The sequence below is a fragment of the Falco biarmicus genome, chromosome 7 (genome assembly GCF_023638135.1).
Source record: "Falco biarmicus isolate bFalBia1 chromosome 7, bFalBia1.pri, whole genome shotgun sequence".
Taxonomy (NCBI): Eukaryota; Metazoa; Chordata; class Aves; order Falconiformes; family Falconidae; genus Falco; species Falco biarmicus.
In genome coordinates, this window is record NC_079294.1 from 30,169,788 (window position 1) to 30,241,876 (window position 72,089).

The 72,089-nt window shown below is 39.6% G+C and overlaps 2 protein-coding genes and 1 long non-coding RNA gene across 5 annotated transcripts in view; 2 read left to right on the plus strand and 1 right to left on the minus strand.

Moving 5' to 3' along the window:
* Positions 1–451: 451 nt before the first annotated feature.
* NRDE2 (NRDE-2, necessary for RNA interference, domain containing) lies at positions 452–30,934 on the minus strand. Of its 3 annotated transcripts, none has more exons than XM_056345710.1 (14): positions 30,710–30,934; positions 23,305–23,413; positions 21,078–21,302; positions 18,951–19,100; positions 16,995–17,451; positions 16,400–16,802; positions 12,626–12,759; positions 10,516–10,636; positions 8,355–8,533; positions 7,281–7,667; positions 5,332–6,254; positions 2,994–3,132; positions 1,944–2,015; positions 452–1,290 (listed from the first exon to the last, which is right to left on the minus strand). In XM_056345710.1, the coding sequence occupies exons 1-14, from the start codon at positions 30,786–30,788 to the stop codon at positions 1,165–1,167; spliced, it is 3,504 nt and encodes a 1,167-aa protein (XP_056201685.1). In that variant the 5' UTR covers positions 30,789–30,934; the 3' UTR covers positions 452–1,164. The 3 variants fall into 3 exon arrangements, with proteins under 3 accessions (XP_056201685.1, XP_056201684.1, XP_056201686.1); XM_056345709.1 differs by having other exon boundaries at positions 21,078–21,305; XM_056345711.1 differs by lacking the exon at positions 30,710–30,934 and adding an exon at positions 30,196–30,344.
* LOC130152327 (uncharacterized) lies at positions 30,895–33,072 on the plus strand. Its single transcript, XR_008822954.1, has 2 exons — positions 30,895–31,023; positions 31,586–33,072. It is a non-coding gene; the product is annotated as an uncharacterized LOC130152327 (long non-coding RNA).
* Positions 33,073–64,523: 31,451 nt separating this feature from the next.
* The window catches only part of CALM1 (calmodulin 1), a 9,367-nt gene continuing 1,801 nt past the window's right edge, over positions 64,524–72,089 (plus strand). The window contains exons 1-4 of the mRNA XM_056345490.1: positions 64,524–64,723; positions 67,767–67,797; positions 68,674–68,817; positions 70,839–70,945. Of these exons, the coding sequence (XP_056201465.1) occupies positions 64,721–64,723; positions 67,767–67,797; positions 68,674–68,817; positions 70,839–70,945 (285 nt within the window). The 5' untranslated portion in view covers positions 64,524–64,720. The remainder of the gene's footprint in view (positions 64,724–67,766; positions 67,798–68,673; positions 68,818–70,838; positions 70,946–72,089) is intronic.

A 72,089-nucleotide genomic window follows, 5' to 3' on the forward strand; every position in this document is an offset into this window, starting at 1 on the left:
TTTTCCATGTACACAGATCTCACCAGGTGGATGATCCCAATTGTTTTAGTGCTGTTAGTAATATTTTTTCCCTAAAAACTCTCCGAAACAGTTTTGGGTATTCAGTGGCTGCAGGTATCCTCTTGTCAGATGAAGATCCAGCTTCTGAGTACAGATGATGATGTACAGTAGAGATGCTAAACTGTCTTCTGCATATTTCAGCATATTCTGTCTTATAAAAACAGAACATAACTGTGTCTTTAAATTGTTACTATATTTCATATTACTTCTGTAGGAGAATGCCTAAAGGCTCTTGGAATAGAAGCTACTAATTAATCATGTTTTGACTACTCTGCCTTCTTCAGGGAGGAATAAATCCAGACCTCTGTTTCTCTCACAATGCCTACATTTGGGTCAAAAGCAAGTAATCAGTTACAAAAATTTGTTTAAAAGCGCGCTGCTTGGAGACGCATTATAGATACACTTTCATTTTTAATACACTCACAGTTCTATTAAATTAAGAAATAAATAATTCAAGTTCCTTTTGAATTTTCAAATATTCAGGTATATTTCTCATAAATATTTATATTAAAATGGTCATCTGTTAAAACATACAAGTCCAAGTCCAAAACAGGTGCCTGCTTAAGCAAAGACTTAGCTTTTACTAACAGTATATGTACAAATGTAACTGCTTGTACAGATTTAACGGCTGTTTGACTTGGTAGTTACATATACACACACACACATACCAAGCTGAAGGAAATTACTGAAGCCTGCCAAATGGAGAACAGTGGAGCATCCATCTGGCAGATGTTTATTTCCTGTGCTGCTCACCAAACCATAGCTGGCACGTACTGAATTCCTGCTGAACTCTAGGGAATGTAATTTCAAACAACAGAATAAGAAATGTGGGCAACATTCAACAGGAGGCTCCTTCTAAGAGGGTATCCTCCTGTAGCAGCCAGCAATACTTCAAAGAAATGGATGCATTTTTGTGGGCAAAATGCAGTACTTTATTCCAGAATACTTGCAGCTAGCAGAACTCCATTTTGACAGCAATTTATATAAAAGCTTTAAAAAAAGTACATAGTACCCAATTCTCAACAGAGCTCCTGTTTGAAAAGAGACAGGTCTAACTTTGCTTCAGAACTACCTTCTGTACTTTCGCCACTCTTCTACAGTCTTTTAAACCTCTAATAGTAGATCCAGCTCTTCCACAGGTACCCGCACTCTCAATTCTTTTTCAGTCATTAGATCAAGCGTCTCTTGCAGATGATCAGGGAAGTACTCTACTGCGTCCATGTAGAGCACCTAGAAAGACAATGAGAACACTTTCTGTGCCATCTCTCCATCATAGCAAGAAACAGTATAAAGTACGTAGATATGCAGAAAAACTCTATAGTAAGAACGTAAGTATCGTACATTTCTCTAATACAATACAAACCAAATTAGTACTTCTACAGTGACAGCAATGTAATGTTTAATCAAATCTTTTCCAACTCCCACTAAATAATTTTATTCAAAAAGATAAAACATAGGTCAAGGGGTGCTGGAGCATTTGCAGCATATACAGATGTTACCTGAGGAATTGCAGGTGTTCCTGAGCAATTTCTTGTACTATTAACTAAACACATTTTTATTTGCCTATATATTTTTGCTACTACCATGCTCATGATAAAAGTCTAAAAGACACAATCACTTCTAGATGACACAGACAGGAATTTATCTCCTTGCCTCATGCAATGCAACATCTTTCTGTTCTGAAAAGCAAACACCACTGACCACTATTTTTTTTTCCGTTTCCATTTTACTTGCAGAAAATCTTACAGTATTTCTCATTCAGAAATCTCTCATTTCAATTGCATAGAAATCATGACAACTACTAAAGTCTAACTTTTTTTTCCCCCCAAATACAGAACTCCAAGAATTAAGAGTATGATGACAGGTTTCTATTCTATGCTTACCTTTGCCCAAGGACAGTTTTGAAGTGCTTTATAAAACAATCCTCTACTTTTTTCCTTTTTTCCTAGTGAAGTCTGTGAGAAAAAAAATGTTCATACTTCAATGCAGTAATAGCTGAAATAATAAAATGGTTATCTCTGAGACAAAGAAGTTACTGCTGGAAAACTCAGCACTTCTGCTAAGGAATCCTTATTACTATATATTGTGGTAGCTATGCAATTTGACTGGTGACACTGGTTACACTCTTCAATGTAATTGAGATGTCTTTAAGGAGTGTCAGGACTTTACTTGTCCTACAAATAATGGAACAAAGACTACCAGAAAGAGCCTCTGTTGAGTATTTCAATTAAAGTCACTGCCTTTGCCTGTATTTGACAACAATACTGCAAGGGGTACAGGTTGCCTGGAGTTACGGAGTCTCCATCCTTAGAGATATCCAAAAGCTATCTAGACATCATCATGGACAACTGGCTGTGGGTGGCCCTGCTTGAACAGTGGGGTTGAGCAAGATGATCTCCAAAGGTCTCTTCCAACCTCAACCATTCTGTGGTTCTGTAAAGTTACACAAAATCAGGATCTAGATTTGACCAAAATATCAAAGTCCTTGTAATTTCCTTACAGAACCCTGAAGTAGGTCTAAAGCATAAACACACGTAATCTGTGCTGATTTTACTTACATAACAATAATAAAATCCTAAGTCCCTACAATTTCTTTCCTCTTTTCTTGAATTTTGCTCCCCTGCCCACTTACCTTTATATTGTGACTAATGCTGGGTCAAATGCATCTATTGACATCTTATGACATATTTTTAATCTACGTAAGATGGCAGCCACAATAACTTGCCTGCATCTATACTAACACCAAACTGTCAGAAGCTATTACTCCATCTAATCTACATTTACCTTAATATTCCCAGCAGTAAGCAGCATTACAATTCAAATATATCACCTTGCAAATCACAGAGGTATGGCAGCATTTAGTACTGCAGCTGTGTTCATGAGAAATTCCAAATACGGTAAAAACAAATCAAAAACCCTGACAGTCTTCTTACCAGAAAGTTCAAATACATTCTCCACAGCAGTGGACAATGGGTACCATTTTCACTCTGAACTGCGTGTTCAAATAGAGCTACAATCCGATTTGTTAACCCAGTTTCAGGAATCGTAGAATGTATTTCACCAACATCTGCCCTGTAACAGAGGAAAAAAGAAACCACAAACCCTTAAACCCAAGCTAAAGGACCACATCCAGGTAAGAGAGGGTAAAAATCAATGTGCTGTCCCTGTTCACATAGCACTGTATATAGCCAGGTTTTTGCATTTCATGCTACAAACTCTGAATGTTATAAACGAGACTTTCAGCACTTGTTAATCTAATCAACACATTTCTATACAGGAAAAAAATCAGTTAAAAAAACCAGAAACGAGGTATTTTTGTGAAATTTCTTTTGGCATGTAAAAAACCAATCCTGTCCAACAGGAGTACAATAATCCACCACTATCATACGATCTTAAAACACCGATCTTAATCTTCATTCAAGACTGCGTATCATTCCAGACTTGCCACAGCAGCTCAAACTAAATCCAAGTCTAGGTCAGCAAGCCGCCTCCTGGTGCCCAGGCAAGCCTCTTCACATTTACCCATCACCTTTGTAAGACCATTATGTTGGTCTCAGGTCAAGGCTCTGTACCTCAACCACGACTACAGTAGTAACTTTCTTTTTCACCCAGAGATTCAAATCCCCTAAGTTCCAGGCATAACACAAAAGCAGGCATGTATTTTTCACCGAAGCATTGATTTTCATGTACAGCTGATACAGACTGGCTTATTTTTGATGCTTGAGCTTGATGAAACAGCCTGGAGCACTCACAGCAGTATCACTTCTGTTGGTGTGCACTCTCTTGGCCTGCCAGCTTGTTCCACTCAACCTCAACACTTGCTCCCAATTTGCCTCTTTTTCCAAGGGTCTTTGAGGTCATAGTTCTTCTCATCTTAACCTTTGCCATGAGGGAAAACTATGTAATCTACCCTGCACAGAGTCAGACATCAGCAGGGAGCACTGTACCTCACACTAACATACACACTACTGCTTTACCCTTCACGTTCATTTCTTTAAAGGAATTCCACGCACCAAAACAAAATAGGAAGTACTCACACATAGTACAGATATTTTCTTAGTTTTTCACAACATCATAAACCACTAGTTTTAGTGTTTTATGTGTGACAGGCCATTTATGTCTGTGTGGTAGTAGTACAACTCTGCTCTTGCAACATCCAACTTGTCTCTGTACAAATACAACCTATAAGAAAGGCTATGCTGGCGGAGAACAATCTGGAATGTCACAGAGGAAATCATCATTCTGGAATTTTAACATCAGTTTCCACTAACAATAATGAACCATATCATAGTGTCAGTCTGTAATTAACAGTAAATCAAATTATAATCCTCCTTTATATTTGGTGGCTGTAGAATTCTTATTACAATTTAGGATGAAGTATACTGACAGCTCAGGAATGTCACTGTCATGTATGCATGCCTGTTGCCAGACTGTGGCAATCAAAGCAGTGGGCGCACTGTCATTTTAAAGTATAGTGATCATTCTGTAATTTCCTCAAGCATGAATATTATAAGCTTACAGCTATGTAAAGCTTCCAGATAACATTTCCTAGAAATCTCTGTTGCTATGTGCAGACACAAAGAACGAAGCCACCAATGTTATTAGAGAGATGTAGGAGAGGTAGTTCCAAGCAATGGGTAGACAACAGTTCGAGATTAAGCTTTAAGAATGAACCTTCAGTTCCCCACATATCCTGTCCTTTTCTCCTTTCCCAGAAGCGGAGCCCAAACCACACTGTGATTCGGGAAATTTCCAGCCTCTTCTACCTAGCAACAGACCCATATGAAAACCAAGCTCTCAAGTACTCACTATGGAAACAGATCTGCCACAACTGTATTCCGTGATCCAGGAGTAAAGCAGGGCAGTGAGCTCAGTCAGGAACTGCAGCGTAGCTCCGTATTACACTCCTTATTGCTGTAGTATTAAAATGCAGCAGTTTCTAAGCTCACAGTGTCCACCCTGGCCATCTAAGGCAACTCTTAGCTATTTAAAAACGACTCAAATGCGTACCATCTTGATGTCAGTACCAAGTAAGTAAACACAAAGCAACACACAATCTGATCCAGTAGAAAGGACGTAAGACTATCACCTAGATCTTTAATTCTGTTCCAGATTTTGCCACTGACTCACCATTCAGTCTTGAACAAATAACCTTCCCTAACTACAGCCTCTTCATCCACAAAATGAGAACTATGATAGCATTTTCTCTCCTCTATTAAGTGATTAGACAGATTAAAAAAAGCATAATCATAAAGAGCTGCAAGATATTACCTCTGGACATTCTCAATGAGTTTTTTTCTCATTTGCTCTGCTTGGATTGCAAACAGCCATGGCTCTAAAGAGTTAGTAGACCTTGTGACACCATCAAAAAATCTTCGTGCTTTGCTAGCACTGTGAGACTTCCTTTGGATATGGATATATGACCTCCAAAGGGACCGGTTGCTAGGATACCGTTTCAGAGCCTCTGTTAGTGCCTCTCGCAGAGGATTCAAAGGATAAACACTAATTTTCATGTGGAATCTGAGCAAATTTGTATGCAGCAGTGTGACAGCTTCAAGAGCAGTGGAAAAATTTCGAATGCCAAAATTCTCTCCAGTATTTTCACATTTCTGTGGACCAAGAGCTTCAAGTTTTTCCGAAGTCTGTGCATATATTAATACTGCAGCATCAATCCCAACAGTCAAATACTGGAACAGTGCGTAACAACCAACCAAGTTAACCAGCTGATTAGCATCACCAACCTGATCAGAAACTGGTGGTTTACTTAAATAATCTTGCAGTGCATGCTCATATGTTTTACGAGCTTTCAAGACATTTACAGCTAACACTTGTCCACTATATGGCACATATGGTCCACTTTCAGCCAATTTGGTCAATATATGAACAGCACGTGACATAACAGCTCCTTCTATACTTTCTAGTAGTTCAACTTCCAGCTGAGCATAAAGCAGACTGAGGCTGCAGATTTGGGGACTCTTCAATCCTTCTGTCCCTGCTGTGCAAAGAGCTGTGTCAAATACCTTCCTGGCATCGTCAATGTTACCAAGCAGCCATTCCAGGTAGGCATACAATTTCCAGAGAGAAAGGTGGTTTCGGTTGTCAGGTGCTTTAAGGAGATTCTTGGCCAACTTTTTGCTCTTCCTCCCTTGTGCTTTCAGCTTCTTCTTCTTTTTCGCTTGGAGACACTGAACTACCTGCAGGGGAGAAAAAACAGAACAAATTTTGAGAGGAGTGGGAGAAATAAGGGAAAAAAACCCACCATACCTCACAGCATTTTTTAATTTCATTACTGTGTTTGTTTTTGTATCGTTCCATATTTCACCACAGTCTTATCTGTTGCTACTGAGTGCTGTAAATTGTCACAACTGCTTGTTGTCAAGTCCCCTGAACACAGCCAAATTACAGAGAATTCTCACTCTCCTGCCTCTGCCATTAATATCAAATTTCACTCTTTTAAAGGGCCAACTGCTCAAATAAAGTGCTACTAACCTGTAATGGTTGAGAAAAGGAAAATTAACTAACTTGTCTGGCCAGACACAATTTATGACTAGTACAATTAAACCACCAAGCAGCTTTTCACAATGACGAATGTGCTGACAGACAAATCTGCACATGGGGTGGGAAAATCACACATCTTCTGGTCAGGTAGAGTTTGGGTAAGAGACAGGGAACTTCTCTGTAAGGAAACACAATACTAAACTTCCTGAAGCGTTAGGAAGACAACCTGGACTCTCATCCTCCTGTGGGCATTTTTACCTAAACAGATCCGTATTCAAGTGATAAAGTGCTACTTCCTTCAACAACACTACAAATGTAACTTGTATAGGATGTAGTTTCTTGGTAAGATGCTCTTATCATAGTATTGAGTATTATGCACTTAGTAGAATAGTTTGGTGAAAGCACCTAGCTGACTCACTTTGCCATGTAGAAAATCACTTGCATGCATTCCTGTCTGGCATACAATGTATCATATAACATTAATCCAAAACGGCAAAAAATGTTTTGCTACATGTATGCCACTGTAACATATACTGAAGAAAAGGGGTGGTTTTGTTTGTTTTGGGGGTTTTTACTCCCAGTGCAATCTTTACCGGCATTTCCTGATGTGAATACTTAGTTCTACAAGACTTGATTTTCATCAATATTTAAAGTCAATATAAACATTAATACACAAGAAAGCCACATATCAAAAAAGTGATTATATGCAGATTCCTCATTACCTTAGATATTTCATACTGTAACCAACAAATGGACAGGTTGGATTTTTCCTTTCCTGAAAATAGCAGGAATAGAACATGAAAAACATTCTGTATGAACTCCTCTCCTTCTTTATAGTGGCCTATGTGATGTCTCCCTCGTAGCATTGTGTCCATATGACCAATACTGTTGAATCCAGAAAGTGGAAATTCAACAGAAGTCAGTGGCTTTTCATCAGAAAGCACACTCTCAAAGATGTTATTTTCATCCATGGCAATATAGAGGTTGGAAGGGAAGAGTTTACTTGTACATGGAACTCCCAGGAATTGCAAAAATGAGTAGAGTAGTTGACGCTGAAGATCTGGATTAGAAAGCTGGATTAAAGATGGTCCAAGATCATCAAATAATACCTAAAAAAAAACCAAATTAAAACAAACTCCATTAATTTATGCAATCAAATAAAACCAGCAAACCTGTAATTTATGTAATTAGAGAACCTTTTTAAGTCAATAAATATTTATAATTACTATTTAAATGGTAACAGTCATTCAAATTAAAAACAGACAAGTTAAGCAATGTGCTCTTCCAGTCAGACTGTAAATTTGCTATCAAGATCTCTTTGCCCACGAGTACCAAAGACCTCCACAGAAAACTTACACAATAAAGGTCTGGAAGATATTATTGCTTAGGCCATTCTAAGATATTTTTATTTAAAAAAATCAATGTCTGTTTTGACCTATCTCCCAAGAAGGAAAAAAAATCCACCTGACTTGAAGGCAACAAAACATTTGTTTGTTTAATGCATATATCTTCTTAAACACAGATTTCTGTCACATTTCCACATACAGATGAAAGAAATCACAAAACAGCAAAGACAGACTATTTGCCTACAGCCCTTTCCAAAGTTTACCATGAGCTTCCCATATATTTCAGAAGTCTCAGCACAAAACCTCAGGTAAATTTTGAATTCCAAACAAAGAAAATAATATTTTTTCCGAAGAAAAGTATTACTCCTCTAAAATACACATTAGCAATAAATTCAAAGGAAATGATAACTCGTCTTATCATGTCCCCTTGCTTTATTATATCACAGTGACCTGTCTTTCTGGATCTTCACAATCTTCTTCCATTTCCTTTTTGGTTTTGTCTGGCCTCCAAGGTAACCAATGCCTTGCTTCACGAGAATACTCCACATCCAACCAAATATGCCACTTTGGGAGAGTTTTATCCTTTATTTCTTGATCCTCATCTATCTCTTCATCATCGTCATCGTCATCTAAAACCAAATCAAGACACAAACCCCCACATAAAATCATTATAGAAAAATTAATCCACCAAATCCAGAGGCCAGACTCAACATACAATTTAACTGCTTTAAAAATGTAAACAAATAAAGTGTTAATAAAACAGACACAAGACAGAGCTGAAAATTTCCACATCACAGTTCTGGGTTTTGACACCAACTCTGTAAGAGTAGGAGGTTTCCAGACTTTCTGAACCAATGAATCAGTGTCATCACTCAAACTTTCTCACAGAGGAGAAAATAAACCACTGACAGGCTGTGGACCGCTTTTATCAAAAGCTGTTTACAAGCAACAGCCAAGAATCAGTCACCTTTTTGTGCAACAGAGGTTCTTTACTTCATACCTGGGCATACAATCTCAAATGTGCTCTATGAATACTCACATGCATAAAACATTTTGAAAAAAACACTGGAAGTAAAAAGTAGTACTATAATATTAAACATCGCAAACCAAGCTTGACAATGTTGCTTTAAAATACCTGGTATTTTTAGTATTTTAATTAAGGTGCAATTGAAACAACCAATGTAGTTAAACACACACAAAAGGAAGTGCTTAACCACATCCCACTTTTATGATGAACCTTCTGGACTATTAGACACAATTAATGTATTTTTCCTGTGCGATGTATTAACTGTGCTGAAACTGACAAGCACCTGTAAGCTAAGGGAAAGCTTGTAGAGATTTTTCAGATATTTTTTATTTCTTGTTGGGAAAAAAAAAGGTCCTCAAAGTTTATGGTTACCTGTACTATTTTTTGGAGTACAAAACCAGGCCATTTCTATGCCACCTTCAAATTTTTAATCCTGACATTTACAATTAACTAGGTGAAACACTCCCACTCCCAGTTCTTAAATTTGAGGTAAAACAAACAGGTGATGGCAAGACTTTCACTCTCTATTTTTTATATTCTAGAGCTCCTCCTTTAGTTAGCAACTCTATGAAAAATGACAGTATTTCCAAAATCTAACCAAAGTTTGAAAGAAATTGACAGTTTCAGAGACTACACTTGATTACAGATTGTACCTGAACTTTTGGACTTGACACACATGGGGATAAGCACTGATATATGCTGGACCTGCCCAAGACCAACAGTGGTCATCTTCTCTGTACTGAATCTTCTCAATTTGTGGACAAAATGGTCAAAGCCATAAGGGGCAAGGAAACTCCATCTTAATCCAGGGACAAGGAAAGCACAGGATCATTTTTCAGTTCCCTCGTTTACTAAAAGCTGAGCCAAACTTGCTTCATTAGAGTTGCTACTGCAGCAGGAACAGCAAAAGCAGAGACAGCTCATCTCTGGTCAGATACATTCCAGCCCCCTGCTTCCCTTCAAGATACATCTGTCTGAGGAAGTCCCAGTGAGCACTGCAGACCAGAAGACAAGGTGGGAATAAGCACAGGGAGGCATTTTCTGCGTCCCTGCTCACCCAGAAGCACTCCAGCCAAGTGAGGATACAATTCCTCTGTTTTCTGCATCACAAAGAGAAAGAAAGATTTCCCTCCTGTTTCTACTATGTATTTGCTACAAGAAACTGAAACCTGATTCTAGAAATGGTATCATTAAGCTAGGAAACCTTGAGGCAACTATCATCTAACACTATAACCCCACCTGGTCTACCAGTCTGATGAAAGGGTGTTAAGGGAAGTAGCTTCCTTAGATGGGCATGGGTCTCAACCAAGTACTCACACCTTCAGTCTCCGCACAGAGTGGAGGATATACCCTGTTCCTTAATTCTTATCCCTAGGAAGGACAACAATATTCCATAAACAATATCATACATAGAATACTCAACACATGCTTTTCCTTGTGAAGTGTGATACACTTTACCTTAATCTCGCTAAGTATTTTTTAAAACGCCTATGCAAAAACAAGAACAAACAGCTTGTATCATTCTAATCAAAATGTTTAGAAGAACACATAGACATACAACTACACATATCGACATAGGCATACCGGGCTTAAGAGCAATCCAGCCACCCTTTTCTTGTTGGTGCATCCATGCTTTCCAGCCTCTTGCTCCTTTTTCTCCAATTCGTGGTTCCCCGCTATCCCAAAAGGGTTCAAAGAATTCCACCTGTTGTTTTGGGCAGGGGCAACCAAAACAAAACAGAGAAAAATCATTTTTGCTGTTGTACAGACACTGCTTGGGTCAACTTAGATTTTCCAGACCCTACAATCACATATCTGGGTGCAACTTCTGTACCTCAAGACTTTGTTCGATGCTGCTTAAGAATCAGCAGGAACGACTGAGTACTTCAGTTATGCCTATGACACAGCAGGACTGTCATCAATCATGAAGACAGGTTGTTTTTAAAAGGTATTGGGCTTTAAAGAAAGCAGAAGACTTGTGTGCCAAATGCCCTAATACAGATCTTTCAAGGATAAGGATCCAAAGTCCCCAAAGTGTGGCTTTCAGAAATGAAATCTCTCATTTTCCCTATCTTCCATGAGACTACGAAGAATTTGGCTAATGGAATGATAATTCAGACAATCATACACCTATGGTCAAATCAAAATGCTACAGTTTGACATAAATATGACTGGACTGAGGACAAGAGGAAAAGATCTGTAAGGCCCTTCATTTCTCAGGTTTCAGGGTGGTCAACAACTTCAGGGCATTTTCCAGTGAATCATTGACTCTGTCACTGCCTGCATGCAATCCATCATCTTGAGATTCATCAATTCCTCCCCTGCTTTGTGGATACTTTGCTCTAATGACTCTGTCCTATTATATGCTTCTGCTGTGTACCAAACCTTGGACACTGAGATGTGACTTCATACAAGTATTAACAAAAAAATTTACTCTAAGAAAAATCAAGCATCAACATATCAGAAAATGCAGAGCTTAGAGCAACTGCAAAATCTAATTCTGCTCCTCATGGATTTATTCTTTGCTCCAAGTGAGAAAGTGAACTGTGAAAACAGTATGGAAACAAGTAATTCAAGACTGAGTCATAACACTTCTGTAAGAGGGCAATATGCAATCAGCTGTAAATCTGGCATTTTCCTATTTCAAGAACTGCACTTTCCAACTTAAACACTGTCCTTTTAAATTGATGTTCCTTTTCATCCTGGTTTCTTACGAGTTTTTAAACACTACAGATAATCTTGCAGTGTTGTATAACTTGAGCTTTATCTGTGTAACCACAACAAATGTCTCAAACTGGTAATTGTGATTTAACTCTAACCTTTTGGCTCTTTAAGAGGACACCATTATTATTTAAACTACAAGACTGCTCCATTGGTGGGTAATACCATTAATAAAGAGACCAAAACAATGGAGCATCAGTAGTGATTGCTGGAGAAGGTGGTGAGGTAATAGAAGAAAATTCAATTTCTGTCCTCTGTGGTAGCCCAGCTGCCTAACTGGTGCGCCACCCCCACCCCCCCCTAAAAAGGAAGCACCTCCCAAAAATTTAGTAGGATGATGCTACACTGGCAACAGCCCGCTGTAAATATTAATGTACTGATTATTATTGGGGTGCGAACCCAACATTATCCTGAGAAAATCAAGAGAAAAAGTGATTTAGTACTTCAACAGAAATAGCTGAATGGAATCTCATGGGCCAAATAAAAGATACTTTAAAGCATGAAGGTGTTCCTAATGTAGCCATCAAAGAACTACTGAAAACAGGTAGCTAAGAACCTAAGAAATGTTTGCAAGAACTGTCAAGAACAGAAAGCAACTGTAGGTTCTATCAGCTTTCTCCATCAAGAGTAACAAAACAGCAGTAGTTTTGGGGAAAAGAAGTAAGGGAAATGCTAACTAGACACAGATATTGGTCAGCCAGATTATTTTTTTTTTCATTTCTAATTAGCAAGAAAGAAGATACAAAACGACTGGTTATCACACTTTATTATATACAGTAGAGGCAGCCATTTAGCATGTAGTTCCAGAGGGCCCACAAGCATTTTTCCAATGCAAGCATCACCTTGAAGAACCACAAAGAACACTGCGACTCAAAATATTTCCCTATGTCCTTAAAAATTTACCAACATTCTTTTGTTACAGCATTCTCTGTAATTCACAAGGACATACACCCATTTAAACAGAAATTGCTACCTGTCCCCTTGTTGGCAGATCTTTTACACTGTCAGGTTTAAAGAAGGTGAAGTCAATCAGAGCCTGAAACAGAGACACTGCTTTCTCGGAATGGCCAGCCTGTCTCAGAAAGTGGCACTGCTGAATAAATATAGCTGTAAAGTAAAGAAGATAACATTTTAATATTTCAAATAAATTTTTTGCACAGTATTTTTGCTACAGCCCAAATATGACACACACAAGTGCTATAGAGAATGGTTTTGATACATAACAGTATCAAAATCCAAAACACAGCAAATAACTAGCATAAATGTATGTCAGAATTGTTTTAATTAACTTTAAGACCTCCCACTTTAAATGTGTCAAAGAGATGATTTTTTTATTCATGTCATACAGGCATTGTCCTTGTTGATGAGTAAGAGTTATACACAATAGTCCCAACTTCAGTTTATCCAACACCTGTCAGAGTGGGCCACAGTCCTCTTTGAAGATGCTGGGCATTATTATGATTCACACAGTAAGTGATTACAACAATTTCTGCATGACAGTTACACTGGTAATATGTTGAAAATATACCATTTTATTTCCAACTGTCATTCCCATTTTCTTCTCCTTTGCTTAAGAACTCAGTTAAGAGAAGTCTGCTCTTTACATCAAAGTATTACTGCTTGAAAGTAGAGTCCTATTCCTTGCTCTCCAACAAATTATTTCTGTAATCACTGCCACATCCCTACTGCACACTTAGCCCCAAGTTTCAACTTAAAAAGGGAAGCAAAGCCCATTTTTCTATTCATGTGTTTCCAACAAGAGTCTTAAATGAAAGAGCTGGGAAAATAACAGGTATTGTAAACACCTCTATTAGCAGGCAGTTCAAGGACTTCAGAGATACTCCATCACTCCAAATTACACTCAAGAGTTAACACAATAGGCTGCTCAAACCCCAAATTGCTTTAAATCAAAATTTTGATTGGCTTGCAAAACCACCCCAAACCCATAAATCAAGACTTAAATAATTCATCAATAGTTTTAAAAACAGTTCTTCAAAAACTATTGTTTCTTCACCAAACGCATTGGCTTTGGAGAGTTAAAACAGTCAAAATGTTTAAATGTCTAGATACATACATATAGTAATATTGGTTAGCAGCAATTGTTTCTAATGATCACCTTATTTTTTTAAAACTAAAAGATGACAAATGATTTAATCCCTTTAACCTTTATTCAAATTTAAATCAGATGTGTGTACATAAAAATTTGAATTCAGCTAGAACATGCAAACTAGACATTTTAGCAGATTTTCCTGCAAAGTCAGCGACTGTTTCTGATAACAAAGACTCTAAGATTTCTGAAGATATTTAAACACCACAAGTATGATTAAGTATATAACAGAATCTTCTTAACTATTTTAACCAACTCGGGCACTGTGTCCAAAGGACACTGAAAAAGATGTCCTTTCCTAGCCTCTCAGCTTCAGACAGATGAACTTTGATTTAAATAGTCTGAATGTAGAGAATGTCTCATCAGGACTTGCTGCCAAACTGGAGCCAAAAATAAATTATAGCATAAGATTTTCTGCATGCTGAAAAAAAACCCCCAAGATATTTGAAGAAATGCAAAGATCAGCATTTTCTTTGTGGTAAAAGCTGAAAACAGCATGAATACATATTTAATTTAGTCCATGATGGTAAGCCATTTCTGCAGCTGAACTGACCATTTTTTTAGGATGTTTCTCCCCAACCAGTAGGTATAATTTGAAAAACAGGACTCTTTCCACAACAAAATTTGAGAATGTTTACCTTCATCTGCTTTACACTAACAGTTCCTAGTAAATTTAAAACACTATGAATTACCTCAAAAAGTAAAAAGTTATGTACAATTTTAAATCAATTCTTACCTGGTTACTTAAATGTCATGTTTTAAAAAACACACACCCATTTCCAAGCAGATAGTACTGCATACTGAATTGAACACTAGATGGCATAGTCCACCAATATTTAAAATTATCTCATACTTCGTGGTTAGCAAAGGTCAAAGGTTGAAGATACAAGCCTACCATATTCCTACACTGCTACTCACCTCATAATTAATTTGTGAAACTCTTTGCATATTTATATTAACGAACAATTTGGTAATCTTCCTAATAAGTACACTGACAGTTCAAATTCAGCCCAAGAATAGGTATTTGAGTCACTAAAAAAAAAATAATAATCTCCGATCAAGAAGTCTCCCCACTGGAAATTTCTCCACTCCTATTGTTTGAATTCCAAAGCGGAGGGAAAAAAACCCAAACAAACAAAATACCAAACCGAACAACAAAACCCCCAACTGCATTCATAAACAAATCACTACAGTCTTAATACAGAAAAACAAGACATTAAGAGTCAAACAGGAACACAAATGAAGTTGAGTTCATTTTCATTTTAACCTGTCTATAGACATTGCCAGCAAACAAGTATTTTGAAAAACGTCAGTCAATTTAATATAATTAACTAAATAAAGTTTAACTCTATTAAACTAAACTTCTCATTAACAGTTCACAAACGGTATTTAATGAGTCAAAAAACGTTCTGTGCAGGGAAACAAAATGAAAGAATAACCTTTCTGTTAGAAAAAAAAAAAAAAAAAAAAAAAAAAAAGAGATGCTGAATAAAACATTTGTCCTGAGAATCATTCCTTGTAGTTAGCATACAAAGTGACTGTGTTAGAAAACAGAAACAGTTGAAGCAATTAGAAGCCATCAAGCACAACAATATCCACCTGCCAGCACAGGTTTTTTCCTTTACAGCACTTTTACCACTGCCTAATCCAAGATAAATCAACCCAAGACCATAACAGATATGACCACCTGAAATTAATTTCTTAATCTAAGACTGGCTATGGCATAACAGATAGCATCATTGCTCAAACAGCACTTACAGGACTTGGGTACAAACAGAGGTTCCTTGGACTACGCCACACATGAAGAAATGCAGACCACTTTATAATAGTCTCCTCTAAATATAAAACAAATTTTAAAAGGGAAAAAAACCCCAAACATATTCCTGGTGACACTAATATTTCTGCCTCCTCAGTGTATTCATAGATTAATAATCACAATGACCCCCTGAGGTAGAGAAGCAAAATTGAGATGAGATAGGTTAAGTCATTTAGCTCCAGATAAATTTAAAGCCCATGGCAGAACTGAGCATGAACTTGTTTCTTCCCTGGATCCAGTCTAGCATCCTAACCATCTGACTAGCTTCCCTTCCAGGAATAATTATATAGTAAATTATAAGTGGTAGATAAACGCATATAATAAATACAAAAGGTATGATCACATGGTATTACAGTTCAGAATTCCCCATCTACGAACTGGGATGCTCAAAATTTCACATCAGACTTCCCATGTCCCTTCTCTTCTCTGGATTGAAGTAATTAACTATAAAACTTTAGAACAAGATATAACTGTTTCTTTCACAAGCCAACCTTTTTTAAAAAAATAGTAATTTTTTTTCAAAGAGAAAAGCACATCTCAACTGCTGGCTGCAATTCTCCAGCCTTGACATTGTACTATAAAACCGCTCAGCACATTAGACTTTACTGGATATTATATCACAAACTCTCCTGGGGAAGAAAAGCATCTGCTATATCCATATTTGGTTGGAATATCTGCTTTAATTCTCAGCTAAGAAATCAGAATGTCAGGCATTTTAAAAAAAATAAAATCTTCCTGTAATACATGGGGAAGTCTCTTATTACAGAGAATGTATTCAACTCCTATGAAGACCGTTCTGACCATAACATGAAACAGAATCTTACCCAGCATAGCTTCTTCTGTGCCAGGCAGTAGAGGGTGTGATACCATGCTGCCATCCTGTACAGCTGCCAGTGTAGTCAAACACTTTCCATAGAGACTATTGATTTTTGAAACAGAAAAGGTAGTGAACTGACTTTGACAGAACAGTAGATATTTCTTCCACAACTCCGGATTATTGGGATGTAAGAAAATTAGCTTCTGCCATTCTTTGATCAAAGCTGGTGGTTCCCAGAATTCTGCGCAAATCTTCAGCCTAGCAAGTTTCAGATCAACATTACTTGGATTGCTTTCAATTGCCCTCTCTAAAATAGCCAGTTTCTTTTCCAAGATTAACTTCAGTGATTTTCTTCTTACTTCCTGCTCTCCCTTACTGGCATAAGGGCTAGGTCCTCTCATTAATTCATCCTTAAAACAAAAAGAAAAATCATTACATGAGGAAGAATCGTCACTAAAATCACAAGAAAAATGCTGGCACATGTGAAGATGAATTAAGAGCTCACTCTTCACCAACAGAAGATACACACTCCTAAACAAATTAAATTACAATATAATGTTCATGTATTTCTTACAAGCAACCAGATCTGTCAGAACACATACCTGAAAAGAAACAAATTCCATCCAAGCATTAATATCTCTTGGGTTTTCTCTGACTTTCTTGTTATGTTCTTCCACTTTTGTCATTAGAATGGAGTTCATGTTTATCACAGGCTCTTGAACTGCTTGCTGCGCATTTACAGGCTCTGTACTCTTGCTCCCATTCCCTTGTAGCCACACTGTAGTTGATGGATCATAAATCCCAAGAGGATTTACCTCTGTTGTGTCAGAAGGATCCTCAGCTTCCATTTGGAAAACTGGTACGAAAGCAGCTGGGTCAGATGAAGAACTTTTACTGCAAACAAGAATCCCATCTGTGTTCAGCATCTTCACATTGTTCTTTGTGAAGTAGCGCTCAGGTCGCCTCTGTAACTGCTTCCTTTTTGATGCAGAACTGTCCCAAGTTATACACTGTTTCTTTGCATCTATGCCAAGACAGGACTCTCCTCTCCTTTTGTATCTTAGAAGGAAAAATACAATTAAGTATCTCCTAAAATACATGTTAGAAAAGGTACCTCCTTTTTGAAAGAAAGTATGGAAGAAGTACTTTAATTCAAATTGACCCAAGTAATGTATGCATAGACCTTCAAAAGTGTAAAGAACTTGGTAACTTTCTCCTTATTGAAGACTTTAATTTATATATTTTTTCAGTGCCAACACAACTTTTATTATCATACTAAGCTTCCTTTGAGTTCAACAATATCTGTCATACTCAGCAGAAGAAAGGGTTTTTTCCTCCTATCATTTTAAGCCATGTAGACAAACCTGGAGAAAGAACAACAGACCGCATTATTTAAAGCTATTTAGATTAGATTATTTCAAACTGAAAAAAAACAAAATCAGACACCAGTAGTTCAGTCTGGTACTGTCTTTCTGTATCCCTAAGCCTCTGTCCAGTTGATATGCCAAGAAGTGGGCAGGGGGTGGAGAGGAAGAAGAGATGAGGTTCATAAAGACCACAATAATCTTACGGATTAAGAAAGGAAAATACCATCTTAAAATATTACCAATAATATCGTTTCAGTGGCAAACATAGTGATGTGCAATGCTAAAATAACATTTTGCCTCTCAAACAATAGCTGACAATCCAAAGGTGGCAGAAAATTGGAATGGATTGTAACCAGGCAATTTTACTGCAAAGGTATATACACTACAAAAATAAAACCCATAAATCCTCCTTCCTTACTTCCTCTATATAGTATTTTTCTATATAGAATTTTCCTTGAGAACATCAAGAATGAGTGTACACACATAATGCACGAGCCCAGTGTAGGCTCCTTTAGATGAGCTTCTCCATTAATGCAGGGAAATGTCCTGAAGGGTCACCACAGTAAGTATCAGTAACCCGCTAAGGATTTTGAATATGCAATGTCATTCATACTCATTTGAAACGTAGCAATGCATAAGATGGATAACCTTTGGTACAATGTCTGGGTCATCTAACACAGAACCTGTTTGCTAAGAAAGTACCTGTACATTGTTTTGCAAGGACATCAAACTACTCAAGTAAGTGAACCTCTTCACAAATCAAGTATGAAATAATCGGTACCTTCATTTCCCTTTCAGACACAGAAACAGAACAATAAAGAGAGCGCAAAAGAGACACTTGCCCAAAGACGACCTGTAACAGAACTTGGGATTTCTGAGCTCAAAATCATACTTTTGAATCTGCCCCATGCTGTCACCTCCAGATGGCAGTCCTACAAGTTCACATGCCTACAGCCTACTACACAGAGTGTTGTTAAAGAAAATCATGCAATTTATGCCCCTTGTTTCATGCCAACTTTCACCTTTTAAAATATTTACGCCTAATGCAAAGTCAAGTTTTGAAGTAAACTATTCAGTTACCTTATCTTCCCACCTTCTACATAAAAACGTCATGGCCAGACTCAAGTTAATAAATCCTGAGACAGTGACTCCGTGATAGCTGGAATACCAATAGAAATCAAGACATTGTACCTTGCTATGTCCCCTCGATACAGGGATTTGTAGGCCCAGTTTGCAGGGTCTGGTTTCTTGTCTATTCTGAAGGTTTCTGCTGTGAAAGCCTGGATATCATCAAGCCAAAGCAAGCGACTGCTGGTAAGATTTGGTGTTTTCTTATCTGGACTGCAGAAAAGAAGTAGTGTATTTATTCTAAGCATTTGTCCACATATTCAGTATTTACAAAATCCAGGAAACACTGAGTAAATTAAATTACTATGAACTAAAGAAATGCAGAGTCATGGTACATGATCCATTATTGCAAAGTCAGTCACACACTTGGGAAAACAACTAGAAATACACTAATAGGACCATCAAAACAAAACACAAACATTTCTTGCACTTCCAAAAACTGGATTTATGATTATGAAAGGTAATAGCCAATCAATTGCTTGGCAAACAGTCTAAAAGCCATATATTACTACTTCCATAATTTACTTCTGTCTTACTAAGATGCTACAATTAAGAAAAGAGGATAATTTCTAAGAGGATTGTGTTGACTAGCTGTAATTATACCCACGCATTTCATAAAACAGCACACAAAGATGTTTGTGGATTACAGTTATACAGATGAACTTAAGTGAAAATTGCCACCTGCCTTTGAACTGTAGACAACTATGAACTTCCAATCTGAATTCACAAATATGTAACTCAGTAAACGGGTTTTATAGTCTTGAGAAGCTTTCTAAAATTTCACAAGATCTATTGCATTTACAGCAATTTTGTGGTTCAGGTTTCAAAAACAGTCTCCTGAAAACTCAGTATTCTCTCAGTATCAACAATTTATGGAAAGAAGTAAAACCAGACATCCTGAAAGAACTTCAGCCTTTTCATTTGGGCAAAGCACTGGCTGGTTGGGCCAGCCTAGCAAACAGCAGATAAACCAGGTTCAGCACATAAATCCTTTCCATCCAGCCCAGACACCCTTCCAGCAAAGACTAGAGTGACTGGGCAGAGCAGAATGGTCTTGGCATCCCAATGATTTTCCATGGGGAAACAATGTTAAAAACCCTTGGCACAGACACATGCCCACAAGCCTGTGCTCTCAGCTCCTGATTAATTTGCCTTGGGAAAAGTAGTAAACTGAGGTAAACTCAAGGACTGCCTGGACTACCCCTAGCTGTGAGAACAATTCCTCAATGTCACCAAATCCTCACTCTGTCCCCAGAAGCAGCTGCAATGCTGTGAATTAAAAGCCAGAGCTGCTGATGCTAAAGGAAAAACAGGAACTAGGGAATCAGAGAGGCAAACTGGCTGCTCAAACTAGCAAACATTATGAGAAACAGGGAAAGCTGACTTACGCAGCCAGTTAGATTGGGCCACTTTGAATGAAATGACCAAAACCTATCAGACTGAGGAAAGCACAGCTAGGTATGGCAAATTTGAACACTCAGTGTGTTCACAGGACCTCTTTTACTGCTCAAAAATCATGCTAGTCACACGTGCCTATTTTCTTGTTGCATAAAAAATTATATATCCACTAATTACACAGTAATTTAAGGCTCTGGGAATTAACAAAAAATTTCTAGCAAAACAGTTTCAATTGTTTAAATACCCATCTAGATGTACCATGAGCAAGAAGTACAAAGCAACACAGCATACAGCAATAAATGGCTGGACATAAAAGAAATGTTAAATCATACAACAAACTTTGTCTTAATATGAAAAAAAGGAAACATTAAGTCTGTGAGGAGGAAGTTGTTTTACAAGGCAAATACAGCTATATATTGACTTTTGCACTAATTAAGAACATGCAATCCCTCTTCAAACTCTCCCAAAAGAAGATCCATGAAAGGAAACAAGATACTTACAAAAACTCAACATAAGTATCTACATGTCATTTAGAATGTATTTCATTACTGCCATCCCATGCTTTGTTCTGCAGAACAGTACTTCACAGAATATTTTAGTCAGTTTTTCAGGTATGAATAAAAAAGTGGTTCTAATTCAATTTTCATTGCTTTGAATGCAGGTTTACTCATATACAGCTTAGAAAAAAAAAAAAATGACCCACAAGCAGTAAGAATTTAATTCCTGCGGTTGAAGAAACAAGTACAAGAACACAATGAATTCACATCTTGCATAGTATTAATAAATACATACTTTGCTGCTGCTTCCTTTTCGTTATTTCTCCCACTTCCTGTGGTTTTGTCCTTGATGTACTTGGTGTCCAGGTCTGATTCACTGTTACTGGAGTCCCCTTTGGTTTTCTTTTTTGCCCTCTTATAGTGGTGATGTTTTTTCTTTTTCTTTTTTCTTTTCTTACTTGACTGTTTCAGAGTCTCATCTGTATCACTTTCCTCTGACAACTCTGACCTTGAAGTAGTCCTGCTTGGAAACAAGTATATATATTTATATATACACCTATATATCCAAGTAGTAAAACTGTAAAGAAATACCACTATGAGAAAGTTTAGAAAAATTTTACCCTTTACTTTTATTCTCCCTGAATTTTTGGAGAAGAGAGTTAGCAGCAACACATACCATGGAAGTGATACAAATCTGCATTAAATGGCAACTATGTCTTTTCAGCTGCTGGAATTAATGACAACCAGTCTTAAAAATTGTAATTGTCAAAGGCATTTTGATGTGTGATCTGTATAAATATCCATCTGTTACCATCACCAAATTAAAAAAGAGGACTGAGCTGATAAAGTTTCATAACTTTGCTAAGACAACTTAGGTCAAGCTAAAAGGATAAGAAATCTTTCAAGGTGACCTGCAAAAGAAAAAAGTCTGCAGGTTTTTTTCCTTGTTTCTTTATGATTTACATAATAATTATCAAAAGCACACTTTTAAAATCACTTCTGATCAGAAATTCAAACCTCACCAGTCAAGGAACGATTTTTGATGACTACTGAATAAATGTTACCATATAACATAACGCAGTAACAAACTACATCCAACAGACAACCGACTTGCTGAGAGATCACACAAGGGACAGATGGTTTTGTCAAAACACATGTATATCATTGTACATACTACATATACGCTGATACTTAATAATCAACTGAAATCACAGAGGTCTTCTCTAATCCTTAATTAAAGCAAAAGCTCCATTTAAACAGTTTTTCTGGAATCTTTCTAATCGAAGAAAGGAATGACAAGTCTTAGTATTCCTAATGTCAATAGAAGAAAATGTAGCATTTCAGAAACAAGGTACCTCAAAAAAAACCCTTACTCAATTTATTGAAGGGCACTAAGAAAAGAGAAGCCATGAGAGAACCATTAGCAGGCCTTTAAAAGAAACATACAGAACAACCCCCCAAAAAACACCAACTATGTTGGAGTAATTAGTTTTTACTGAACTGAAAACGTACCCTAGTAGTAGGCAAAAAGATCAAACATCTCTGTAGACTATCTTTTGACAAATTCTTTTTTGAAGATTAATTAAATATGGTGAGTTTGCTATGTAATTCTATCTGAATGGTAATTTGTAAATTCGTCAGTTTTATGACATTAAAGTCCTGAAAAGATCTGAAGAAATATAAGCAGAAATATAGCGTATGACTGATAAACAGAACAGTGATGGCATTTTCATCGCACAATGCACATAAATGGAAGAATAAGTATAAGAAAGATGTATTCAGCTGTGCTTGTTATAGACATTCTCTGTCATCAATAGATATCCTAAACACAGGAGCTTGTATCAAATTAAAAGCGACTAAGTTTTTTAACTTGGCAACTGCAACTTGATTCCATTCATTATTAAGTGCTAGTTACAGTGATTATATGCCGAGTACAGCAACTATTCTAGTGAAGGTATTAAAACTAGCTCTTCAGCAAATGTGGCTGCTTAAAGCTCATTTTTATAAAAGAATATAATCACCCACTTCAGTGATCAGCATGTTCTACACAGCCACACAACTTGATACATGTAGTATTTCATTAATTCACATCTTCAACTAGTTTTTAAAAAGTAAAAAACTTAGCTGTGAAATGGTTGATTGAGCTGGTTTTCACAGAGAAATCACAAAGATGATGCTTAATCTTTAAATTATTTCAAGGGTCACTTAGGACATTTAAAAGCTAATGAAGACTCATGACCACTCAGTTCCCTTCCAGTTCCAAAATAACAATGATTTAAATGTAGCTGTGAGAAGAAGAAAATGGGAATGTAATTGCATAAGTATAATTTCTCATTACTTTAAGTTAAAGGACATGGAAGCATTATTCATACTTTTATATATGACTCAGTTCAGGCCTTTTTAAATACTGAACAGTGGAATGAAAAGCAGCCCTAAAAGCTCTTGATTTTGGTCTCATATAAAAAAAGATAAGCAGAACAAAAGAAAGAGGCTATTTTAAAAGATACTGAAGCATATTCTACCTTATTAGTGGTGATTTTTCAGGACTGAGGTTTACAGCTTCTGCAGTGCGCTGATGCAGTAATAGTGCATCTTCTGTAGAGAAGCTTGGGTTACTAAGCCAGTCCAACTCTGCAGGTAAAGAAAAGTGTGAGATCAATACAAATCAGCTTGCTGTGCTTTTTAAAGTTGGGGGTTAATTTAGTCAGCCGACAGCTAAATTCACAGCAAATGTCACTAAGTCATGTGTAATAACTGAGCATACTGGAAAGCAGTCCATGCGATTTCCATTTAGCAGAACACTAGGCTGTAAAGAGGTAAAATATTTAGGAGATAGAATCTTCCCCTGACATAAATCTAGGCTTGAAACTATATAATAATACTTACAATTTAATATTGAAAGCAGATAATATGTTTCATAAATTGTTATATAATTTAAAAACCCCAAAGCTAATATTAATTTTTACCACATAAAAATTCTAACTACATATATATTACATGTTATGTGTGTAAGAAGATTTTCTAGTGTATCTTCATATATTTATATTATTAAATAATTATAATCACTATATACAATACAGGTATTTACATATTCAACAAGTAAAACTGAAAAAATTATAGCAGGACATAATTAAATGAAAGGTGTAGTTAATGTAATGCAACTTAGGTAAACTTGCAAAAATGTATTTACTCACTGTATGGAAAATATTTTTAACACTATTTTATTGATACCAACACCCATTACTGGTAAGAATACTCAAGCGTTTTATACAAGGTCAAAATTTGTCACTGGATTCTCAGCTCTCTAACCACCAAAATACCATTAGGCTTATAAGTAGTGTGAAAAAAAGCTAAATTATGTTAGTTTTGATATATTAGTCAGCATTAATCATTCTGCATCTAGACCTCAGCCATTTCAGTCATTGGATAAGATCAGATACTGACAGTATGAGGAAGGGGAATTTTTTGCCAAGATTTTACTGATATTGAAACTTCTATAACTATTGTCATAAATTTCATTTCTAGAATTCTTTCAAGTACATGAAGTTTTCTAACCTAAACAACAAATGTTACTTCGCATTAGCACAGAATTTAACAGCAGTCTCTTCAGTGCCAGACCACAGGAGATAACAACAAAAGGAACATTAAATTTGGTCTCCCTGTCTGTTCTCCATGCTGTTTACAATCATTTTTGCCTCAGCATTCTTCCTGTCACACTCCTGTGTCTGTGCTTTTGTCCACACTGACCTCTAATCCTTAAATAGCATGAACTAATTGCCTGCCAAGCCATACACCTCTCCACCTTCTTAAGTGTTTCTTTCAGAAATAGCTCTTCCTACCAAAATTCTTTCTTCTCTCTCTTATCCCTCAAATGTTGTCCACAAGAGGATTTAAAATGGAGTAGGCTGCAAAACAGTTTGTTAACCTAAATTTACCTCATCAAGAACTACATACAATGAAGCAAACCTCCAGCGTGTGTTTCCCAAGAGACTGCCCCTGCTACCAAAGACCAAAGGCCCTGTAGGGATAGTCACCTTCCCTGGTTCATCTTGAACCTCCACAACTGTGCAGAGGAGAACCAACAATTCATGACATTGTCAGGACCAAAACACACTTCCCATAAGCATCCCAACCAATACGCTGCAGAACACTGCTACACACCATTTCCCAGCTCACCAAAATGTAGGACAGACTGAAAAAAAAATTCAGCTGTATAATATATATGCATATTATTGTAACTTCCTGCCTGGCAATCAGAATCACCAAACCTAAGGCAAATACACCACCCTACTTCGGTGCAAATCAACATAACAGTGTTTTTTTCTCCCTTTCAGGAAAATACTTAAGATGTATTAATGTAAAATTAGAACAAAAACTGAAACCTTAAAACCACAATCCTTACTTGCCTATTTAAAATATGATAAAAATCTACTATTTCATATAAATTAATCCACCCTGGCAGAAACGTCTTCGTTTTAGGTAGGTGTGTATGATTCTAAAACTCAATCTACCACAAAGCATTCTTCCAAACTCTTCAGTGAGCTTAAAGGAGAAAGATTTATGCTGGATAATATCCAAACAACATCAAAATAATTATTTCCCCTGCTGGGGAACAGTGTTTTTAACAGTACCTTAATGTCTTATTTCAATCCTGTAAGAGATGTATTAAGAACCAACCTAAAATTGGAATTACTTAGAAAAACTGTATTATGTATTTTCCATGAAATAACCCAACATGTTTCTCATGGATAATTCTGTAAACATTATATTACTTAAAACACAGAGGAGTTAAATAAATGCATACACCTGATAACTGCATAATCAAATTGGAGTTATTCAATATATGTCATGCAGTATACCAAATGCTGCAGGATTTGACATATATTTATTATTTGTGATATTGATTTTTAAAATTATCTTCCTTATATTCAATTATTTCTGCTCATTTTGGTAATGAATATACGGTGTAAAAGAAGGTGGGAACAAACTGCAACCCTACAATGTCTTTCTGCTGGTCACACTCTGGTCTTCCTTTAACAAACAGATTCAGAGAAAGTCCAATGGTCCAGAGCACTCCGGATTTCAGTAAGTACAACTAATCTGTGTATAAAGCCTTTTATTTATTTACAGAATTAAAGGAGACATTTAATTCCCTTTAAAAAAATCCATCTTTGTTTTGATTTGTGTTGTACTACCAAGATCCACCTAACAAAACAGAAAAAATTTACTGGTTGGCAGAGTTTCTGTTGCAAAGGTGTATCACGTAACAGCACAGAAGTGTAACTTACTAGCTAGACATATCTTTTTAAAGTTATTATGTGTGTTCCAGATACACAAAATGTACCTAATTTGTCTTTGGCCAGACCTCCAATAACAAACTTCAGGCTTGAAAATACTCTCTGTAGCCTTTGAGCTTCTCTTCTTTTCAATAAATTATTGTTTCCCTTTGTAATGTCTAATAAATCATTTACTAGTATTATTTTTTTGGTAGAAATAAAGGTAGTCCTGTACTGATTTGAATGAAGAATTACAGCTCAAAAATCACTTTAAATATATTAATACTAAAACCCATGACACTTAAAAGTAAGCTCAAGTTAAATAATTTACCTTTAGTCATACAGCTGTTGATGACAAAATTCAGAATTCAAGACTTAGAAGTCTAAGATGTTTAAGACCTTGATCTAAGTTCTTTTAAAATGCTGTACACATCAAAACAGGTTTTTCATTGATTTCAAGAGCACAATATCAGTTCCTCCAAAGATTAACGCAATAATGCATTTTTTAATATTATTCATCAGTGTAAACACTTTAGATACGGACCAGCCCAAACTAGGAAAAAAATGTTTGCATGTATAAAGTACACTAAAACTTTGTAACTTTAAGCCTTATGGCACTACAGTGCCAAATGATTTCCAAATGGAGATATAGATCCATAGCAGCATTAAGAGCTTCTGTCTTAAAAACTGGAAAATAGGAATCAACAGCTACATTTCTTTTTAAAATAGCATGATTAATCACATTGATGAAATGAACAGAGAAGAAAATACACAAAGAAAGCAGTAAAGCTCCAGCTGTTTTTGAAGACACAATAAAACATGGAGCTGACCAACCACATAAATTTCCCTGAGGCACAAAACACACTTTAAACAAAAGAGGCTACACCTGAACTGGCAGAAGAGGGGAAAGCCGTTATCTTTAGATCTCTCTGTTTAGAAGGCTGTTCTAAGACCAGAACCATATTCTTAAATAAAAACAGTGAGTTGGCAAAATTTTGATTCCCCTCCTTCTTCCAGCAAATTAATCCTGCAGCTCACAAAAGGATGAAGCCTGGATTTCTGAGCTGTGTCCTCCACCCTTTACACTCCCTATGGCTGCCACAGCTTCAGTAATTATCTCTAGACCCTTCTACAGTACTTTGCCACATCCCTTAATTACTGGCTGGGCAAGAGGCAGACTGTGCTGTGTCAGATTGTGATCTCCAAAGATGTTAGCTGGCTAAGGTACAGATGCTCATTGCCAAGCCTATCTGTCCTGGTTACAGTTCAATTCATGTTATAGCCTCTCTTGCAGCAGTGGCACTTTTATCTAGTTTTACCTTTCCTAAGCAAACATAGATTTTCACAGACCTCCTCTATAACCTTCTCTATTTTTGCCATTTCTCTCTCTTACCACAACAAATTTGACTGAAAGGGTAAAAACTCCTGAAGAGGAAGAGAGGGATATTGAGCAAGTAAGACTGCAGACACATGCACTGCAAGCATGCATGAGATACATTTCCTTAGGAAATTTGCCTTAAATATAGCAAAATAATGCCTATTACCATATTTTTATTATATATATTTTATATATATAATTATATATTACCATATATTATTAGAAATAAAGTTCCAAAATATCATTTTGAACTAACTTTACCTGAAAGTATCTGTTATTCCCTTACAGATGTGAAGGTCACTCACTAACTTGGTGCAATATGATCACAACAGTGAGCACAAGCAGGGTAAGGTTTATTTTTATATGTTAAATTATTATTTTGGGACCTCCAAGGAATAACTCACTTTGAGAAATGGAGTCAAAAATCCCGACTGTGCCTGTAGCTTGGTACTACCTGAGCAGATGACATCAAATTGCATTTTTAAAACACTGAAGAACCACAGTGCAAGGACCAACTCCTGTAGCACAGTCAATATGCCTCTGTGGATACACCAGGGAAAAGTTTAGAATTCTTCAGCTAGTGTTTTCTGAACAATTTAATCAAATTGACCTAATACTCTGGAAAGAACTGAAATTTTTTCCATTACACAACATACAAGTCCAAACCTCCCTGTAAATAATCTCCACTGAATCAGTTAGTTGGATATAAGCACTTCAATTATCAAAATGCATTCCAAGCTTTAAAAATTTACCTTTTCAATTTCTTATTTTTCCTTGTCAGATGTCTAAAAAGTTTATCACTTTCTCAGACCATATTTACACTCTTTAAGAACATAAAGTATAAAAGATGTAAAAGACTTTTGTCATAATATGCATGTACTTGTTTTTGGTTTACCATCCACATGTTTGAGCACAACACTAGAAGCAATCCAATACCATTCCTTTTATACCTTCCAAAGCAGGAAAAAAAAATTAAAATTTACCATGCATGTCTACAGAGACAATTTTTAAGAGTTATGCAAAGCCTTCTGTTGCCTCTCAGAATCCTGAAAATCTGCTTTCAGCAAAAAACCCTGCACCATCCTACCTATACAATAGTTACAGACTGTAAATAATGCTGTGCATAATGCTTACTACTGTCAGTACAGTTAATTATGACAGTTCATGGCTACTGATAAATTTGTAATTTATCTTTTACCAGAAACTAATTAAGCTTGACAACATAATTGTAAGAAACCATATACAAAATTACTTTGCATTCTAGAGGTTGCTGCAACTCAGCATTCTAGCAGGATAGGAAGTGTACATCAATACTTATATTTCAGGCAGCACTTGTAAGTGGTTTAGGAGGATTTGTAAAGAGTATGAGACAGAGGTGGTTGGAGGAATGAAACATGGCCAGCATATTTACATTATTACCTCAATTTTTACAGTAGAACTACAAAACAGTCCTAAATGACTGCAAAAGACACCTCACTTTTGCATATCATGTTAAATACAACATACTCTGTGATCTCTGTATTAGGATGGACTTTGGCTTCACATCAGCTCTGAGAAGAGAGAGTCATCTATCAGACAGATAGCAAAGTTGCCCATCGAGTTCTCACAAGCTGAACGTGTGACATTTGACATATGACAGTGTAAATGTGGTTCTGAGTTAATACTTAATTTTTATAACTTATACTGAAACACGGTCGTTAAAACACGAAGTACAACATTGGCTAAAACATAAGCCTAACAAATTGTGTTTCTTAATGCTTTGCCAATAATTCTCATACAAAAAACTTCCAGTAGACCAAAATGTAACTCATAAACAGTGCTAGTAACTACATTCTAGATCCAAAAAGTCAGTCTTAACATCTTCTTCTGTGATGTTAGATCTTCCAGACAGATGGTCTGCAGCGACACAGACTATGTGTAACAAACCTAGAGGCTAAAATCACAGAGTTTTAAAACATAAGCAAGGTCTTACTACTAGAGAGTTTTACTGTACCTCTGTCTGGCAGAGCAGCTCCTCTCTTGTCAGAAGCTGTAATTCGGGATCTTATTGCATCCACTACTCACTGCACCTAGTGTCATTACCAGAAAGGCTCCTAAACATGGCTAGAACACCCCTATACTGGCAGACAGTATCAACAGCTGCAATGCCATCAGGGGTAACACACAACTGGGTAGAACAAGAAGCTAACCCCAGACTGTGCTGCTAAAAGCTTAAAAAAATCATCACACTGACTGTACCAAATACACAAGAAATTTAGCCCAGGGAAACAATTATCTTGATGCTTCCCCTTACTGTGCTGCCTACAGCATGGGCAGACTAAAAGGTGGTGGAAGCTGGCAAGCAAACAGCATAGTTCAAAAACATCTCCCAGTAGAATTAATAAACGTCATGCATATTTCAGCATTTGGCAATACACCAGATAGGGTTCTTCACTCATTTAATAAAAATATAACTTGCTAGACAGCCACCATGACAGTCAAAATGATACTGAATTATAATCTCACTCGTGACGTTTCAAAAAATAAATTTTACAACTAAAATTTGGCTTAATAAGCCTGGAAATGAGAAAACACTTTTTAAGCTATCCAAGGCTAGTAGTAAAAAAAACCCAAACACCGAACACACACACACACACAAATCCCACCATCTCGCCTCTGCATAAAGCGAACCTTCTCCACCACACAGAATGTATACAAATTTGAGCCATGCCTCCAGCACCCGTCAGCAAGCAGTTAGCTGGAAGCAAATCTGAACACACCTGAGAACCCGCCAATGCGAAGGGAATGGGAACGTCCCTATTTCGGGTTCCCCGCGAGTTATCTCACAGAAATTAACTTTATTCGTAACTAGTAACTTTTTTCACACGGGCAGCGGCGCGCCTTGCGCGGAGTGCGCCTGTGCGGGCCATACGCGCTGCGCTCCGCTCCGGAGGGATGGGCCGGGCCGGGGTCACGCCGCCCCCGCGACAGCGCCCGGCCGGGCAGGCGAGCCCCTCTGCCGCGCTGCCCAGCCCCGCGGCCCGGGGTCCCGGACCCCAGCAGCAGCACCGCCCGCGCCGCAACTGCATGGCGGGGGCGGAGCGCGCCCGGGCGGGCCGGGCTGCCCCGCCGGAGGGTGGGCCGGCTGGCGGCCGGAGCAGGCCCGCTGGGGTTTGCGGGGAGGCCGGCACAGTGCAGAAGGCTCCGCGTTGAGGCGAGTGGAAGCGGAAGGTCTGCCCGAGGGCCGGGCCGCGGCGGGCTGCTGGGCGAAAGAGGGTTCTCCCAGGACTTTACCTTTCCTGGAGCCCTCGCTGTTGCCGGTTGGGGGCTCCCCTGGCTCGGCGGCACCGGCAAAGGCCGGGAACAGGGCCATGTCTCAGCTTACCGCCACTACTATCGGCCCGAACTGCCCCGCGGAGCGGCGGGGCAAGATGGCGCCGCGGCGCCGAGCGTACTGGGAGACGTAGTTCGCCCTCCCCCGCCTTCCCAAAATGGCGGCGGGGCCGGGAGGCGGCTGCGGGTATATTGCCTTCTCCAGGCCTTCGCGTTTCTTGTGCAACCCGCCGCCGTCGCTAAGGGGAGCGGAGAGAGGAACTGGTGGAGGAAAAGTAAGGATTGGGGTTTCCAGAGCCAGCCTTTCCTTTCCCACCATCCTGTCATTCTCCATGGGGTTCCCCGTGAGGGAATACCTGAGTAACATCTGGAGACTGGAATGCTGAGCTGTGTAGAGGAGGATGTTTTAAGAACCATGCTGAAACCCGTACGGGGGGCTTAGGGAAGAAAAACCCTCCAGCGGTCAAGTCGGTGCTTTATAAGCCTCCTGACCGGGGAGTCACCCATCATGTTTAATAGCATCCATGATCCTGCCTTCCATAAAGGAGCTGGACCCAAAAGTGTGCCTTTTTTCTTCATATATTAAAGCTACTCCATAATGTTCTCCTTGTTTAATTTCTTTAGCTTTTCTAACTAACTCCTACACTGGTACTGCTGCATGACCAGAATTTCATGCAGTGATTAAATTACAGGTGTACAATGGGTCTAGGGATTATACAGAATTATAACTGGTTTGTTTTCTGATCCTTTAAAAAACTATAAAACTTTTTCTTAATCCTTGCTTCCTACTTTTGATATATTATTAATCCATAAAATGCTATTCATTTTTATCAACAGGAGTGAAGACTGTAAGTACAGAGATAAGAGAATTCAAGAACAAAACAGTGTTATGAACACTGATAGTCTGGAAGTCATCAAATGAGTGGGGCCTGATTGCCAGCTTGGAAAGAATGGGCTTTAAAATGTATGCTTACATGCGGTATGTAACATACAGAAATACGTATCTGCCTAGAACTGATACAGAAGATAGGGAAAAAATCTAAAAGAAGCACATTACTGATTTGTGACCAAATTCTGAAGAGATAATTTTAAAAAATATGTATCTTGTCACATGTGCTTTTTAACCTTTTTCCTGAGAAGATAAAACCTATGTAATTGTGCTACCTGAACAAGCATTTGGTTTTCTGTCTGCCTGGCATAATTTTTCCAGGTAGTGTTAGAAGTCATGACCAATTTCAACCAAATTTAACAGAAGGTTACAGGTTATTACATTGCTGCAAATTACATGGAAACAGGTAGCAACGCAGAGCAGGCTTTTCAGTGGGAGGAAAATGCCAGTGTGCATGCAGTTTATATTTGGAAAGTTGAGTCAGAAGTCTCCTGCTCATGGAAATATTTGCTACTATCGTATTTGGATAGTTACTGAAAATTGTAAATGTGTTTATTCTGCACACCTCAGCACTGGGAAAACTACCACATATCTACAGAAAATGTAATTATTTCCCTATTCTATTATGAGCCAGACTCAAAGCCCTTTCAAGATACTGATGTTCTAGATCCAGTATAAACTAAATGGATTTCACAACAAAAGCATTCAGCTTGTTTGCTGAATGTCATTATTCACATTGTCTCTTAGCTGCTTATAGTGATGGTAGCTAACAGCTTCACAATTAAGAGAATACAGAAAATAGGCTTTTTAAGAGTAAAGCAAATAACCAAAGAGAGAGTTTTTAAGAATCCTAAGTAGATATTTATGCCCTGCATCCCTGGAAATTAGCCCCAGTATGGATAAAGAGAGGGATAAGTTAACAAAGGGTGTTAACTTAATCCCTGTGACATTAAGAAAAAACACAACAAAACAAAACCCCAGCATATTTAACACTACCACAAAAATGCAGGCGGTATTTCCAGTTATTACAAGTGGAAGTCAAACTTGTATGAACGTTGCTTTTAGATTATTGCATATATTTGTACAAGTAGTTTATTTATCATTAGTAGAAATTAGTTATGTAGTAAAATCTTCTACAATTACATTTCCTTGACTTACTGAGTGAGCAATGCCCATTCTGATGAAATGTAGTTTTCTGCAATGTATTTAGTTCCACCTCCAACAAGTTTTATTTTGTAGCTTTTGTCTTAAAACTCTGCAAAATGCATTTTAATAATATCATATGAATACTTTGCTAAGCCTTTACAGACAAAAAGTACTATTATAAATAAATTATTTGCCTCAACACAGTTGAGCCAATCCTTTTATTAGGATTTAGTGAAGAACCTGACCAAAACACCTCTTGATGTCTAGAATAAAGTTACCTCAAACAGTCTGCACTGTTTCTTTAGTTCTATCCTAATAACAGCAAACCAGCAAGCCTTTTACAATACAGACAAAACCACAGCAGCTGTATGCAACAAGAGTTCCTTGTTAAGGAACAAACCAACTAGAGGAACTAACAAGTTCCCTACTTAAGAACACTCTGGTCTGCATTTTGCGTTGTATTTACCTATTTACATTTTAAAGTCTGGTATGGTTAATATTTTTATTACTAATCCATATTAAAGATTTTTCTTCTTTGGAAAGACTTATGGTAAATAAGGTACTAAATTACCTAAGCAGATGTAAGACTGATAGTTTTCAGTAGATTTGGGACTTGAATTCTTTTGTATGTTTTGAGAAAAATGATAACATTATATTTAGGGACCAAAAAAACCCCCCTTTCATCAGGTCCATAATATTTTCCTTATTTCGGTGAAATTGTAGCAGATATTTGTGAATCTGACTTTTGTGAAATGTGTGCCATATGAAGCAGTAATTTGGGACCCCTCACCAGGGCCTGAAAGGCCGCAGCAGGCCAGTTTGGTTCTTGGCCTCACACATGCACATTTTGCTCTTGTCATGCTCTCCCCACACTTAACTTTACAGCCTGTGATATCACATCTCTCATACCTTTCATATTTTCTGTTGCTTCTCCACACTTTCTACTTTATAGTAAGTCCTGTAGTTAGTTCTTTGTTCTGCTCTGATGATTTGTTCTGCTCTGAGGAGCTCCTGCTAGAAGTAGGTTCATCCCTCTATGAGATATCAAGAGACTATCCTCTTTACAAAGGAGGGTTTGTTCTCGTATGCAAAAACTTACAAGAACAAGCCTTATAGTACAGCACTGTAAATGGTGTTATTTAATGCATATGCATTGGGTACTTTGAATAAAAGCATCAAAAATAAAGGCAACCATTTTGAGTAAGGGCTGCACTGCACTCATTTAACGAAATAAGCATCCCTAATATATTGTAAAATTGTGTAAGACTGTAAGAGCAGAGCTCACGTTAGGGAGGACATGAGATGAATTCTGACCGCAAAGCTAGAGGGACAATCAGGTGTATTCACATGTGCCTTCTTTGGCTCCCCTGAAGGACCCATATGGGATGGATTAGCAGGCTTCCACCTCTGTACTCCACCAGCCTTTTCAAACCTCATTGACATACCGAATGCTGCAGCATGTGCTGGTATCGTGATAAGAACGTTATGCAGTTTACTCCAGTAAGAAAATACGTGGTTTAAATATGACACATTTAGCATGCTCTAAGGGTGGGAGGAACGGGGCAAATGTGAAAGGCGGGTGCTGTAGCTGTATCTCCCTGCAGTGAGACCTATGGAGCACAACGGGGTTTCCAATAACACAGGTTCCTGTTCCCATGGCGTGCCAAGTTTCCAGCCTTCCTCTACATTTCCCCAGCCCCTTCTCAGGTTTCTTTCACTAAGAAATCCTTTTGTCTGTGCCAATGCTGGTCAGACGTATTGAGATCCACTGAGTAATTTTACCAAGGGATAATTTTTTAGAGACCCGCTCGGCAGGCGGAACGGTGAGAGCTCTGGTTTCAGCTCTGCCTGGTGCAGCGCGCTGCCACAGGGCTGTAGCCTCAGCACCAGCCCGTGGCCAGCCTCGCCAGGAGAACATGGTGGAGATGATGTCCTGTGGGAACATCACGAATTTAGGACTTCAGTGATGCCTGATAAGGTCCTCATAGCCATTTTATTTCCTTTCCACCCTGCTGTCAGGGTACTGCGTGGGCCAGCAGCTCCCAGAGGACCAGGAGCTGTGGGGGCCAGGACAGGAGCTCTCCAGCCAGGAGCAGGGCTCCGGGGGCACCGGGGTGATGAACTAAAGCCATGGTCAGACTGACCCTGTATGCATGTATGAAATATGTATACACTGTTCCATAACACAAAACAGAAACAGCAACAAAATTAATATGAAAAACCTTTGTTTCAAAGCCATACTATAGATAGGCCTTTTAGGTGTTTAGACATAAACCTCAGACTTTTAAAATATTTTAACTTCTGCTGTACATGCATATTTACATATGTGAATATACATCTGTATTTCTATATCGATACAAAAAATGAGGATCTCGATACTGTTCCCATTACATTTACTGAGAATTTTGTTGTGAACAAAACTACACCCAGAAGAGGAAGGAGATATTTTGCAAACATAGCATTCTGTTTGCTAGAAGTGCCCACCAGCTTTTTATACGAGCTTTCTCACTATGAAGACTAGACAATTTTAAGAAATTCTGAATGAATAGAACTTCCTATATATGCAAAACCATGCAAATGTGTCCAGTTTATTTTGTAGAGAGACAGAGTCAAGGAGTTTGATTCCTGAGAAAAACCAAACCAAACGAAACAAACCAACCAAAAAACCCACCTCACCTCCACCCTTATTTTTGGGCTGGTTTTATATCTGGTACCCTAGAGTCCTACAATCCTTCTTTTTGAAACAACACAGCAATAGATCTTCCTGTAATAAAAATGCATTGGACATACTACTTTTATTCTCAGATGAAAACAAGTAAGCGTTACATGCCATTCTGACGGAAGGCATTCTGTTCACTGCAGCATTTTGAGGTGGCTTTGTGGCTTCATCATGCAGCCACAGGTAAAGCTTCCAGTTACTGCAATGGGGTGGTTTATTTGTGTCTTGGGATCATAGGATCAGATGTTTTAATTTGGGGGAGGGGTAGTATGCCTGATGAACCTTTCAAAATGCAGCCTATGAAACACAGTTAGCATGTTTAAATAGTTGGTATTTAAAACTAAATAGGTTACGCTGTCTAATAGACAGGATTTTCCATTTTCTATTGCTATTATCGTTCTGCTTTTCCTTGGGTTTCATGTTTTCTTATGTAAAATCCATGGTAATTTCTCATTAGACTTTTCCTCCAAATAAAGTTTATCTAGCCATTTATCCCTCATCTCTAACCTTTTGTGAACACAGGTCTGGAAGGGATGGTCTGAGTCACTGAGTTCAGTCTTCTCTGCTGAAAACCTTACCACATAAGTCTGTTCATATATTCAATTTTGAAATTTTTTGTGCTTTTCTACACGCAACTCCTGTTGCAAGACAGGTCCAGAACCTTGATTTTCCAATGCTTAGAAACATCCTGACTTCCTCCTTAGTTTCATTCATGCTCTGTTTATATCCATCTGTTTCTGACCCAGCATTTTTCTATGGCTTTAAATAGCTCTTTGCCTCACCAGGGTGCTAACCTGGATCTAATCTATGCACAGACAGTAAACATATGCCACTCAGTCTTTCTTCTGTTAAGGAATTTAAAAATTTTGTAAGATTTTTTTGCACTTTTCTCAGTTCATATTCTGAACTAGAATTGTACACACTTCCAGAGGCAGTGGTACTCCACAGAATGGCCTACTTCTCATCCTCTACTGAAAATATTCTACAGCCCTGTATTTAACGTTTAGTTGGCTGAATCATACTAGTGATTTGTAATGATCGTGATCAATAATTACACTTGGGCATTTCCAATCTATTGCTTCCCCTGGATAAATCCCCCTATTATACCAGAAAATCTGGTTATTAATCCCTAAGGACACAGCCTTGTATTTTGTATGAAATTTAACTTTACTTCTGTTACTCCAGGTTCCTAGGTCACCTGTTTGTAGGAATGAAATTCTTGATATGGCTTGTTGTGAGGTGAGCCAAGGCCTCTCAGTTTTTGCCATCAGCATCGGCATGCACTGCATTTATTAAATAAGATTGGGCCAAAGTCTGGTATAAGGAGCCACATTTATAATCCCTCTCTAGTCTCATAATATCCTTTCCAGCACAGACCTATTGTCATCCCTCTTTTAGCCACTTCTTTATCTAACTTACATTTTTGTACTATTTCTCATTTCAACTAATAATCTCACAAGTACTACGTTATCAAGTGCTTTACTGAGAGAAAAATCAATAGTATCTACCAGGTTTCCATCCATAAATATTCTGCTGCCATTGAAGTATACCCATGTACCTTTAGTAAACTTGGGCTGCATTTTATCCCATCTTCCATTTATACTCATAGTGTTCATTATTTTAAAATTTTGTTTTAAAGCTTTGTGTGTTATTGTAGACTAACAGAATAATTGCAAATATATTAAAAGTTTATAAAAAGAAAAGTTAAGCTTGCTATATAGCACCACCACAATGCAATGCATGGATTAAAATCTCTACCACAAGCCATAAAACTTCATGCTGTAGTTCTTTCATTATGTTTCATTATTTAATTCAATCATTATTTCAGTAATGTTTCCCCATTTGAGTAAGTTGAGCTCTCCTAGTTTAGCTTCCATGCCATGGTTCTTTTCACTTTGTGTATATTCTCTTCTAACAGCAAACTTAGCTTTTACTTTCCTTTCTACATCTTTGTCTGTTCTGCAAGCTGCAAAATTTACTCATTAGGCTGGGAAATGTAGCTAGGTTATATATAACCTCAGCGCTTTGGAGCTCCCACTTCTTTTTGTGGTAGTTGCAATGTGCTCCCTATGCTGCTAAATAGTCTTTTGCTTTTTGTTTTGCTCTTTTGCATGATCTAGCTCTGGGCTAGGTTTGGAAAACCTTCCCTGAGTCCTGCATCTCCAAGTCTCCAAGTCACAGATTTATTCATTCATTCATTTCCCTTCTCCATTCCATACTGAGTTTTCCATTGTTTTTACTCTGACTACTGAAGTGGTTACTCATCCCAGTTCCATACTTGGAATGTAAATTCCAGATGTTTTTTGCATGTCTGAGATAAATTCCAGATCTCTGTCATGTTTAAGCCTCTGATTTATTCAGACCATTTGAATACCTCAATTACTATAATCTACCAACATTTTTTCTTAAGGTATTAGAAAAGCCCTCCAAAACTTCAGTTGTTGAAACAGTTTTGTTTGTTCTTCCAAACAAAGACTGCTCTGTTTTTACTTTAAATGCAACCATCTCTCTCCCTATCCTTACTGCCTACCTAAAATTAGTCTAAAATAGCATCAGATTGTGCCCAGTAAAAAAAAAAAAAAATAATGCTTTGGTTGTCACTTGCACAAATATCTGGGATGTACTGGTATTAGTAGCTCATATTTTCCACTTTACATCTGCATTTTTTAATCTCTCTTCAACCTCATCAGAAATCTCCTTCATCCCCATGTTTTACCAACAACTGAGCCATGATGCTTGCAGGAGATTTTCCTTTCTCTCATCTCCATTTGTACTGCAAAATTCTATTAATTCAGCTGCCACCAAAATCACAAACTTTTCTCCAGTTTACTAGAAAATTTCAATTGGTAAATAATATCACATAGGTATCCATTATTGATATAAAAAAGTTTTATTACCAGACAGTTTGTATAATGCTTGAGTTGTATGCATTGTCACTTCTCTGACAGAATGCTGGTCACTGTCACTAGACAACCAATACGACAGACATTGAAACTAGCTGATAAATAGACAGTAAAAAAAACCCAGCCCACCCACCCACCGCCAACAACATAATGCACTAGAATCCTGCTGTCCTGAACTATTGGACTGTTCTTTTGGTGCACTGAGGATTATTATGCCTATAAAAACACCAGTCTAATACCTAAATCATGGATGGCATCACTAAGTCACAATAATATATTAACTGGGACTAATCATCTATGTATTTATTAAAATGAAATCCTATATCTTACTAGCAGTGAAAGTCTTTTTATACAAACTGCAATTATTCTGCTGAAGTGCTGTTACTTTTGACCTGAAGAGCAGCAATATGCTGCACAACCTTGAGAAGAGGAAAATGCATAGGCAAGTATACTTGGTAAGTGCTATAATAGCATTAGGAAATGTAATCTTCATGTAAAGAGGAAAAGACATTAGTTTTATTTTTATAGTCCTTCGTCAAAGGTATGGCTGTGCTTCTTCCATGCACTTCTTTTTCACCTGACTTGTCCCTCAGTGTTTTCCTGCACCCACTGGAATCAGTTCTTTTGGCTCAGAAGGCTGGAAAAAACCAGCAGTACAGGCATTAGAAGTATTAGAAGGAAAAGTGAGGGTAATGGTAATTCAAACCTATTTCTTAGTGCAGTAAAATACCCTAAGCCAGAATAATTTGGATGTCCATGCACCTTCATCAGGGTATAAGTGGAAAAAAACCCCACATGTCTATACAATTTTACATTTCATAGCTTATTTTATATACACATACAGAAGTGGAGCAGTTTGAAATTTAAAAATTTCCAAAAAAATTGAGTATATAAAAAATCTGGTACTCAGTCTGTACCACAAGCTTGAACATGCACAACATCATAAAAATGTTTGCAACAGCCTTCTTTGCCATGTGAGCAGGAGGCTGGACTAGAGGACCTTTTGAAGGCCCTTCCAAGCCAACCCATGTTATGATGCTGTACAAATTCTCTCTCCCTCCACAAGCTTTTCTCTCACAACCACTGATCCCCATCCAGACACACACAAAACCAGATAACAACCCTTTGTCAAATACTCACAGCATAAATCTGCCTCCCATATACACATATTTCCTTTCCGGTACCCAAATTCAGGATGATCATCACCACCATGACCATTTGCTTACAAATGGCCAGTCATATATCGTTCCTTTTCTTTTTCCTAAGACTCAGCATTGTACAACAATCATTTATCCCACATACTCTCTCCTCCCTTAATAAATGTCACTTCCTTTTTTCATTTCCCTCAGATTCTTCATCACTTTATCTCAGACCATCAATTTTGTTCAAAGCTATTGGGCTTTCATGAACCCTGAGCTCATTTTCACAACTGCAGCCATTATCTGAAATACTTTCTACCCATCTGGTTATAAATCAGTCCTTTTTGGTCAGAGGAGTTCTTACCTATCTTCATGACTTCAGTTTTGGCAGCACATGAAATCCACCTTCAGAAATACAAGCTTGGATATATCACTGGGATAGAACCAAGGCATTACTAAGACAAAGGAACAACAAACACCGCATCAGTCCAGGCTAGTCCTCAATAGCTTGCAATTGAAGCATTATGTGTGGTTCAGATGGGTGAAGGAATGTGATAAATACATGGAGTGTGAAAGATTTACTCATATCTGTCTGTGTGCTTCCCAAATACTGTGCTCATCTCTGCTAAACAGCAAGGTAGCAGGTAGCCATAGTGGCCTTGATGGGTAAGATGTCTCTGATGATCTAATAATTCTTGAGAGGTCAAGCAGTGGAAACCAAAGCCCACAGACAACAAAAAACAGTGTTCCAGAGCTTGTAATGAATGACTCCATGAATGAAGAAGCCAGAAGATTGATTTCTGTAACCAGTGTTATTTGTTTAAAAAATGTTTTACATTACTATTGAAATCATCTGGAATACTTTTCCTCAAATTCTTCTAAGTCAGTGTGTCAATACGTTGTCAATACATCAAGCATTCTGATGACCCCTCTCTAATAACGTAGTCTCAGTTACCTCACTGAGGTAACTGGAGTAGATTTAGCATTCCTTTTACCACTGTAGATTAAAACACTATAGGTCATTCCTCTTCAATTTATTGTGCTAGTATCATTTGTTTACAAATTTAGGATACAGAGTGGTATAGCCAACCTAAAGCATTTCTTATTCACTTAGGTGGAAAAGGAATGAAAATGAAAACATTTCTCATTTACAGGTCATATTAACAAACAAAATATTGAAATGAATCTTTCTTCTGTAAGACATAACCCCACATATAGTGTGATCTGCTGTAGTTTTTCCTGAGCACATAGCTCACAGGCAGCACATTCCCTGCAAGACTCTCTGACACTGCTCAAGGCCTTAGAAAACTACTGCAGTAACTATGGTCCAGGTTGGTTCAGAACATAACAATTGTTTCCTGTAGAATATGAACTGCTCACGGAAAATGATACTTAGATAACAAAGCTTAGGCACACAGTCCCTATTACGTTGTTCAATCTTGCATTGTTGATTTTCCCATTTCCCAAAGAAGCATTTCCAAATTTCAACCCCTGCCAGGTTGGGGATTGGATTCTTTTCCACTGTCCATTATTAGAGGAATTAGGAATTTGCAGAGGAAAAAAACCCCAACCTTATCTACTGGTCCAAACCACAATACTGATTAGCCAGAAGGTGGAGAGTTTCTGAGAGGTTAAATATCAACCAAGGTAAGCCAGTGTGTCTAGCTCAAAGCAAAAATTAGGCATGTTTGATCTGCAGCACAAGTCCACAGACAGACCTGTATAGGACCACTGTAGATAGCTCTCAACAACTTCTGAGTACAGAGCATCCTTCCATTAGACTAAAAGGAGAGCAATGGCATTTACTACTCATCTAAACACATCTTAACATCTGCTTAGCCATCTCATAGATAAGTGGTGAGGCATAGGTTCCGCCTGTATTTCTAACAAATGAAGCCACAGTTCCCTTCCACTGAAATGAGTATGAGCTTCTCTGCACCTCCATTCAAGCGGATTAATTCCTCTCACACACCTGATTTATCTTGTTTTCATAGGTTATCACACTTCTGACTATAGATTTGAAGAGAAAGAATTCATTTTGACATTTGAGATCTTGTGAGGGGACAGGTTAAAATACAAAAGGAAGGAAACATTAACCTTTATCCTACTAAAGGTTAAACACCCCTGGAAATGTATGAGGTTTGATCTCAGAACTTTATAGGACTAAGGTTGCTTAATATTTAAAATACTACACTGGAAAAATAATTTAAAGTTCCATTATGTATTATCTCCTTTCCACTTCTAACAAATGAAAAGCTTACTTTATTGAGGGAAAAACATTGGGAAAATTACCCAATAAAATCTCAGTACCTCAAGTATATTATTCCTCTTGATCAAAAGCCATGAGAGAATGAACTATGAGTAGCATGTAGATATAGGAATAAAGTCTTTCTCTAGAGCAATGTGAGAGCATGTGAAAAATAATTAGAAGATAGAAAAGGGTAAAAGTCAGAAAATTGTAAAACACTACTGGATTTGTATAATTTAGTATTATTTGTCAAATTTTTTTGTAAAAGTGGAAGAGTATCATTTGAATATGGAAAACCTCTAAAATGCCTTAGTGAAAGTTTATTATTCCTTACACTCTACTTTGATAAACAGCCTTAGTCCGTTAATTTTTTGTCTACTCTTGTCATTATTATCTGCATTAGATATGAGGTGTTCTCTGTATAATTTAGCCTAGCAATTACACTAAGTTATTATTCCAAACTAGAAATCATATATTAAAAAAATACAGAAAATCCATAGAGAAGTAATCAGAAATACAACTAACAGAAATACATGCTTCACCCTATTTATGCAATTTAATAATAACTAGGAAATTTTTATTAGTGTTCATCAGTATATCCAGAACAACTTCATTCATTTTTAAAGTATAGCCAAACATGGTAGACAATCTTGTACTGGAAGTAATCAAACACTGCAGCTGTATTTCCCAGGAAATGTAACCATTGATCCCTGATAATTTGGACTGTTCAAAAGTCCTAAAATCTAAACAACACTGAAATGGTATTTGACCACCTTTGCTACCAAAAGGGTGCCAGTGAGTTTTAGAATGAAGTGCTTCTTTTGAGCAAAGCATATTGCAGTTTTAATGAAGAAAGCACAACATACGCTTAAATCAAAAAATTCTGGCACATACATGCTGGAAGGGGAAGCTGCACTCCACCCCAAACTATGTTACAGCCTTTGGCAGAAGCATACAGTAGCCTCATATGAACTGTGGAATCTCTAAACACTGTCAAAGCAGCCTTCATTTAGGAAGAGCTGCATAAAGCAAGTTATGCTAGGTTCATCCAAGTTCAGTTATAGAACACTGTACCTTGGGTTTGTGAGTTGGTATCCCAAATTTCTTGGAAAACAAATCAGTAACAATATACTGGAAAGAAAAAAACTCAGATGTTGACATTATAGAAGAACCTGAACAGACGTAATCATTAATGGATGCCCTGCAGTAGAGTACCACTACTGAAATATGCACCCTGAAGACTAAGCCCTAGTCTAGAAAGCATCCTGTTTTAAAATGCTAAGGATCAGGGTTTTCCTTTGGCTGCTAGAAGTAATTGCTTTTTATTGCCATTCAGTAAATAACTATTTGAGAAAGGTAAATTAACAGGACTAGCAGTGGCAGACCAGCCTGGGGATAAGCATATTCAGATAATCAGCACCGTATGTTCAGTGAGTTGTCAGGATCATAGATAAACTGGGGAGGGGTGCAAGGAGAGACTAAGGAGGAAAGGGAGGGAGGAAGGCAGTAAGAAAGGCTAAAGCTAGAAAATGAAGCTGCTGAATGCCAATAATGTAAATTAATAGCTGTAGCCAAACAGAGAGTTTCCTGGTAATAGAATTTGTTCTTCTCAAGTCAAGAGAAATATTCTATTTTCAGGTGATCTTTGTTGTTCGGGGATCTCTTTCCCTGGGGTTGCCAGCTGTGTTTTGATAGCCAGATTGGGTAGGAGATTTCTCCAGCGGCAGATTCTGACATCTTTCTTCCCTGTTGAGGAAACAGCTTGACAGCCATAGGTTCCTTTGCTTGTCAAGGGAATTTTTTGCTCCTTAGCAAAGTGCCTGCTCTGTATTTATTCTCTTTGTTTGGATTTCTTTTCCTTTTCAATGATGTTTTTCGCACACAAAGGATTCTCACCTTCTCAAGGAAAACCATGGTTAGACCTATCCCATGCCACTCCTGGAAGTGACTTCTGAAGCCTTATGATCACCTCTCTCCCCTCCATGCCATATATTTTCTTTCCCCACAAGTGAGGTGGAGCAAGAGGAGGCAGAAGCGAGGACAAGCAGGGATATATTTCTGTGCAATTCCTGTGATACTATCCCTGTGGGGCAGAGAGCCCGCTGCAGACACTTACTTTGTAGCTTTTTCTTCATTGAAGTCGCTGACAAAGGTGACTGGGAAACCCAAGGCTCTATTGTTTTTCATTCCCAACAAGCCATGAAGTGCATGTATGCAGCTCGGTGAAGCCATCTAGCTTTTCACAGAGTACTGTGTGTGGTTTGTAATTTCGCAGCTGTGCCATTTTCTAAGTGGTAGTTCAGTACTAAAAAACATTTTCATGTACTAAAATGAAATAATTCTTTCTATTAATGCCGTTCCTAAATTATTTTATTTGCAGGGGAGAAAAAGCCTTCCCTCAAATCTCCACCTACCTATCACCATTTTCCATTTTTTAATACTTCATCTTCTCAGAGCAAACATGTTTGGTGATCTGGGAAGCATTGTTTTGTTTGAGGTTACTCCTCATTTACAATGGTACAGCTATTTAATTAGTGGAATTACAGGAGTGTAGCTGCCCTGTCACTATTGTTTCAAGATTAAAAAAAATTCAATAGTAGCTTAAAGCCTTCTTATATACACCTTCTGCCCCTCAGCTGTGCCAACACAATTGTTTGGAGGGCTTCTTAAATAAGGCTTATTAAAAGTTGTCTCTGGGAACTGATTTGATTTTTAAAACAAAGTTACTGATCTTTAAAAGTTGTGCTAGCACAACCAAATGGGTGGCATGCCACAGGCAGAAGAGGGAACAAAAAAAGGGAAGCAGGAATACCTCAAGCTGATACTGCTGCTTGGACAGCAGTAAAACAACAGCCTATGCAAGATAAAAAGTGAGAGTGGGCTTGTAACACCCATTGAGCCAATTCTCAATTATCTATGATTAGATTATCTATGCTGCAGATTATCTGCGCCACAAATGTGACCCCAACCACCCTGCCACCAGCGTAGGTGTTAGCTGAGGCCAACCACTGTGCAAATGTCTCTTGCAAGACTGTGCGGAACCTGGGAACAATACACACACCTTCATGCAGAGCCAGAGATCAGAAATTCTGTCAAAACAAAGTTGCCTCTGTGAATAAACAGCTGAGGCTTCTCCCCACTGTGTCCTCCGAACCAGGAGTGACAGATCGCATGCCGCAGTCACATCTCACCGCTTCCCCGCAGAAACAGCCCAAACCCAGCTGGGCTCCAGGCCAGCAGCGGCCGACTCCATGTGGAGACAGCTGGAACGATCCCCAGCACGTGGGACTATGGGAGGCCTTTTAGGTCAGGTGAATACGATACACATGCACGGATCCAGTTTGGATATCTGACCCGACAAACTCTCCTGCAGGGAACTAAGGAGATGGCATTGAAATTTCAGCAGCAAGAAGCCTGGCCAGTTTCTGGAGGAAAGTATGGAAGCAGAATGAAAAGGTCAAAATGGCATAGGTGACACCGCCAGTGAGGCATTTACACCATAAAGTATTACTTGCAAAAGAAAACAGGAAACATTACAATTAGGAGTAGGATGGTGAGGAGCATTCTGTCTTTGGCTCAGCTCCAGCCCAGTTGAGCTAGATGACAGAGGATCCAGCTGAAGTTATAAGGTGATTATTTCTTGCTTGCCTGTTGCAGTGCTAACACAAAGCTTACAAGCACAGTAGTTTCCTACAAACCACCATAAAACAATCACCTGTCAGTGTGGAAGTACATTTCAATGCTAGATAGTAGCTTTGCAGCTGATTATTCTCTATTATTTATATTGCACCATAAGGTTGTTTACCATTTTGGATTATTTTAAAAGAATATAGTTTGCCATAGAAAAGCAAGCTGACTTCCAAGTGAACACAAGTATTTTTACTCTAATGTAATTGCTATCACTGTGCCTTTAATGGATCATCAAAAAATGCAAACCTAATTATTTTAATGATTCGCAAATATTCAGATATGGTGTACAACTTCAGTAAATCAGCTACCTTCTGGAGTTTCAATTTTTGTGTGTTTTGTCTCCCCATATAAGCAGTACCAATGAAGCCAAACAGGCTGTTGGCCTGTTCTGTGTTGCAATCTTGTGTGTATTATATTATCTAGTAATGCCAATTCTTTTTGGCTGAAATTGTTGGCCTGCTTTTCACACCTTTAAGGTTGTTTCTGTTAAGAAAAGAAATTGATGACATTTTATATGATGCCCTTTATTTAGGAAGAATGGGCATAACATCCTCATTTATGGAGCACAAAGAAATTGAGATGAATAGGAGCAATTTATTTACCTGCAGTTCCCCGATTCTCTGTAAGCAGCTGTATTCCAAAAATCTTCCTTCCAGTATTTCTGACGCCACACAAGACAGAATTACAGCAGCTTCCAGATCACTTTCTTAGTTCTGAAATAATTTCTAAATCCTCAAAAAACAGTTGGACTGTTTGACCCTCCTGTTGTCAGCACCTGCATGTGACCCAGTGTCAGTACAACATTTTCTACTGCCTGATATCTAAATCAAAGTAAATTTTAATTGTTTATTGTGGTTTCTAAATGGAAAGTGGCTCTCATGGCCCCTACTCTGAACAAAATGATTGAACTGTCCCACACCAAACACAGTACCATGCCCTTCAGACTTCATTTTTTCATATTGTCAAACAAATCCCTTTGCAACTGCATGGAATCTCTTAGCTTAGCCAGATATCACAGGCAATCCCATGTGGCCATCCACTGAAGCCAAGAGAATTACTGCAGGGAGGGACTTGGCAGTACAGCATTTTGAACCGAGTTCCCTTAAGCAAGAAATAGCACAAATGTACAAATCCGGCTGTGTTTGAAGGTTCTGTTTTGCAGCCATCTGTGCAGGCTTTTATTGTTAAATAGGAGTAAAACAAATTCTGGATTAAATGATACTCATTTATATATGCGTTTCAGTAGAAAGAAAATACACAGAATTAGGAAAGCTGAAAATAAGTAGAAAAAACTGGTTTGAGTTATTAGAAGACCCAGAAAACTCTATGTTTGAGTAAAATGCTAAGCATCCAGCTTAATATATGTTGAACACTGCAAATTAACATCAGAATCCCAATATGATTTCTTAAGCGAAAAAATACAGTCAGCTGAAGGCAGTTTACTGTGTGTTGATTTCTCAGACAAAACATGAGGGATGAAATGTTGCCTTCTTTGTAATGGTACATAAAATCTTGTATAATTTTTGTAAAAGAAGTAATGTGCTTGATTAGTGTTTGCCAAATCAATGAGTAATTACATGGTGAAACATATTGCTACAGAGACCCACGCAGGTCAAGAACTGAGTAAATTCTAAAAATGTCATGAATAACAAACTACCCAGAGCTGCAGTTGTTCACAATACTTCTGGAAGCCTTATTACATGTCATGCTCCAAATTTAAGAAAATCTCATACTGTTACAGTTTAGAATACAATCTTCTGTGGGGAACAGACTGTCTCCTGTTACGAGCAGTGAGTACTTCATTCAAGGACCTGATCTTGCCATAGCTGTAGAAAGACACTGACCCAGTCTGATCTTGAGTCTGATTCAGAACAGTATTTTCTACCTATCAGCCTCTGAGCTTCCTGTGACATCCCTGCTGTTTGGGAGCTGAGGAAAGCAGGGTGGATTCCCATTTCAGTTACTTTTTTACCATTTTGCTTTGTCAGTAACAACCATTTTAAGGATGAGGTGCATAAATAATGGCACCAGTTTGTACATCTTTTTCTCAACATATCGACTCAACTGTGTTTTAAACTGTGCCTTCAGAGTTCTTTTAAAATGCAACTTTGCACAAAAACTTGATCCACATTCTGCTTTCACTTCTAATTTGGGACCAGCTTCTGATCATTTTAAGCTGGGACAAGATCAATAATCCTGTTAACAACATTATTTTTGCCTTTTTAACACTCTTTAAATTGCAAGGAACAACACAAGTGGAAGATACATACTCAACTGAGCAGTGGAACAATCACCACTGCAGAAGTAGTTCCAAGCAGACACTAACCATTCACACTGTGAAGTCTCCCTGTGTCTCCAGTATGCTCTGGCAGACCTGTTACCTGAAACAGCCCGTGCAACCCAGGAGTAAGCTCCTCTACACCTGGAGCTGTGTATGATCAGCAGCTAACACCAACAAGCTGATGGGCAGTGACTTGCTGCAGTACAAGCCAGCAGCTCTTGCCTCTCCACCATCATTGCCACACCATAGAAGCCTAGCCAGAGCCACCTTTTTCAAGATTCTGGAAGCAAGACAAGGTAGCAAATGTGACATGAATGGAGTGGAGGTAGATGAGGGAATGGAGCTGGCTTCTTTTTGTGGAGATGAGGGAGGCACATTAAAATTTGGGGCTTCAGTATGTGATGCACAGACGCAGGTAGTGAAGCGGCATAAGAGGGCAGGTGTGGAAGCACATCCATGCAGACCAGTCTGGGGACAGAAATTTGGTGCTACCAGTTGCACCAAAGGCTTGTCCCTATCCAATGGATTAAGGCTGGGAGCCCCTGCTCTGTATCAGTCTGTTTTGTTGTCATGGAATCAGTGCTAGGATGGATAACACACAAGTTAAAGTTTACACCCAGGAAGTTAATCACACGCTGTGACTGATCAACACACCCCCACAATGGAAGAAGGCTCAGAGCCATAAACTCCTGCCATAAAACCTGGGACAGTATTAGTCAAACAGTTTACTTAGAGCTATGGGGTACTATAGAAAAAACTCACCCACTATGTAACAGCCCAGTATAGCTTTTTAAGAAACCAGACAGGTTATGGCACATTGACTATAGGGCTTTAATAAAGCAACTGGCCCTTTAGCAGCCCATGTTCCCAGCACAGTAGTTAGGAACATGCTTTTTTTTCGTGGGTGGGAGTGTTAGGGACAAAAGGCATGGTCTTTATGATCCTCATACAAGAGCAAGACAAGCCACAGTTGGCATTTACTTGGGGTGGAAGACAATATACCTTTTATTGCCTACCACAAGGTTTTAAACACAGCCACTCCTTTGCCCACACCGTGTTAGCTGAACAGCTAGAATCAATCATCCTCCCACATGAAGTAGCAATTTTGCAATATACAGATGATACTGTAATTGGAAGACATGATGGGGAAATAGTTCACTAAAGTGTGAATGCTATCATCCAGCATTTACAAAAATTAAACACTAGTGTTCCTGACTTGAAATGGTGAGGACCAAGTCAAGAATTTACATTTTTAGGTACTTGATGTATAGGAGGACAGAAAACTTTTCCAGAACCTGTATGAGCAGAGATACAAAGCATTCAAGCACCTCTGATAAAAAGGAATTACAAGCTTTATTAGGAACTTTTGGGTTTTGGAGGCCACACATTCCTGGATTCAGTATTCTGGGGGGGGATCTCTGCAATTTGCTGAAGAAAAATGCAATATGGAATTGGGAAGAAAATCATGAAACATTAAATACTTTAAATGACGACACTTTACTAACCAATCTATGTGACCCCTTAACTTTGCACACCCATGTACACTTCATATAGGCATAGGTTATGAGGGATATCAGTGGGAATTATGGCAACAAGATGTGCAAGGTAGAAAAGCTTACCTACTAGTTTTGCTCTAAATTGTGACAAGGCTCCCAACTACACTCTGTTTGAGAAGGTGCCAATTAGCTGCATATGAGGGGCTGCTAACTACCGAGCCATTAACTCAAGAAAGGGAAATCAGGTTATATGCCTCCATTTCTATTTTAAAACCAAGCCATTACTCTTACGGTAGCCCAGGAAACCGCTGTGCAGTTATGGGCTTTATATGTACTTTACTAGGTGACAAGTGATGGGATGAATAAAGAAAACAAATGATCAGAGTGCAGAGCAAATTGGGATGCCTATTGAATACTCCCATCTGCCCTCCTCTTGTGCTGCCCTGGGAAGGGGAGACAAAAAAGTTTGGTTCACAGTGGCTAGAGATCTGGGTGGGAAAAAAAAATCGGCAAGTAACGGTAGAGACACAAAGGTAAAGAAAAACTCACTGGAAAAAGATTTATGACACAGACCAATCTAAGTGCATATCCATTGGACATGTATCTGCCCACCAAAAAAACAAAAACCCTGAGGCAAACTGGAATCAGATGGCTGATCATTTGGCTAAAATAAATGTATTGCAAAACTTGAGGCAGAAGGGCTAGTAAGTGGGTACAGGAATGGCTAGGACGCACTGGGAATTATGAGTTATTTCCACAGGCTGTAAGAAGAGGGTGGCCTGTGACAAAAGCTCTGGCAATACACATTGTAGGTGCATGCCATTTTTTTTAAACAACGTAACCTCTCAAAAGGACAATAGTTTGCCAGTCTCAGGGAAGGTAAACTGAGAAACCCGTCAAGTCGATTATATTGGTCTTTTAAAGTGAACACCTGAAGGATGGAAATACATCCTCAGCGGAGTAGAAACAGTGGTGTAAGGAATATGCACCCCACCCAGGCTGTGACTGGTCCAGCAATCATTGCTGGTTTAAACCTGTGGTTTGCTACTTTTCCTTTGCCCAGAGAAATACAATATGATACTGTATCACACCTTAAAAAAAAAAAATAAATAAAAGGAAGTTTTACAAAGGAAATAAGAGTATGGGATTCTGCAGGCACTAGGGAGAGTATGTTAACAATAACTGGGGCTTGGATTATGTCTGAGACCTGTATGTCTTCTTTTGCAGGAAAATACAGGATTACCTCATCACCATGGGAATATCGGCAATGAGAAGGTATGCCCGAGACTTGTCTCTGACAGGTTCTGCATTTTCACATTGCCTTTGGAACAGCTCAGGTTTAACATCAGTTGCAACGCAACTTTGAAACTAGTTACAAGAAGAATTCTGTCTGCATTAGCCCAAAGTCAAGGACTGATAGTAGGTGACAATGTTACAGTAATCCTAAGGTCTAAAATTACCTATAATTTTATATGTAATTTATATGTAATACTGGATGGGAAACTGCAAATGATTTTAACAATAAAATGAAATGGGTACTGCAGACATATAAGGTAAATAATCATACCTTAATGGCTCCCAAAAATTATGCTCCTGTTGTAAACAATGAGAGCAATATAATAATATACAGCAATTTTTCCATTCAATAGAAAGTTGATGTGAATGGACAAAATTAAGACACCACTTGTTCCTGACTGCATATCTTATAAAGCAATGAAAACAACTGCTTAACAAAGGTACTGCTTTGCTTAATGCAATTGCATGATGGATGAGAATTCCAAATGGATGGGTTATGGCTCCAAAATTAATGGCAATGAACACACATTTTAACGTAACCAATGTAAGCACTAGTGCATGGAACAAGATTTGCGCTGCATATGGTGACCCTCTCTATGATTCATGGCTACAAGACCATACACCAATAGGACACAGAACTAGAAGAGGTATCATGCAAACTTTGCTGGGTGGAATTGGTACAGGATCAGGAATACTGAATTCATTTGATAGTGAAACTCTATAAAATAAACTACCAGAAATGAAGAAATGAAAACTGGTGTAACCAGAATGATTGCAGGGTGGCTACCAACAGCTTTACAAACTTCCATACAAGACTGACAATGTACTTGGCACCTTTTGAGACACACTAGTGTATTGCTGTGGTCCCTGTTACTAACCACCAAAAACATACCACAAGAAGCCAGCTCGGCTTTATCTTGTGTTCTATTTCAATAGAATAGTATATACCAGGTTGATCAGATTTGGGTAGCCAGTGTAAGTAGTCAAAGACAAACCTTAGAACCAATGTTCCCAGACTTGGTAAAAGACAATTTTGAAGGAGGATAGCTTAAAACTATTGAGGGCCTTTATTATTATGATGCAGCTACAGAGGAGTTGGTATTCCAGTTGCTAGGAATTCAACAGATAAATCCCACTCATACAAAAAACATACCCTTATACCATGTGCTGCCATTCCCAAAGTGCAGTAAAAAGATGTAGATAGCTATAGTAGCAGGAGATTGCATTGTAATACACATGACATTTCTGAAATTAGTAAACACTACATCTACTGGCTATCACGCTGAGGATAGATCTTCCCCACCAAGCCTAAGAGCTCCAGAATTACACTGTATAAAACACTCCTCCGACTATCTGCCTCTGGCAGCACGTTCACAGTAACGAGATGCGAGTATATGGCCATGGTTTTGGATGCATGTCTGTATCCACCTTCAGTACTATCCACTTTGAAGAATATGAAAATTTTGGAACTAGCTGCTATAATGAGACATAAATTTTTGACCAAATAACCAATCAGATTTACAGGTTAACTTCTTCGTGACTGAACAAAAGATGTCTTATTTCACATCATTTAAGATATAATATGACCTTTGATCCACAAGATGACTTTCTCAAACAAAATGCCAAGGTTGCCCAACATCTGTCTGAAACTGGAAAATGTTTAGATGAAAGACAAGTGGTATATGATAACAATGAACTCACTCAATTTGTGAAGGTAGAAACTAGCCTTACTAAACATCACTGGTATATCCTTAAGGGTTTGTTACCAAAAGCTAACAATTTATTGAAACTAATGTTACATCTTATGCTTGTATTGTTAATAATCATTGTATTGTTATTTGTTGTAACCTTGATATTGACCTGTTACCCAAAAATTCAAACAATATGTGATATTACTAATTATAAAACTCTTGTGTTCTTGTGCATTTGTTCTTGGCTGACCCAAAAGTCACTTATCAAGTTTATCTGACATCAGCTTTTATAAAAATAGAAAATAAAAACAAACAAAAGAGTATCACTTTAGCAACTTTAATAGCTTTGCCAAACTTTAATCACTTGGGCTGAAAATTTCCATGATGATTGTCTGCCTTGGCCTATACAAACTTCATTCAAAACTGTTCATAATAATACTCTAATAACAGCTACAGAAAAGTCCATACAGAAATTAATAATTTTTTCCTTAGAATAGGGCTTGACTAGCTTTCAGCAAATACAGCATAGGCACACTCCAAACAAAGAGGCTAAAGCAAAATTCTGAACAGCTATTCACTAAATAGCACCAACTAAACTGAATGCTGAATAGACAGTGGTCCTGAAGAAAAAAATAGCACATGATGATGTTGTTCAAGATTGTAATATAATGTAAACAACCAACTTAAACACTTCCTGGCTTTTCCGTGCTTGAACTTGCAACTGTAATGCCTTTATTTGACTGTGTGTTTACATGTGTACACCTCCATGCATACAAAAACATAATAAATATACACATCAAGTAGAAGCAATGAGTCAAAATGCTGCAAGTTTTAGAAGAACGAACACATTACCTGAAAAGGAAAAATTGGAATTATTCTCCTAATATGAACATGTAGTTCCATGTTCTGTTATTTGGTAGTACCATGCAGGCTCCATAAGATGGCAGGCCTGCATATATTTAACAGATGTTAGTGTAATGACATTTCTGTAAATACATTGCTTTTAAAATGGTTGCTTTATGAATGGTGCATGTTTTTAGTCAGAATGTTTCAAATGTGATATATTTAGAACCGTAACAAACTCTGATTACTACTAGGTATCACCTTTCCCATACTCACTGATGGCTTTGTACACAGCCTTGTACATAGAGCACTGGTAAAAAAAAAATAATGTAGCTTTACCACTAAGAGCTGATTGACTTTGAATTGCCTGAACTGCATCAGTGTAACTCTCTCCAATAAATATGTAATTTATATTTATTCCCATTGATTCATTCTAGCAACTTGTGCTCAAAGTAAGCCAGTTCTTAGAATGTAATTGCTGTCCTGAACACACTGAAGCTCTTCAGTTAATCTTCTGAGCAGTCCGCTTTATAGGAGACTTTTTGGGGCAACAATGATTTAGCTGTTAACCTTGAAACTGGTTTCCCATTGAATGACAATGTTACTTCTAAAAGCTTTTTTCAGGTTCTCTGACATTAATGTAGTTCTATTATTTGTACAGTCCTTATAGTAAATGAATACAACAAATTGGCTTTATGACTAATATACAATGTTTAAGGTTGTTCTGGTGTTTACTGTGTGATGCCTTTACCAGTGCTCTATACCCATTTCCTTTCCATTTGTTAGGACCTCAAGTTTAGGCCTAAAATTTTCAAACATGAATTTTTCAAAAACGCTATCATAGTTTAAATGTCCAAGCAAGAAATGTAATGAGCTTACAATCTCACTGTTATGTTTCACTTCAGCAAACACTCACTCATAAACGTTATAATTATAATTACACAGGCATATAATTTTCCCATAAAGGTTTCATTGGACTTGTTCCACTTGGCTAGGACTACAAGGAAAAGTGGCTAGATTTTTTTTAACATTTTGAAAGAATTCTTTGGAAAAAAGAAGTGTTCATGCCAGCAGGAAAGCAGTTTGTACTTAGTAAGGCTGTGAAAAGGAAATCATGATAATTTTAAAATAAAAAGTGTTCTACTTCCTTGTAAGCAAATGGAATAAAGGAAACAAATTGCCGTGGAATTTGACTCAAAATCCTTCCAATAGCACATCAGGAATGTCATCCTGAAAACTGTAGTTAGGAAGAAAACTTTCACTAGAGTCAAGAAAATGGGCCGTTATGTTCATATGCAAATTAGCAATTTTTTCATATGTAAACATGGTCTTTTAATAATTCCTTAGCAGTGAACCTTATTTAAAATACTGCTCCCTGACACATTCACAGAGTTTTAGCTGACTCATTCTTCAAGAATGTGATTTTGAAAAAGAGCAATGAAACCACTCCAATAACAGAAATACTGAAGAATTTAGGTATTATGAGTGTCTGTAACCTACTTCTACATTGATATGGTTATGGTATCTAGCTCTGCAGAAGCCCCAGGAAGTTTTTGTTGGTTTGAAACTCCCATCATTTTCAAAGTGGTCCTGTAAGCTGGTGCTGAGAAGGCTTTGTTGTTTGTCTGCTTCTGGTTTAACTAAGCTTATTTCAATTAGAGAGAGAGAAAAAAAACCCACAGGAGTGGTTATGGCATGGCTGCGGTTCCTTATGCAACAAGCAGGGCTGCAGTGGGCCCTGGCCAGGCCCACGCCACCCAGCCGTGTCCACAAGCCCCAGATGGCGGCAGGCCAGCCTCGCGTGCCTCTGCGGAGCTCTGCAGCTCCAGTCCCGTTTTGCAGAAGCATCTCTTTGTGCTGAAAGACTTTGCAGCATTTCAGCGAGATATTTAGGATATCACTCATCACTTTATCATGCGTATCCTCCTCCAACTGTCACTCAAACTGTCACTTTGAGCAATGGTCCAAGAAACGCTTCTCACACCGGCAGTGGAAGGGCAGAACAAGCAAATTTGTGCTGCCACATCTTGTACCTCTGGCACCGTGCATTGTGGAGAAGGAATGAGAAAGGACACTTTGTCTTTTTGCTGCTTTTTGATACAGCAACCCAGCTCTACCGAGATAACTGACTGACTGAGGAAAAGCTCTTTCCTGCCAGCTCTGGCTCATGAGCCAAGCAACTGCTACTGCTGCAAGCTGCAGCACCGTGAAGAGGCGGGAAACCTAGCCCTAGGGTTGCTGATACAGCCAAGGAAGGCCCGAGAGCCACAGGCACGCCGCAAGCCCCTGCGGGCGCGGCCCGGGCCGGGCTCCGGGCGGCCGCCACCGCCGCCATGCCCGCGGGCAGCCGCTGCCGTCCCCACAGGAGCCCGACAGTACACGCACTCCAGCATCTTCACTTGACGCATTGCAGGTACAACGCAACCAATCAGAGGGCTTGACTCTTAGCAGCTAACCATTGCAGAGTCCCTGTAGCCAATCAGGCGGTCCTTGACAAAGTGCTGCCTCAGATGCCTCGGCATCGCTGCTCCGTCCGCCGTGCATGCGATCGGTAACCTTCCGCGAAAGGATATAGGCCCTGGTACCGGCGAAGGCGCCGGTGAGCGGCTCGCCGCCCGCCGAGGGAGATAGGCTGGGCCGCGCTAGCGTTACTTGCGACGTTGCCGTCGGTGCTGCCGCCGCCCCAGCCCAGCGCAGAGCTCTCCCGCCGCGGCCCCGCTGGGTGCGGGAAAGGCGGAAAAAAATACCGCCTGGCTCGGGCGGCTGCGGGCGGCGCTGGGCCGGCAGCGCGCTGTGCTGCGCCTCCCGCGTCCCGGCGGCCGCTTAAGGTGTCGGTCGCCATCAGCGGTCCCTGCGCGGAGACCCGGAGCCTGGGGAGTCACCAGAGCCGAGCCGACCCAAAGCCTCAGTTCAGGCCTATTTCAGAGTGACTGCGGAGGAGCTGCCGAGCCGTCTGCGCCGAGCCGGCAAACGGCGTCTGCTCGGGACGCGGCTGCGGGCCCTGCAGCGACTGTCAGTGACCTGTGTCAGCCATGGCACCTCCGCGACCAGCCGCGCCCTGGTGCCGCGGGCCGAGCGCAGGGCGCCGGCGGGGAGCGCAGCAAGGTGCAAGTGATAAGGCAGCCCGATGCCTCCCAAATCACATAGATCTCCTACAGCGAACTGAAGTCCCTGGCACATCGACAGTTGCTTCTCTATATCCTTATTTTGGGGCACCTGGTTAAAAACCCAGCCCCTTCCCTATGCCCACAGACCAAGTAATAAACGCCCTGAAGTGCAGGTTCAGGTGCAGCCATGTCTTCATGCCAACACAACGCTGTGGGCACTGGCCTGGGACAGTGGCCGAGGTGCTGTACCTTCCTGAACATCCAGCTGGAACAACCTGCGTGGGGGCTTGGCAAGAGTATCTGAAGAGGTTCGCTCTCCAAAGGGCACTCCCTGGCCCCACTGGAGGCTGAGGGATCGACCGAGGACCTTGGGACAGCCTAGATTATAATGACAACGTGCTTTCTGCAAGAATTAAGCTAGGTGACTACTTGGCACCCATGGACCCATCACAGAATAGAGTTCAATTTTTTTGTATTTTTTTTTTTGCAGAAGCTTGTGGGCCAGCAGTATGTCGCTGAGGAGAGAACAAGATGAGACAAACTAAAGAAAGAAGTGGGAGGAGGAGTAGGAAGACATCTATGTTTAAGAGATTTAACCTGATAATAATAATAAAATAGACTATTTTGAGTCTTTCACTTTTTGCTTATTTAATGCTGAATATCTTGTTTCAGTTATATTTTAGTTAAGGAGATTGGTACTCTGTAAGCACCTAAAATAGAATATGGAGATAGAGACAGCAGAAGCAGAATGGATGCCAAAGTGAAATGATCTGGAGTGCTGAGCACTGCATCAGCCCACACACGGGCCCACCCCAAGGGTAGTGATGCAGAGAAGTCTTAGATGGTGCTCCCTGCTTGGAAAAATGATGTCAGTATTGGCAGACCTGAAACTAAACTGAAGGCTAACCAAAATAAACTCATTAAATGTGTTTCCCTTATATATAGCATTAAAATCCCATTCTCAGTGCAGTGCACCTTTGTGTCAGGCTTGTGCCCTTTAACAGCACTGCTGACAGCTTCACAGCCAGCACTTAACAGTGCACTTACTAAATAAAAGTACTTCATTAGCATCTAGCATACTTCTGGTACCACAAAAATAATAACAAATAGCCATAGTGTGGGGAAGGTCAGTGCTGCTTGCCAGGAAAGGTGTGCACAAAGTGCTAGACGCCTGGGACAGACCCTGTTTCAGGCATATTCTTACCTCACAGAAGCTGACAGCCTCAGAATAAGGCAGGCAGAACACAGATTTAATTAGGTAGCTGATGTGAACTGTACCCTCACAAAAACATTGGGAAGAACAGCAGGCTCTGTGGGACAGCTCTGTTTTCCAGGTTTACAAAGAAAGATGGGTTTTCTTGGTGCCATTTCTGGAATTTCAACAACGATGTGACATGCTTTAGGAAGGAGGCACATGCATACTCCAAGGGTCAGGCATTTTAAAAGGCTGGACTTCACACACGCTAGTAGTAGGTAGACACCTAGCATTCTAGACAAAGAACTGGATCAAAGAGAAACCTTAAGGGGGATATCAGAATCTGTGTTCAGAAAGCATCAGACATTCCTGTTGTTTAAAAAATTCTTTTCACTAAAAGACTTTGAAAAAGATGAGCCTTCAGTAGAGGATTTCCTAGGTACTGCCATGCCAGGTTCCCAGGGGAGAGGCAGTCTGTTTGCTCACTGGCAATAGGCTGTGGAGATTGGAATTTATTTTTACAGTTTCTGGGAACTGATGCTAGAAATTAATCTTTTCTTCAAGGTTTTTGAAAAACTTAGGGCTTCCCCCCCCAAATGGTGGTCAGGCAGCTGGAGAATTTATTCATTATCAGGTGGGTTTATTATTGATGCAGGCACAAGCAATGTAAAGTAACTGTCCAAAGAAGTGTAATGATTCAATAGCTTTCTTCATGCTCTTAAGACAAATGAACAATATCATCTGGCAATGATTCTGGCTTCCAGTGCCTGTAATTTCGGATGTATGTATACTACTTCTCACCTCAGGCCAGCTCCACAGCATGGCAGATAAGCATACTGGATGTCTCCTGGATGGCAGTAGTTGATACCCATTAACTCAGGTAGTTTTGATCTTGTAGCTTCTTCTTCCAAGGAATTTGACAAACTGAGAAACTCTTCATTTCGGGTGTGTGAGAGAAAGGAAGGGAAGAATAAATCCCTAACTGATGCAAATGAGCATGGATTTATTGTCTTCAGGGCATGTTTAGAGTTGCTGAAAATCTGTACCAGAAACTATGATCTGATTTAAAATTATGATCACCCTTGAAAGGCGTATGTGGAGTTGTTGAATTTTTTACTTCTAGCTGTAGCATGAAGATTTATGACAGCCCTACCTGACCCAAAGAAAATTCTTTTAACATAGACCTATTACAAAATTACAGTTTGGGGTTAAGTAAGGGAGATTTGGCCATTAGAGGATGTATCTGTGGATTTCACATACCTGTCTGCCTAAGTCATATATTCTCATATATATACACACATTAAATTTAGCTGGGACTTTTATTGCAAAATTATGGCCCAGTTTGCCCCACAGGAATATTCAGATGAAAATGAATTACTCATGAACAAAGGAGAGGTGTAAAAAACAATGCAAATGGCTCATTTACTAATTTCTGTTATATAAAAAAGCAATCCTGAGTGTCTTTGAAGATTATTTTTTTTTCTGTGTTAAATAGGACAAACTGAAATGAGAAAATGGTACTGGAATTGAACGAACTGATTTGCAACCTTTCTTCAGGACTTTCTGAAGCATTTTTGTTTACCATTGTTTATTATACCATTATAAGTTATATATTGGTTCAAGATCTGTAGCTAACAGCAACAGCTGTTCAGCTTTTATCTATTAGTTCTAAGACAGCGATTAGAACTTATAAAGTAAACCAGGTTTTGGCCCACTCAGTTTTCCAGCATATTCTTGAGAAATGAAATGCAAACTCAAGCCATCCCTAATAAGGTGAATCTGACTAAGAATTGTTTGTTACATTGTATCAGTTAAAATATTGAGGAATCTATCTACTGAAATTAGAAACAGAACTTTTTCTATCATTAGAATGACTGTTCCCATATGCATCTTTCTATACAGAATATTTTTAAATATATTTGTGGTAAAAATAGATTACTTTCTTTGACAATGTACTAACTGGAATCACCATCAGGTAATACAGTTCACACACACGCACCCAACAGTGAAGAAGCATGACCTAGGTACGCGTGGCAATGTTATGTAAAAATATGAAATACTGAAGAAATGCTTATATAAATATTATGTCCTCTTCTGCATTTGATTCTTGAAAAATAGTGGATACAATTTGGCTTTTATCCATAAAAACACTAACAAAACATAAACAATAGAAAAATGGAACCAGTAACTTCTGTTTATATCATGAATCATCCAATGTTTACCTTCCAATGAAACTGGCAATTACAAAAACTGAAGGAAAATCTTGTTTTCACATACTCCAATGTTTCTAGAGAACTCTTCATAGAACTATGAAGAAAGGGTTTTTTTTTAAGACTGTGAAAAAGTTTTGTTCCTTTTTCATTTATTTTACATTTCAAGTGTAAAAAAGTAGGGAAAAGCACTTTGGCTTAAATAGTTACTTTATAATGTTTAATCTGCAAGATGTTATGACTGAGTTTATGTACAGGAGCAGGTCTGTAACTCCCATCTGTACTAGTCTTTTTATGATAGGATCTTTAAGGTTCCCGACTCAAACTGCCCTCAGTTTAAAACATGAAACTTTTCAAATTATTTGGCCTCAAGGATGCCAATTTACATAGCTACATAGAAAATTCACTAATTTAATTGTAATGTGTAAATAATTTAGTTCTAACCAACAGCTAAATAATTTTGTATTGCCATCTAAAATTTTACAAGACAACGGACACTCGAAGTAGGTAGCAACTACTATTATTCAATTACAAAGATGGTTTTCTAACACTTGGTACTCAGTGAAACTCCATAATTGCATGTGATTTTGATACACACCATTGGGAATGAGGCAAATATAAAGAAACCATGAGCGTCTAAAGGATTGGGGAGTTTGGGGTTTTTTCTCTGTCTCAAAAGAAAAAAAAAAAGAAACATTAATCTACAGGAACATGTAATTTCCCATTTAAAAGAGCTACCAGGTCTGGAAATTGAAATGTTAAGATTGAAGCAATTTTTATTTTCACATCTTGTATAAGTGTGGTCAAATTCAATTCTGCTCTAGCTTTTTATTTCAGTGGAGTTCCACCCACTTATTTGCAATCTTAGTGAAGCTCATAAGAGTATTTTTATAAGGATACTGGCTTAGATTTTCATAGCTTCCAATGGTATTTAGAAACGTTAATTTTGTGCAAAACGATCTCCCAAAAAAATATTGCCTATATGAACAGAGTTTAATAGAGAGGGTAAAAACCTATTTTTTCTGATATACCAACAGAATTCCAATTGACTTGAAACACAGTATAACAAATCCAAACCCAGCTTGGGTAGCTCACACATATAACCGGCAATATTATAGCCATGAAAACTAATTATGAATTTGTTCCACTTGCACAGATGTTTGCATGCATGTATATACTTGACTTGGCTTCTTATACTTCTAACTTATTATACACTGGTTATCTATGCTTATCACCATAATATCAATCTCCCAGCTGTGCATTAAATGATATGACAAACTTCTGTCCATCTGTTCTCACATCCATTCTCCCGGGGCAGAGTCAGTGAAATGTTTTAATTTTGATTTTTTAAAAATATTTTCATTTCATATATATGAATATATATATGAATATATAGAATATGAGAAAACAATTGATATATGTGAGGCCGTGTTCTTCAGTGCTTATGTTAACAAAGCCAAGGCTGAAGAGCACACCTTGCATGTAAGTAGTAAGGTTTATTATTCTTCCAAGTTCTTAACAGAATTCCTCCTTATATCTTAGGCTATACTCTAATATTCCCTGTCCATACCCATGGATATGTTAAGTCTGCAGAAACAGAGACCAACACTGTAACCTTACTATCATATTAAGGCAAAATTTAGAAATGCAATACTAGGTAGAATGGTTGTAAGTCTTCCATTGCAACTAACAAACTTATAAAATAATATTTTGTTAATATTACAGCTTAAACACAAGTCAACAAAAGCATGCTTAGTGATAGAGGGTAAAATAATTCAGAACAGTGAATCTATCCAGTCAGAAATTCATCTCAATAGCTATCACATAGCCCTCTGTTCATAAAAAATCTCTGTAGCAATGGGATGGCCAAGTTCTATGGTTTTAGGTGCAAACACTGAGTAATTCCATGGCCCGGTCCAGCTCCCACTGAGATCCTGGAGATTTTGAATGAGACTGTAAAAGATCTTGGCAAATCATTTGACATTGTATGTCATTGGAATGATGGGGCCATTTCTTGCCTGCCCACAACTGAATGTAAATTTTAAGAGAACAAAGAATACTCATAAAAATCTAGCTGTACAATTGAATGAAAGCAAATTTACAAGGAGCAGGCAGATGCCAGTTCAGATGAGGTTTTTTCTACATTAAGTAAGCAGCAGCAAAACATCAGTATTCTGTTTTGTTTACATTTATCACTGCCATATGTCAAATTAGGAAAAAAATTCCCCTTACTCGAAATGTTATTTTGGAGCATTAGCTGTGAAGTATTTTCAAATACAGAATGATGCAATTTCACAGAAACTATTGCAGAACCTAACTGTGGCACCTTAATTATCATCTTGATTTTTTTCTTAAATAAAGCAAAATAACTATATTCCAAACTATTTTAAAACTTTATTTTAAAATTCCATTTTTAATATAAATGAATTATTAGCGTGAACCACCAAGACTTAGCAAAAGTAGACACAAAAAGAAGTTAAAAAAAAAAAAGAAATAGGAATAAATGCACAGCAATCCTTCTACTAAAAGGCCCTGTTAATCTTTGGCAACGTTCGTTACATGTGGCTGAGTGGCTTTTAACTTCACATTTCCCAGTTTCTTCACGTATGTCCAAACATAGTAATGCTGATAGTTTGTAAAAGAATCAACATAAATTTTAATTACTTATCTCATAGTCTCTCCTCAACAGATAAATCTAATCCCATCCTTCACTTTTTAACAAGTGAAGGTTTGGATCAATGGAGGAACATATTATTATATGCACTTAAAATTAACGTTAAAGAGACTCAAATAAGGAACCCAGAGTCTAAGCAGTGATATTTAAATGTTGGTAAGATTATTGTCCTGATAACACCTTCAGCTTCCATGTTAGACACATTCTGGCCAAAGACCGTGAGACTGCATTAGCTATTTATCTTTGCAAGATAATTGTACAAATTTCTTAGCCCAATGTTGATCTATAAATCATTGTTTCAACAATGAGATCTTCACCTGTGCAAGACCAGCACAGTGAGGCGAATGGTTTGTATGTGAACATTGTTCTTCACACATGCTTGTGACACTTGAGCTTGAGGAGTTCCAAGATTCACTTATCCAAGCAAAAGGTCTTGTAGCCCACATCAGTTAAACATTGTGCCATGTCTTCCAGAAAGAAATTAAGCTTGGAAAATAAGAACTTAAAATTGTTGGTCTGGTTTGAAAATAATAGATCAATTTGCATGTTCTTCCACAGGGAAAAAAAATAATCCAGCAGTGTAGTTAAAAAAATATATATTAAAAATAGGAGGCTGGGCATTCTGCATTTAAAATGGAAGCTGTCTAGAAACCTATCATTTGCAGACTACCCAGCTGCAAATCAGTTTTCTGACACCACTTTATATACTGGTTCCTGCACAAATGTTAGAACGGTTTGGGGACCAAACTATGACACAATAAATATGGTATTTTGTTTTCTAGGAGAAATCCTCCTGGATTGTAAACAGGTAACTGTTGTGTTTGCCAACCTATCACTGTGTTCCACAAAGGCAAGCAAGTAAATTGTAACTTCAATGGTAGAGCTGCTGAAATTGTTAAACAAACAGAACCCAACTGATTCTGTCTTTACTTCAAACACTGAAACTATGCGCTATTTTTCAAAAACAGAAAAATGTATTTTAAAAGATTTAGTTCTGCTATACTGCAAGTAGATCATCAAAATTATGGCCACACTGGAAATACTGCTAGTGTGCGTCCCAATCCAGAGAGGCCCAGACTAAAACGTTAACTAAAAATATCTTGAATTACAAGGGAGCTTAAAAATCTAAGGGTACTTGTCATGAACAGAAGCAAAATCCTTGATTCCAGTGTGGGTCCCTGTTTGTTTGTGTTTCCAATATGAAAGGAGGCACAGTGCAAATGCTACAACATTTACCTGGGTTATTATCAGTTGGTGGCCAAACTCCTCAAACCCAGAGCAGACAGAGGAGAAATGAATAAAACCACTTGACATCAGGACATGCTTTTGCTGCCTCTCACTTCTAGGCTACCGCCGTTCTGCTGAGAAGGGGCTGAAGTGACACGTCAGTTGTAGACCACCGATTCTGGATTGAATTTTACTGTCATCTAGATTTTGGTGCTTGACAAAAACCCTATGATTAAAAAAAAAAAAAAAAGCAGCGGTGCTCGCTTCACCATACCAGCTTGCCAGTCTCTGCCGTGCCCGCCTTGTTCAGACATCCCCGAAGACTGTGCTTTACTGACGCGCCCCCCGCCCCCGCCGTGCCATCCTCCTCTCCCAGCTGCCGCTCCGGGCTCCCCAGGGCAGCGCAGGCCACCGCGCCGCCACCGGGGATGCTGCCGAGGAAAAAAAGAAAAGAAAATAAAAAAACCCAAACCAAAAAAAGCATCAATCCGGCCAAAGCTCCCCGCAGCCCCGGGGGCTCCAGCCTGGGTAGCGATGGGGAGACGGGGACCAACCTCGGAGCGGGGTCGACCACTCGCTCTCCCCGCCGCCCCCCGCGGCCTCCGCCGGCACCGGCGCTCAGCGGAAAATGGCCACTGCCGGAGCCAGGCTGCCCTCGTCCCTCGCCGCCCGGCCCGGGGACGGGGGGGCGGCCGCGCAGCCCGCGGCGGGCTGCAGCCCTGTCGCCCTGGGAGCAGGGCCTCCCCTCGGGCGGGGGGTGTTTGTCACCCACCTGTCCCTGCGTGGCTCTTACCTCGGGGGCGAGGAGGGGAAGGGGAGAGAAACACGGGGGAGGGGGGGGGGGGGGGAGGGGGAAGCACCGCGGGGCTGGAGCCCGCGGCCCCAGCCCCAGCTCCCGCAGCGCGCAGGCGGCCGCCAACCGCGCCTCTGGGGGAGAGCGGCTGCGGGGGGTGGGGGTGGGGAAACAGGCCCGCCGGGGGAGGGGAGGGGAGGGGCCGGGCCGCGGAGGGGGCAGGGCTGCTCGCCGCAGTCACCCTCACACATACCGCGCCGGGGAGGAGAGAAAAGAGGGCCCCGCTCCGGCGGAGGGATACAGCCCTACATATATAGCGGGGCGGCGCAGGCTCACATCTTCAGCACTTCGCCAAGCCGCGCCGGGAAGGAGGGAGCAGCCGCCACCGCCGCTCGTGGTCGCGCAGTTCGTGCCGCCGCCGCGCCATGGTAGGTCGCTCGGCCGGCCGCGGCGCCCGGTCTGGCGCGCAGGGGACTCGCTGCGGTGCCGGGGACGGTGGGGTCGGCAGAGCCGGGCTTTCCTTCGGGGGGGTGGTGGTGGTGTAAGCCCCCCAGGGAGGGGGAGGCGGGAGGCCGCAGCTCTCAGCCCTTCCCGCCCGGATGCCCGGGGGGTGCGCGGGCCGGCAGCTGCGGACGCCCCCCTCCCCCCCCGCCGCGCTGCTGCGGCCCTTCCTCCTCCGCCGCTTCCTTCCCCGTTCCCCGGGGCCTGCCGTGTGGGCGCCCCGGCCCCGCGCCCTCCCGCTGCGGCCCCGCCTCGCCTTCCCCCGCATGTGGCGTCCGCCCCCCTCCGGAAAGGGCCGGGCGCGTCTCCCCGGGGCCGCGGCCCCTCGGCCGGGCAGGGCGCGCTGCGGGTGGGGGCCGCGCCGGGCGGGGCGCGGGGCTGCGGGCGCGGATTCCGCTCGGCTCCGGCACCAGCTGCACTGCGCAGGGAGCGGGGGGGCGCCCGGGGGAGGGCACCGCGCTGCAGCTACTGCGCCCTCGCCCCCCCCCCATCCCCCAAAAAAACGCAGCGGCGGCGGCGAAGCCCATCGCTGCCTGCATTACATCATGTCTCCTCCTCTTCCTCCCCGGCCCCCGCGCGCCCCCCGGCTGCGGGGGACCGGGGCGCAGTGCGCGTCGCTCGGCTGGAAGCGGCCCAACGCCCGCATGGCGGGCTCGGAGGGGGGAGCGCAGCCTTCCCTCTCGTCCAGGGGTCTGCGGGGGAAGAGCCGCAGCCCCCGCCGCCGAGGGGAGGGTGTGGGGAAGGCTGCGGAACCCCGGCGCCCTCCCGGCTGAAGGATGAGAGCGTGGCGTGGCCGGCGGCCGGGGAGGGAGGGGAAGCGGGGACGCAGTGCAGCAGTGGGCGGCAGCCGGCCGGGAAAGGGCGCCTGTTGCGCCCGGCGGGCTGCGAGCCCCAGCTCCCCTGCTCGGGCGGTGCCGGCCCCCGCCTCGCCTGCCGAACCTCATCGCCGTGGGCTCCGGGAGCAGCGCCGTCATCCCCGGGCGCTGCGGTGGCAGCCCGGGCTCCTCGCAGGAGAGGGGGAGAGGAAGGGCTGGGATTTTCCCGGCGGTTTGTCGCTTCCTACGAGAGCGGCGAAACAGTTGCGGGCTGACCTCTAATCGCGTTTTGGCAATCTGGGTGTTGCTCGGCTCTGTCTCTCCATCTCCCTTTCCCGTCGGGGAAGGCTGACATCACCAGGGCAGGATCTGATGACTTGGCTGGGTGGGGTGGTGGCTGCAGCCCCGGGTACCCCGCTCCCGCGGCGGGGGGAGCGCAGCGGCCGTGCCTGTTGCTCGGTGGGCAGAGCCCCGCGGCGGCGGGGGGCGGTCGGCGCGCCTCGGGCACCGCGAGGTGTGCCAGGTTAGGGTGGTGACTTGTTTTTTTTAATTCGAAATACGATTTTTAGGAACACGCAGGGAGCTCCGACTGATGGGGTGGCGAGCCGGTGCTGTGGGTCGGAGGGTTTTGCCGAGGAGTGGCTCTGTTTCCTGTTCTGCAGGGCACCGAGTCTGTTATGTAAATTCCTTAGATAATCTTTAAGTAAAACCTCGTATTTTCTGGAAAATCACGAAGCGTGCAGGAAGTCGAACTGGGTTTTGAACGCAGGTTTCCGGCTGTTACTAAAGAACATTTTTTAAATTTGAGCTCTGTCTTCAGCTGTTAGTGTTTCTATCCTTTTCCCCCAGCTCACCGTTCATATGGGGAATTGTTTAATCATTACATACAGACATGAAAACATAAATAAAAAACCCAACACCTATTTACAGGTGAAATGTTTGTCACTTAATGTACACAGCAGGCTTTAAACCCTACCCTGTTCCCCTTAACAGACTGTATAGGCGTTTAATTCTCCATTGTATTTGTTGCTCTTCACTGCAGTTAAGTTTTCATACTCAAAAAATGGTATTTTAGGACAAAACAGTTACAGGATGCCTGCTTTCTCTGACCTACAAAATTCTGTTCTGTTAGTGAAAGTTGCTCAGTAAAATGAGTTTAAAAGGAGTTAGTACCTTGTGTTCTTCAGTATCTGTGACTAGGTGTGTGTAAAAAACCCAGGTGTTTTTTCTTTCCTTAATTACTAGGAAATTGCATATTCTTCCATAAATAACTGGTTAGCTTCTTTGACTCAAAACAGTGGAGCTTTTTGTGATGCTCTAGTCATACAGAAGGGAGAGGCTTTTCTGGAAGGATGTGTTTAGCACAGTTAAGCTTTGGGAAAGCCCATTTAATTTGCCCACTGAGCTGTATACCTTTGGATGCAGCAGTGGCCTCTTGAAGTATGGAAGGTCATGAGCAGGCATATTTTAAGCCTTGCCACCTTAAAATGATGCATAAAACACCTTGCATGTCAGTGAGGTACCTTAAACCGCTTGGCTGAATGGAAAAATAACATGATGCTAGAAAGCTGGCATTTTCTGTCATGGATGGCAAAAATCTCCGTAATACTGAGTAGTAATTCCTCCTAGTATCACAGCACGGTTCTTTCTGTTAAGCTTACAGTAAGCTAATACTTGATGCAATGTGGTGGGGGAGGATGGGCCTCTCAGTAGTGTTAGATCACTAGGTGGCATGCTTGTCATTAGTCCGCTAATGTGCAAATACACCCCCCCACACACTATTAGGGTCACTGTACTGCTGGAACTGACATCTGATGTGAAACCCCAAACACATGGTATTAAGGATTTCATGCCTCTGTGACCAATTGCAAGGAGTCTGCCTGGTGTCCTTCAGTTGACCAAATTGGATTCTCCAAATGTAAGGATGGCATGCCTGGTCCTTCATGTGCAGTTTCAAAACAAGTTAGCTTATATGCTTTTGGAAATGGCTGTGTGGTGTAGGTGAATGGAATCTCCTTGCAGAGGCAGAATTCCAGGGGTGGAAAGCGGCTTTGTAAAAGTAATGATAAATCACTGGTGGAATCTAAGGGAAGTGTCTCTTGCTTGACATAGCTAGAGGTAAATGATATTCTAAAATGTTCTATTCTTCATGTAGGCTGATCAGCTGACTGAAGAACAGATTGCTGGTAAGTGTTTTTGAGAAATGATTGGGTTTTGCTAACTCCTTGTGATTTTAAAAAAACTGTCCCAAACATAATGGGGGAAAAGTTTTTGACAATTACAAATCTGTACTAACACTTTTTTAAAAACTCATCTAAAAAAAAAAAACTTTGGGAAAATTATTGGTTCGTTGCCTCCTGATTTAGGCTGCTTGTTCCTTGGACCACAGATAATGATTTTTTTTTTTAGACTTTCAGACTGGAGCCAAGTACTCCTAGATTTCTTGAAAACAGAAATAATTGCTAGACACAGGTGAACTTCTTATAGGTACTGCTTCCTTTTTAGTAAAGTGAAGATGAAATGGCAACAAATAAACCTAAAATGGATTTATTAGAAATTAATATAAGCTTGTGTTTCTTAAATGGCTTCTAACAGACTGTCTGTAAATCAAGCTGGTTAGGAGAAGGAGCATTGTTTGACTGTATGGAGACCAGTCACCTACTTGTGGCTGACATCTGTTCTTATTGTCTGGTGTCTTAATAAGTGGTAAATGACAACACCGTAAGTCTGTTAATGGTGAAGGGAACTCAGTGGGTCCTTTCACTTACCCCAAGCAGCTCCTGCTTATGGTGCAACAGTGCCTCAAGCAAGATGATGTTGAAATGCATTAGAGAGTTGTAATGCAGATAATCACCACATGAAATGTTTGAATATGCTATGCAAATTATGTTATGGTACTGTAAGTTTTATTTATATTTGAAAGTGTTCATTCTCTCAATATGTGGACAGTTAGATAAAATGTTTCTTAAAATTGTACCAGGCGTTGTCAGTGGTGTGCATTTTTAGTATGCAGTTTTCTCATGCTGGTGATGTTACTAAACACTGGGACTTTCTGCCTTCAGAATTCAAGGAAGCCTTTTCCCTATTTGACAAAGATGGTGATGGTACTATCACAACAAAAGAACTGGGAACTGTCATGAGGTCGTTGGGTCAAAATCCAACAGAAGCAGAATTGCAGGATATGATCAACGAGGTAGATGCTGATGGTAAGTGTTGGAAAAATAGTTTAGTGCTGTGATAGTCTTATGTATGACCTCCACACCTGGGCTTGGATTGCATAGAGAATATTCTGTGACATTGATCTCTTGAGGTAGTTTCAAAATACTCAGTAGAACCTAAACCTTGAGTGGTATCAATTTTTTGATTGCTGTCTGCACAGCAGTTGAAGATGCTGGCAGTATTGGTGAGAATCTAAAAAAGAGGCTGGGCAGAGACAAAATTATGCTGTTTATTGTTAATATTTTATGGGCCACAGGCTTCCTATTGCTGTCTGACTTGCTGTGACCTGCTGTTAACCTGCATTTCCACCCAGCTTTTCTATACATGTTTCGTCAGCCCATGTTCGTCTTAATAGCTGTATTAATGTCTGTGGTTTTGTCCAATGCCAAAAATGTGGTAGGAGTGCCAAAAATGTGGTAGGAGCGGAATAGTGCTAAACTTCCAAGCATTGAAAACACAACAGGGAGATCTGTATAGTCTAATGCAGTGTATTAGCTCACTGATAGATCAGGTAGAGGGATTGGAGGGACAAGAAGGAAAACCTTCCAGTACTAAGTCTGTCAGAATTAATTTCAATGGATGCCAAAAAGTGTAAGTTATGTTTTTCCTGATCAGTGATGTCAAGGCTTTGATCTTGTATGTTGGTGGTGATAGTGATTTTTCTCGAATACCTCTGTAAAAGAGTGAAAGTATATTGGCATAAATATAGATTATCTGATTACCAGACTACAGTAATTACACCTATGGTCCTAAAAGTGTAAGTTGACCTAATTTGTTAACTCCTAGATGCAGATACTGGAAAACTTCAGGGTTTGAGGTGCTCTGTGTAGAGTTCATGTGTAGTGGCTTTCTAGGCTGCAGTCTACAATGCTGCACTGGTAGATCCAAAATGAAAGGAGACTGAAAACTTCAGATAAGTATGGTTGTCCATCTGCTTAAAGTTGTTTTATGGCAGAATGCTTTGCTGTTAATTTAAGTGTTCATTGAGGATTTCTTGAAGCGGAGTACAGGACTTGTATTCAGATTTAGCTGGTACATGTCATCATGGCCAGCTTTATCTAGCTGTGTATGTCTCCATCTGGAATCCCTAAGCTATGAAAGTTCTCTTAAGCTGCATTTATTTAACTTCTTTGCTGTACTTAGGGAATGGGTAGATTGTAGTTGCGCAGTGAACAATTTAATGCATTTTTTGCATACAGGGCTGAGTCCTGACCATACAGATCTAGTTTCTGCTGTTCTGAAGAACTTGGTTCTTTACTGTACCACTTCTCTCATATCTTTGGGCAGCTTGAAGTTTGGATCCTTACTTAGAATTAAGAACATAAAAATATTAGGGGTAAGGCCTGGATATTAGCAGCTATTTTTAGTTTTTCATACAAGAACACCTACTATAGGCTTATCAGAAATGTCAAATAATGGCAGCTTTTCTCATGTCACTGGAATCTGCAGATCCTTGTTGCCCCTTAAAATGGTGCATTACTTCTGTGGTGCACAGTGTATGTTAAGGAAGTTGGTTTTTAACAAAGAACAAATCTGAGCAGCTCAGTGAAGTGTAATTTTCTCAAATTTTAGAATCCTAGATCTGTAGTGCCAGCTTTATAATGCATTCCTTTCTGGAATCTCCCTACAGCAATTGGGAGACTTTAAAGAAACTAAATGATTAATTTTGGGGAGTGATTTGAAGTAAAGGTAAGTCTTAGTATTGGTTAACCTTAGAGCACCAGGCTGATGTTAATACTTGCTACTTGGGTGGCAAATGATATGGCTTGACCTGGAGAGAAGGCAACAAGTTGATCACGCATTGTGATGAAACACTGCAGTGATGGTGGCTGCCACACATTGTAATAGCAAAAAGTCAGTGGTAACAATTTCGGGAGAAGATGCAGTTCTCTGTAAGAATGGTTTATAGAGGATCTGTCAGTCTTGTCCCTGGTTGAGTTAAATGCCAGGGGGTTTTGTATAAAGAAAAGCATGGAAGTTTAATTTTTGGAAGTTTCTTTTCATTAAGGCAATGGCACTATTGACTTCCCTGAGTTTTTAACCATGATGGCCAGAAAAATGAAGGACACAGACAGCGAGGAGGAAATCCGTGAGGCATTCCGAGTCTTTGACAAGGTATTATTAAAAGTACAAATACTCTTTAGAAGCAGTAATGATGTCCATCTTTTCCTCAGTGTTTTCTCCCTTGTCTAGAAGGAAAAAAATATCCTCTAACAGAAGTAAAGGATCTTGAAACAGAACCGGGACTGTTCTGGAAACAGAACCAGGACTGTTGTAGGCTGGTTGTACTTGCTTTACGCAGCAGGTCAAAGCTTTAGGCTCATCCATGAGGAAAACTTTCTGGCCTTAGGAGCAGACATGAGCAGAACTCAATGCTTGTGGAGTGTTGTGTTTTTTTCTGAGGGTGGGGAGGTGGAAGAATGTGATTTTTCTGTACCTTCTGACTTTGGGGGAATGGGGAAACATTTGCATGAATGCATGAGGTTTTATACTTATTTATAGAAGCTTTTTGAAGCTAAGAGGGACACAAAGCATTGCATGTTCTGTTTTCAAGATATGTGGGCTCTGAGGTTGCTTTCAGGAAAACTTGAGCTCAACTTCCTGTCTCCTTTAATGATACCTGGGCATACATGATGAAGGTTAATTATTTCAGAACAGGAGTTCCCCTCTGGATTGTGTGGAGATGACAGATGTTAAAAGAGAATTGTTTTGAATAATGGGTCATGTGGCTGCTAAGATGATGCACATGCATGTGTGGAGGAAGGCCTTACTACTTCTTTCTATGGAAAAAAAGTGCTGGTCTGTAGTACTTAGTTGGAAGTGTCCTAGAGGAAATTGGTTTTGTTTGTTTGGTTAGTACTTCATCTACTTTGGAGTTATTTCTGCAGACTAGCTTTGAATTTAAAGCCACTGAGGTAGCTTATCTACTGGTGGTGGCCATATGAACTCCTGCTCTAAGCTAGTGTATTCTTCCTGTACATGGAAGAGGACAATTTCTGAAATGGCTAGGAATGATACTAATGGGAACACTGACTTAGTGGGTTTTTTTCCTCACAAAGCTTTTCACCACTCCATATGAGTAGAATTTAAATGCTTTCTTTGAAAGTTTGTTCTACATCAGGCTTTTTGGATAAGATTATATAGCCACCTGCAGTCTGGTTATAGAGGGTAGTATTACACAGAAGAGAAAGCTGACTTCATATTCTTGCTGGTGGGGAAATTAGCAGCCTTGGTGTTTTTGGTTTAGTTTTTTTTGGCC

What these genes read in the sequence shown, in the direction of transcription:
- NRDE2 (XM_056345709.1), bottom strand. Translation starts at nt 30,788, where the DNA reads ATGGCCCTGTTCCCGGCCTTTGCCGGTGCCGCCGAGCCAGGGGAGCCC. An exon ending in TACAGTATGAAATATCTAAG is followed by an intron (nt 6,255 to 7,280) that starts GTAATGAGGAAT and finishes TCTCCCCTGCAG; the next exon opens with GTAGTTCAGTGTCTCCAAGC. An exon ending in AAAACTGTCCTTGGGCAAAG is followed by an intron (nt 1,291 to 1,943) that starts GTAAGCATAGAA and finishes TTGTCTTTCTAG; the next exon opens with GTGCTCTACATGGACGCAGT.